This window comes from Beta vulgaris, chromosome 8 (genome assembly GCF_026745355.1).
Source record: "Beta vulgaris subsp. vulgaris cultivar EL10 chromosome 8, EL10.2, whole genome shotgun sequence".
In the NCBI taxonomy this organism is placed as follows: domain Eukaryota; kingdom Viridiplantae; phylum Streptophyta; class Magnoliopsida; order Caryophyllales; family Amaranthaceae; genus Beta; species Beta vulgaris.
In genome coordinates, this window is record NC_079209.1 from 44,498,034 (window position 1) to 44,570,122 (window position 72,089).

General features: G+C 34.7%; 2 protein-coding genes and 1 long non-coding RNA gene across 4 annotated transcripts; 2 read left to right on the forward strand and 1 right to left on the reverse strand.

Moving 5' to 3' along the window:
* Window positions 1-6,976: 6,976 nt before the first annotated feature.
* Window positions 6,977-8,214, reverse strand: LOC130589778 (uncharacterized). The gene is made up of 3 exons (XM_057391339.1): window positions 7,848-8,214; window positions 7,485-7,764; window positions 6,977-7,395 (listed from the first exon to the last, which is right to left on the reverse strand). Exons 1-3 carry the CDS (start codon window positions 8,070-8,072, stop codon window positions 7,364-7,366), a joined length of 537 nt encoding a protein of 178 aa, XP_057247322.1. The 5' UTR covers window positions 8,073-8,214; the 3' UTR covers window positions 6,977-7,363.
* Window positions 8,215-11,054: 2,840 nt separating this feature from the next.
* Window positions 11,055-13,316, forward strand: LOC125492417 (uncharacterized). The gene is made up of 3 exons (XR_007269023.2): window positions 11,055-11,267; window positions 12,307-12,373; window positions 13,061-13,316. It is a non-coding gene; the product is annotated as an uncharacterized LOC125492417 (long non-coding RNA).
* A 3,912-nt stretch (window positions 13,317-17,228) lies between these two features.
* On the forward strand, window positions 17,229-21,444 carry LOC104884714 (probable LRR receptor-like serine/threonine-protein kinase At3g47570). Of its 2 annotated transcripts, none has more exons than XM_010669400.4 (3): window positions 17,229-20,129; window positions 20,559-20,944; window positions 21,045-21,444. In XM_010669400.4, the coding sequence occupies exons 1-2, from the start codon at window positions 17,434-17,436 to the stop codon at window positions 20,575-20,577; spliced, it is 2,715 nt and encodes a 904-aa protein (XP_010667702.2). In that variant the 5' UTR covers window positions 17,229-17,433; the 3' UTR covers window positions 20,578-20,944; window positions 21,045-21,444. The 2 variants fall into 2 exon arrangements, with proteins under 2 accessions (XP_010667702.2, XP_019103202.2); XM_019247657.3 differs by having other exon boundaries at window positions 21,066-21,444.
* Window positions 21,445-72,089: the final 50,645 nt, after the last annotated feature.

Genomic DNA, 72,089 nt, shown 5'->3' on the forward strand with positions numbered 1-72,089 from the left:
TCTCCTAAACAATTGCAACATGTAGCATCATTCATCCATATGCTAACAGGCACCCCTCAACAAAACACTCCTCCCCAACAGTCTGGCGGAACCCGTAAACGACAACTGGCTACGGCCGGTAGGAACGTGGACGGTACCCCGCTTCGAAAGATGCAGTCCTTGGGTAAAGAGGGGCGTGAGATGGAGAAAAAGATAGATCGATCTAACTATGAGGAAGAGATTCTGGAGACAGAGGAACTATACAACTCTGAAGAGGAGACGCAGGGTTACTCCCGCCGTGAGTACAGCACCGCCGGTGCTAGTAACTATTCGGCCGGGGGTGACCTCCTTATTAAGCCAAAACTCTCCCCCTTCACCTCAGAGATACTAAATCACCCAATGATGAGAATCAAGATGCCGTCCTCCAAGTATGATGGCACTTTTGATCCTGATGACCATGTCGCGGCCTATGAGGGGCACATGTTCCTTTACACTCAGGTGGACGCCATCAGGTGCAAAGTCTTCCCATCAACTCTAACCAGGATAGCTCAGACGTGGTTTAATAGTCTCAAACCAGGTAGCATCTCTAGCTTCTCTCAGCTGTCATCTATATTCAGTACGCAATTTGTAAGTAATAGGCGCCGTGCGGGAGCATTGCTTTCGGTTAAACAAGGTGCGAATGAAAGTTTGAGGGACTATATCGGCCGTTTCAATGTTGAGGCGGTATCGATACCTAGACTGCAGCAGGATGTGGCCGTTTTGGCTTTAATGATAGGGCTTAAGGAGGGATCACCGTTTCGAAACTATTTGGGCCGGAAATCCTATACATCTCTGGGTCCCGTCCTTGGCAACGCCAATGATTATATCAGAAGAGAAGAGTTTGACAAGGCAGTAAGCAGCCGTGAGTCAAAGAAGGAGGATAAGCATAAAAAAGAGAAGGGTCATGAAGTCGACCGTGGCCGAGACGAAAGAAAACAGGAATCAAACATGGTCAAGAGAGGAAATGACCGAGAAAGAGAAAATGAGAGGTATGACCGCGATCATAGAGACCGTGAAAAAAGCAGTCGAGAGGGAGGTGAACGAAAGGAGAGGTTTGATGCGTACACCCAGCTCACAATCTCAAGAAGCCAGATTTTTCTGATGAACAAAGACAGTGACAAATAACAACGTCCAAGGCAGATGTTCCATAAGAACCGTGACAAGAGTAAGTGGTGTGATTTCCACGGAGATCACGGCCATCTGACTGAAGACTGCCGACATCTAAAGGATAACCTGGAGGACTTTATAAGAAGAGGATACTTCAGTCAGTACAAAGCTCAAACCAAAGAGGGAGATTTGGTAAAGCTAGCAAACCGCAATGTCCAGTCTCGGATAAGTGAGATTCATGTTATTAGCGGAGGTCCCATCCATGGAGGAAGTATTAATAGTGCGAAGGCAAGCTTGAAAGAATTCAGGCATCATGTCAACTTCAATGAAAGTCTTCCATGGAAAAAGCCGCCAGCAATGCCAGCGATGTCATTCACGCTAGAGGACGCCAAACATGTCGTTTATCCTCATGACGACCCTTTGGTAGTAACTCTGAAAATCTCAAATTGCCTGGTCCACAGAATCTTAGTGGACGGAGGCAGCTCTGCAAACATTCTGTACTTATAAACATTCGAAAAACTCATGATTGGCCGAGAGTATTTGAAGCCGTTCAGGTATCCGGTCATCGGGTTCACATGAGCGTCAGTAGTACCAGAAGGATTGATCTCGCTACCGGTGCGCATTGGAGAAAATGACACAGCCAGAGACGTCATGGCTGAATTTCTTATGGTGGATGTCCCGGGAACGTACAACGCTATCATAGGGCGTCCCTTCATTCATGACGTCCAAGCTGTCGTCTCAACTTATCATCTGACAATGCTGTATGTGTCCAATGGCGGAGCAACATCAAGGTTGAAGGGTAACCAGGAGATGGCAAGGTCATGCTATTTGACAACACTAAAGCAGCCTGCCAGGAGATTCCCAATAGAGAATCTCGACCCGCCATCAAGGAAGCAGAGAAGGGCCCAGAGAAAAGCCCAAGCTGAAGTGAAGGAAGACAATGAAGCAGATGAAGTAGATACAGTCTGGAAGGGTAAAGCAGTTGCGCTAGAAGATTTAGAGTCCCGGCCAGAGGATGAGCCGAGACCAAAACCAGATGGTGAAACCAGGCAAAAAACGCTGGAGGATGATCCTGCTAGAGCGGTCGCTGTCGCGATGGACATGGACCCAGAGGTCAGGATCAACCTGGTGACTCTCCTACGAGAAAATGCTGACGTATTCGCATTCTCGGCGGATGAGATGCCGGGAAGAGACCCGGCCGTGATGGTTCATCGTCTAAACGTCGACAGCGCAGTCCGCCCAGTAAAGCAGAACAAAAGGGCTTTTTCAACCGAGAAGAACAAAGCTATCAAAGAGGAAGTAGAAAAATTGATAACAGCCGATTTCATTGAACCATGCGATTATCCAGAGTGGCTGGCAAACGTAGTGATGGTGAAAAAGGCCAACGACCAATGGCGCATGTGTGTGGACTTAACAAATCTAAATAGGGCATGCCCAAAGGACTGTTACCCTTTACCAAGGATAGACCAGCTAGTAGACTCTACTAGCGGGCATGCTTTGCTGAGCTTCATGGACGCATTCTCGGGGTATCATCCTTTACCAAGGATAGACCAGCTAGTAGACTCTACTAGCGGGCATGCTTTGCTGAGCTTCACGGACGCATTCTCGGGGTATCATCAGATCAGTCTACTGAAAGAGGACCGGAAGAAAACAACATTATTACAGATGGAGGTGTATACAATTACAAGGCAAGGGTGTTTGGTTTGAGAAACGCTGGCGCGACCTATCAGAAGTTGGTCGACAAGGTCTTTGCGGACCAGAAAGGGCGCAACATAGAAGTATACGTGGATGATTCTATTGTGAAAAGTAAAACTGACCGCGAGCACCTGGCGGACCTCGAAAAAGCATTCACCACCTTGAGAAAATATAACATGAAGTTAAACCCAAAGAAGTGTGTCTTTGGCGTGAGAGCAGGAAAGTTCTTAGGGTTTATGGTCAGTAAAAGAGGTATTGATGCAAACCCAGACAAGGTTCAGGCAATTATGAACCTCTCGGAGCCAAAAGGTGTCAAGGACATCCAGAGATTGACGGGAAGGATGGCTGCCTTGACAAGGTTCATCTCAAAATCAGCCAATCAGGCTCTCCCATTTTTCGCGTTACTAAGAGGGAACAAGAAGTTTGAATGGGGAGAAGAGCAGCGTAAAGCTTTCTCAGCCGTCAAAGAGCACCTAGTAAAACTGCCAACGATAGCAAGGCCCGAGGCTGGGGATACATTGCAGTTATATATCTCAGCCTCTCCTAAAACTGTAGCGGCGGTATTGCTAGTGGAAAAAGAGAAGCAGCAACATCTGATATACTTTGTTAGTCACATCCTTAACAACCCTGAGAGCCGCTACCAGCTGATTGAAAAGATGGCGCTGGCATTCGTCATAGCAGCCAGAAAGTTGAGGCCCTACTTTGACTGTCATCCAATACAAGTGTTAACGAATCAACCGCTGCAAAAGACGTTGCAAAGGATGGATAATTCCGGGCGTTTGTTGAAATGGAGCGTTGAGTTGTCGGAGTATGATATCCAATACAAGCCGCGAACAGCCATAAAACCTCAGGCCTTGGCAGATTTCATAACAGAAGCATATGAAGAGGATGAGATAAAAGAAAAAGACTCATGGCTGTTAGAGGTTGATGGGTCTTCGGCCGCGAGTGGAGCAGGGGCCGGAATTGTGATAACCAGTCCAGAAGGAAATGTCTGTGAATACGCGATTAAGTTTACGTTCCCAGCCTCAAACAATGAGTCAGAATACGAGGCAGCTATTGCGAACTAAGAATGTGCATCGCAGCAGGAGCTAAGAGCATCCTCTTAAAAACAGATTCACAGGTTGTTAGCGGCCAAGTTAGAGGGGAATATGAGGCCCGAGAGGCCAATATGACACTCGTAGAAAAAAGGCTACTTACTGCGGTTAAAAAGTGCCCTATTGCTGCGGAATAGGGCGCGTAGCAATTGAGGGCGCAGCAATAGGTATTAATAATATTGCTGCGGTTTTAATTACCAAACCGCATCAATATAAGGAATTGTGGTGACATAATAAGGTGGCCCAAAAAGGTTATATTGCTGCGGTTCTGGGCCAGAAACAGCAGCAATATTACTTTTTTTTATTATAAAAAAGTAATATTGTTGCGGTTTCTGGCCCAGAACCGCAGCAATATTACTTTTTTATAATAAAAAAAAGTAATATTGTTGCGGTTCTGGGCCAGAAACCGCAGCAATATTACCTTTTTTTTTAAAATTTTTTTTTTTATTGTTTTATATTAGTGAAGAGGAAGCTATATATGCAACCTTGATGAAGCTATGCAGCAATATGCTAATAAATTTTCTGCATAAATTTCGGCAGAGCTCCGTTTGTAAATTGGATAAACCCATAATAGGGACTTAATTAACCTGTACAACAACCAATAACATCTCCGAATCCACCATCCAAGCAAATCAAAAATCCATCAAACAACCACCATGATCTCCAACATACATCATCCAATATTCAAGCCAACAAACCAACATCATATTCAACCCAACCAACATAAATACAATTCCATAATAATCCAACAAAAATATTTATATATCATGATAATCCATCACTACAAAGTTGGTTGTACAAGTTGCAATAATGTATATGTTCGTCTAAAGTTATCTAGAACAAAAAAAGAATATTAACATAAACTAACTAACCTATGCAATGCACTCATCAACAAAGTATCTTGCCCACTTATTCTTCACCTCATTGATTTGATCCTTCGTATAAGGATCTTTGGTAAAGGTTTGAGCAACCTGAAAATAATTTACCAAAGTTAGCATCAAATAGTTAAAATATATTAAATATGAAATGAATAATTATATAAACTTACTTTGTCCATATCGAACAAACCAAAATATGAAGCGAGTACGTCAAAAATGTACCGCATCACAAAATAACCGCACTCCGTGCCTCCTTGTTGTTGCGGGCACTTTATCAAAAGTTATAAGAAAATGAGAAAAATTACTGCATAATGAGAATAAAGTAAGCTTTAAATTGAATCAAGAAATTCGATCAATACATACCTCAACATATTTCCACAAAAGCTTCTCTCGACGAACTTGTGGCCGCTCATCCGAAACCTCCTAAAAGCACTAGATAACACAACATTGTTTGATTTAGTCCTTAATTGTGGAATGTTACCATCTCAATTCATATAAAGTATATCAAACATATATCAACTTACGCTATCATAGGCAATTTAAGCTTTAACTTCCAATGTTTGTGATAGCTGGCAGAATCGAAGATATAAACTATCCCAGGCAAGGGACATATGACAAGTAGCATCCAATGTTGGCTATTGAAAGATTAAACAACAATAATTACTTGAAAAATCACATATCATGCAACAATAAATATTTGTAGATATTAAGAAAGAATATTACTTTGAAAGATTGGCGCGAACATGATACTAGCATTTACATCGACGCATCCAACCATAGCATGCAGAATGTACTTTGTTACCTCCTCCGATGATGAATGCGACTCCATAACGGTGCTTTGTGGACACATCCAACAAACACGTCCAATAGAATCCCCAAATCCAGCCAAGTCCGACTGCGTAGCCCTAAAAATTGGCAAAAGTAAACTATATGTGAAAAATACAACTACCATATAATTAAATGTTAAAAAAAACATAACTTTGATTATTGTTACCTCATGTAGACTTGGATAATAGAAATATTAATCATTTCTCCTCTCAAAAACTGACCATATCCTCCTTGGTCAGAAAAGCGGTGCCATCATCTCAAATAATGGAACAAGGATCTCGGCAAGGTAACACCAACAGCATCATCGTCTGCGACGGCAAGGGAAGCGTATCTGCTAACTCCCTGCAGTCCTCAGTAAGGGAGTCCAAGAACGATCGATCGTCGATAACTGGACTAAACTGAGAAGCCGAACCGGCTGATGAATGCAACTGGCTAGAAGATCTAACAGCCTCCCCCGAAATCCCTTTTTGTTTTTTAGGTGTCGGTGTAACCTAATAATTATTTTTCAAAACGGGCATAAGATTATGAAATTTTTAAATGAAAGCTATTATATTTACAAAAATAGAGGCCTATATGAACAATTACCTCATCACTTAACATTTGTGCTAAATGTTTTGGCCATTGCACCCAAGTAACCAAAGCAGTAGTTGTAGTGTCGATCTCATATGCAGGGACGGGAACAGGTAGTGGCAAATGACCATATTTCTCTATAATTCGATGAATTTTCACTTTTAGGTGATCATTCATCATTTTAGACCCATGAACTATAGTGGTCTCATCAAAAGCATAAGAATATGCATCTGCCACTAGACAAGTCTCTCCACTAGTTGGATCTACCAAATACAATCGACATGGAACCTCGTCCTAACAGCAACACGTAATATTGATATTATTTGAATAAAACACACATGTAAATATGATAATTATTTGTATAGGGCGCCATGTATATAAGATAATATTTTGTATAAAGCACATGTATATATAATAATTATATGTACCTTCAGCTGAGGAGAATGAGTGTCTGATCCAGATAATGCAGTACGTAGATGAGTGGGCTGTGAAGCAGCTACCTCAGGAGATGGCCCAAGAGATGGCCCAGGAGATGGCCGAGGAGGTGGCCCAGGAGGTGGCCCAGGAGATGGCCCAGGAGATGGCCCAGGAGGAGGCCCAAGAGGTGGCCCAGGAGATGGCCCAGGAGATGGCCCAGGATATGGCCCAAGATATGGCCCAGGAAATGGCCCAAGAGGTGGCCCAGGAGATGGCCCAAGAGGTGGCCCAGGGTATGGCCCAGGGTATGGCCCAGGAGATGGCCCAGAATATGGCCCAGGAAATGGTGAAGCAGATATCGGAATAGGAGGCTGAGTCGGCTGTGTAGGAGGAGATGGCATAGCAAATGGTGAAGGGAAAAAATGATACAGCCCAGGTGACTGAGTAGGTGGATGTACATGAGAAGGAGATGGCCCACTAGATGGTGAAGAATATGGCCCGGTAGATGGATGTGAAGGTGAAATCATCACATTCTGGATATATGTGGCAATGTCCTCCCTCCACCTTTCACTCATTTTCTGTATGAGTGCCTCCTCTTGTTCCTTCATCGATCTCCTATAGTGCGTACGAGGTACGTGTCCAAAAGCCTTGGTATAGCCAACATTAACACCCCCAAAACCGTAACAGCGACCCGGATGATCTGGCTTCTCTCCAAGAGCCATAAAAAGGGCGTCTCTGTTACGAACCGGAATGAACTCACCCTTGGCTTGCTTCTCCTTGTACTCCAACTGCCAAAAAGCAAGTTAACAGTAATAATGTAGTTAATAAATGAAAAAATATTCATGTCAAACTAAAAGTTAATTATAATGATATATACATACGTATTTGTCAGCTGCTTTCTTTGTTTCCTCATCTGGAATGAATCTCTGTTTAGTAACAGGATCTTTCTTATGCATCGCGCACCACCAATCATCACCCCGGTTAAAACTAGAGGACACCGAGGAGGATGGTGTACTAGAAGACGATCCAGAATCAAAACTAGGTGGACCGAATTTCTCCTGCCTCCACAACTCTCTAGCATCTCCATAACTCCTCTGACCTAAGTGGTGATGATGTGTGTTCTTCTTTGCGCTCTCAAGCGCCTTTTCTCGCTTTTTCTGCAAAATAAAAAAACACATTAAGTTAGTATAATATTATTTAAATCAATAAAACCAAGTTAATAATAAGAATACAAACTTACTATAGCATGATCTGACATCATCTTTTCTTTGAAAGTGGCCCAATCCTCCTTCTTGATGTGCTTGTATACGTCAGGCGGACTATCACCTAACTTCTCTTTCTTTGATCTAACTCTCGTCATTGTTATCCAGCCAGATACCAATTTGCTCTTAAAATCCCTCCATCTAACGTTCAGAGCAGACAAGTAGAGCTTCTTGTATCGAACCTCGTCGGGAAGGTGAAACATGTTCTGTTTTTCAAAATAGGCTAAAATGACTAATTTTGGTTCCAACTAGTCTATATGTTGTATTTTCAATCAAATCTACCTATAAATACATCAAACTAAGTATATATGATATGTTAGAGTTGTTTATGACTTAAACCAGCATGAAACAAGTCATTTTCATTCATTTGGGAAGAAAAAGGCCCGAAATGGCCTAAAATGGCTAATTTTGGTTCCAACTAGTCTATATGTTGTATTTGCAATCAAATCTACCTACAAATACATCAAACTAAGTATATATGATATGTTAGAGTTGTTTATGACTTAAACTAGCATGAAACAAGTCATTTTCATTCATTTGGGAAGAAAAAGGCCCGAAATGGCCTAAAATGGCTAATTTTGGTTCCAACTAGTCTATATGATTTATTTGCAATCAAATCGACCTATAAATACATCAAACTAAGTATATATGATATGTTAGAGTTGTTTATAATTTAAACTAGCATGAAACAAGTCATTTACATTCATTGGGGAAGAAAAAGGCCCGAAATGGCCTAAAATGGCTAATTTTGGTTCCAACTAGTCTATATATTGTATTTGCAATCAAATCTACCTATAAATACATCAAACTAAGTATATATGATATGTTAGAGTTGTTTATAACTTAAACTAGCATGAAACAAGTCATTTTCATTCATTTGGGAAGAAAAAAGGCCCGAAATGGGCTAAAATGGCTAATTTTGGTTCCAACTAGTCTATATGTTGTATTTGCAATCAAATCTACCTATAAATACATCAAACTAAGTATATATGATATGTTAGAGTTGTTTATGACTTAAACTAGCATGAAACAAGTCATTTTCATTCATTTGGGAAGAACTAAAAGGTATAACAAACTATTGGACGCTATGGAAGATGTTGAAGATGACCGCCAAAGTCTTCAGGAGGGAGGCGCTCCATCTTCAGCAATAGGCAGGACATTGGCAATGAGGTCCTCGGGGCAGATATAGGGCTCATCCACTAAGGGTTGCAGATGAACACCCTCGCCAAAAGCGGTCTCCATCCGCTCCCAATCAAAGTAAGGATGGGAATGGTAGACATATCTTTTGGCGGCCACCCACCCGCCGTCATACCGTTCACCTAGAAGCCCGATAAATTCTTCAGACTTCTTGAAACCGGCCACAGTAGTTTGACCGGCCTCAGCCTTGGCACCTTCCACAGCGACAACCTTTTCATCCTTAACAGCCTGAAGGGCAAGCTCTAAGCCCTGGTTCTTGGTCTTGACATCCTCAAGCTCCTTAACCTTTGGACGCAGCTCCGCCACTTCTTTATCAACTTCTGCCTTGGCTGTCTTCTCGGCCTGCAGGTCAGCCTTCAGTTGAGTGACCTGGGATAGAGCACCGTCCCGGGCAGCCTCCAAGCCCTTAATGGCCTCCATGGCGCCCTCCGCTGCACGCTGATACTCAAGATATTGAGCTATCAGTTCCATAGCGGAGTTCCCAACCTACAAAATATGGCAAAAGAGCGAGTTAAAAAAAACACGCAAACGCAAAGCAGACTGCTTACCACAATAAGGTCGTGAGCCAATTGAGCAGCAAGCGCCACCAACTTGTCCGCAGGGCGATCAAATGGCAGTTGGAGTCCTTTCAGAAGACGGTATCCTAGAGTGCCGCCGTTCACAGGAATGTCTGCGAAGATAGACTCGTCCTCCCTCACATCCAAAGCTGGCCTAAAGGGCTGGCCGGCAGTAGAAGGAGGATGAGAAAGGGCAGCCTTAACGGAGGCACAGAGGGGGACGATTTTCGTCTCTATCCATTCCTAGGCCCGGCAGTAGATTCCCGGACACAGGTCCGAGAGAAAACTCGGCACGCTGAGCATCTCATAGACCCTCTGGCGTGTGGAAGAGCTAGACCCCAAAGCTGCTCCCATGCTGCGAGCATAGGATGGTGGCGACCGGGGAACCTCCAGCGCTGGGTCTCGGACTGGAGAGGCAGAGAGCCCCTAAGCCTCATTGACAACCACATCCATGGAGTCAACATCCACAGACTTACGTTTTTGAGGAACCACAACTTCAGGTTCCCTTGGATGCCTGCAGTTGGTGCTGCCACCACCCCTGTTAATAGGGACTTGGATAGCAGAGCGAGAGGGAGTCTGCTCCCCCCGACCGGGAGCACGCCCTTGAGTTCGCCCGGCACGGCGAACAGTTCTCCCAGCCGTGCGACCACCGCGACCGACATTCTGGTCAGCACCTCGCGGACCCCCAGTAAGTCCGTGGACGGTGTCATAGTAAAAAACAGGTTCTTCAGGAGCTTTAGACATTGGGCGTAATTGATCGTCTAGTCCCAGCTCCTCTAAATCCAAGCTAACATCACCTGAAAAACAAGTCACACGAAATAAACATTACGTCAGTAGATAACAAGAGAACGAAGAAAAACGCACAATTCCAAAGGACCTTGTCGGACCAAAAATCATATTACACACCTTTTGGGTGAGTCCGGCATAGGAAAACAACAGACAGAGGCTCGTTGCCAAGAATATACTTGGTATGAGGAAGCCAAGTGTAGGGAATTCTCATCTCGGCCTCATCACCCTCAGCGGCCACGTCCTCCGACTCAAAGTAGTCAAAGGCTCTTTCCTCGGCCTCAGACAGGTCATACGGAGGCATGTCCTCCATCCTGGGATAAGGCTTGATAAAGTGCCGGTGTAACACCCCGTATTTTATACCCGTTTAGTAATTATCTGTATTAATTTATTTGCTGAAAATAATTTCAGATTTCTGTTATTAAAATATTTTTTTTTACTAACTTTGACTTTACCTTTGAAGTGGTTAAAAAAAAAACTGATTCCTAAATTTCCTAGGTTAATCAAGTCAAAAAGAAAAAGAAGAGAGAAAGTAAAACTTATAAGTTAGAAAGCCACGGTTCTTTTGTTTTCCTTCTGTACTACTTTCCTCTTCTTTCTCCTTCAACCTCTTGTTACCCCCAAAAAAAAAAAAAAGAACAAACTCAATACTTCATCAAAGCTACTACTTTCACTATCAATCATTATCACACTTCAATTCTTGTTCGTCCCTTTAATAGTTCTCGATTCTTTTGTGGGTTTTTCGAAGAGGTTAATATTGTGCTTCAGCTTGCGATTTTCGGGTCAAGATTGGATCAAAAGAATAGTTTTTCGGATCTTTTCTGGGTAATATTACTCTCATTATTTCCCTTTAATCAAGTAAGTTATAATTTTCAAGTTATAATTTCGTATTTGATTGATTTTATGAATTTGGAGTTTTTGTAAATTAGGGCTCCTGAATAAATTAAATTGGGGGAAAATTCTGCTGTATGAAATTTGTATAATTGGTTTATGTTTAATGTTTAATTCGAGTAATGAACATGTTTTCGGGTTGAGATTTCAAAGTTTATTATTTTCAAAACTTAATCTGAAGATTTAGTCATATGTTATGGTTGTTTGATAAATAAAAGATTTTGTTTATTTGGCTTAGAATTTTGGTTGTAATGGATAGTTACGTTCTTAGTTGATTAGGCAAGTTAACTAATGCATATTATTCTTCTAAACATGAGTTGACAAGTTGGGACCTTGGCCTGTAGAAATCAGGATTTATATTGCTTTATTAACCCTTTAGCAACCATGTGTTACTCCTGAAGGTGGGCTAGGAATAGTTAGTTGTGTATTTTTTCTTCTGAAAAAAAAACATTGCAGAAGGTTTCTAAATACTTAAAGATGCATCACGTAACTACACAATCCATGGTAATCTACTGACTTGATATAGGCCTTTGGACTTTTAGGTTCATCATGTAGAGAAGAATTCATCAATTGGGACTTCACAATGTTAAGCTTTGTTTTTGTGAAACTGAATTCTAACGCATGATCATGAAGGTTCTCTTTGGCTCACAATGTACAATGACTGTTGGTAGAAGTTTCACTAACATGACTACAATTACTACATTGATAATATTTTAGGCAAAATGGCTACACTAGTACTCCATGGATAAGTGTTGTTATGTGGTAGTAATAATGGTGTTGTATTTGTATATGTGTTGTGGTGGTTAGTGGTTGTCAGGTTATCTTCCTAGTATTCTAATTTTATTGAGGTCAGAGTTTCTAGTTAGTTGTTGTTGTAGCCATTAATAATAACGACGTCAAGGTATCGGTACATTTTAACTAAGCTATGCCATTAATAATTGAATCATGTGAAATATAGTCAAGTAAAGTATAGTCAAGTGACTTATACTATGTTATTATATTTTAGATTGCGGGTTCGTAGAGGAACCTTTTTGACTTGAGATTGAGGTACATTGACTGTGTTTGCTACTAAGGTAAGATTTCTTACTGCACTTGTACAGATGAGTTGAGGAACTGTTTTATAATGTTTGGAAATTTATTTTTACAATGAGATTGTTTTATGAAGTTTATACGTTGAGATTTAAATGATTCTTATATTTATATTGAAAGAGTTTATGAGATTAATCATAAGATTTATATTAAAGGAGGAATTCCTCAATGTTACCGTTGAGATTTTGAAAAGAAGTCCTACCTTACGAGGGTTTATAGAGTTTTATTGTGGGGTTGCCGGTAAGCGGTATTCTCCCGAGTTTGGAAGTATGTTGAGTTAACAGTGTCTCAACAATATTTTAGTAGTTGGGTGTATGTTGATGAATACACTTGCCATTAGTCTTCCTTCTTGGTTCGTTATCAAGTTAGGGGTATGCATACTAGGGACTTTGCTGTTTACCTTGTCTAGTGAGCCTAGCTAGCTCATTGGCTTTTTCTATACTTCCTACTCACAAATTATGAAAGATTATATTTGAAAGTTTTACAGAATAGTTCAAAAAGAAAGAAAGATGGTTATTAGAAAGTTAATTTTATATATATAATTTGTACACCTTTTAAATGAATTTGTAAGATATTCCTAAATATCTTACCTGCACATTGAATAGCTTTGTTTTATTACAGTATTAAATCTTGCTCAGCCTTTGGCTGATATTACAGTGTTTAATGTGCAGGGACTTGAAGATAGTTAGCTCCAGTTGGGTTAAAGAGTGCGTTGGATCCCTTTTGATTTAGTAGGACTTTAAAAGACTTCCGCTGTTTTTTATTTATTTGACTATAAGATTTATGTTCTGGTTTGTAATAATTATTTTACATTCTATTTAGTTGGTCTTTAATAATTAGTTAAAACTTTTGGTTATTGTTTTAGTTAGAACCATTAGCCTTGCGGTTATTATTAATAATTATCGCGGCGTAGCACCTTTGGATTTCCGAGTTTATTTTTATTAAGTTGATTTTAGAAGTATTAGAAATTCAGGGTTGTTACAGCCGGTGAAGGGGAAAGTCGTCTGGGACCTTGAGCCAGTAGAAAGCTCCCTGCCAACCCTTTAAACCACTCATCTTCGGGTGGACGGTCATCTTATCCTTGAGCGTCATCAGGGACCACAAACCCTTCTCAGCAGAACCATTCCATCTTAGCCAGTGCAAGCGCCGAAAAAGGTTCAGAGTCTCGGGAAAGCCTAGATAGCGGCAAACCCAAACGTAAGCAACAATGTTCCTCACGGCCAAGGGCGTAAGCTGAGCAAGGCAGACGTTGAAGGCTTGAAAAATCTTCGCCCCCTCGATCGGCCGGGATTACCAGACTATACTCGGGTGGAAATCCGTATAAATTCTTCGCCACCTCACAATAATTCAATTCCAAAGCTGCGGCCCGCCAGACTTTGCAGATGACAGTTTTCTTGGGGTCGTCACTACAATCTAGAGGCAGCCATCTCCCAGAATGAAGAACGTCATTCTGGGCCAGAATGAGCTCGGGACGAGAGGAAGAAGGCATGCTGGAGCTCTCGCCTATGTCAATTTGCCGGGAACGGGAAGCATGATCCCGATCAGAAGAAGAGGGAGGGACATCAGTCTCCATGCTAGTGATAGAGTCACTTTATAAGAACCTAAATTGACAATAAGAGGATGGTGAGAAGGACGAAAAGGAGCTGACTCATGGGCAAGACGATCAAAAACACTGGTATCGGTCACGACCCCAGCATCAGCCAAGCTTTCTATCCAAGCCTGCTCCCGTATAGGCTGGACATCCAGGTCGGGAATAGCATCGGAAGGAGGGTGTCTGAGGATCCTACGGGCAATAATTTGATGCCTTAGTTCCTTAAGTGTTTGATTATCCCCACTCATCCTCGCGGTCAAGAATTGGGAAGTTAAGCTCGCCCATTTAGGAGAAGAACGGTCATTCAAGAACTTTGATCTAAGTTCCTTATCCCTGTCGGTCGTAAGAGGAAGGTCAGCTAAAAGACGAGTCCTCCCATCTCGAGGGCTTGAATCCGACGAACTAGGTCCACCATTAAAGGAAGGGGAAGAGGGTTCACTCTCAGTCATAAAGTTATTACCTAGAGAATTTTGACTATCTGACTGATCCGACATGATCCCAAGGAAGAAAAAAAGCAACAGAGAAAACTAAAAAGTTGTCAGAAAGGGTACCTCAGTAAAAAGTTTGCGCGAAGGATAGAGTCCCAAAAAGTACCCAAAAAGCGCCCTCCAAGTAGGGGTGAAAGTTATTCGGATAAAATCCAAAATCCAATCCAATCCAATCCAAATTAGTAATTCGGATCGGATTCGAACTGTGTTCAGATTGGATTCGGATTGAGAATTTTTGAAAAATTGGATTTTTGGATCGGATTGGATTGAGGGTAATTGGATCCAAAAATCCAATATAACCGAATAGTAATATGTCTTGTATTATGTATCTGGATTGGGCTTAAGTGCTTAACTGATTTTTTATTATAAAAAGACCTACTCCATAGTCCAATACACATAGAACTTCAATCCTTCCCCTAAAGCACTAACTGCACTTAATTCCTCATTTCCTAAATCTACTAGGCTGCTGATGTACTTAATTTATTTCATCGAAAAATTAAAGTTTTAAAAAAATCGGATTTTCGGATCGGATCCAATCTAGAGTATGAAATTTCCGATTGGATTGGATCGGATTCAAACACTAATTGGTTTGGATTCGGATTGAAAAATTGAAATCCAAATTTTATTCGGATCGGATTGGATTAGGCCTTAATCCAAACCGCACACCGAACTTTCACCCCTACCTCCAAGCAAGGATTCACCGAAATAAATGTCACAACAGCGCAGAAGAAACTCCCAAAAGCAAACCCAGGAGAAGTTCTGGAAGATGCAAGAATTTCCTCGGTAAAAAGGAAGGAAAAGTGAAAAAGTCACAATCTTTAGTGGTTTTAGGGTAATATAAGCGTTCTTTGCCCACTGAACAGTAAGTCCGAAGTTCGTAAAGCAAGGAAAACCAGAGAAAATGTCTGAAGGAAGAAGAGGAAGTTGAGTAAAAGTGAAAAGAAAAAAGGGATTTCGCTTTTAAATTAAATACTAGAATAAAGGGTTGAGATTGAAAACGTATCAACTGCTCTCTCAGATTAGTGACAAGTGTCACCTACACAGCACACCCTAATAAAAACAAAGGAAAAAACGAGCAGGATTCCAGAAAAAACAATGATTACGCTTTTTGAAATCAACAATTCACCCTAGGGCAACACGTGGCAACATCTAAAGCCTGATCAAAGGAAGATGCCAAATTCTCCCACGTCATCACAACATCCATGACGGTCACAACCGCCAAGGATGCTGGGGGGGCTAGTTGTATGGGTACTACCCAAGTTTGCTAACGAACACATGTGGGGGCCGACAGCAAACTATGAAGACGTGAATTCACAAGAAACAAAGCGCATACCCTCTACCCATAGGCCGGGAATGCCGTCACGGCCATAGAAGAAGACAAAACAAAGGAAATCTTCCCTCTGACAGATCCATTACAGCAGTACATGTGTCAAAGGATTACGCACCATGTCTGGTGAATAGTACGTCTATAAATAGCCAAACAATACTATTCTTGCAGGTACATTCTCTCATACTAACAATAGCCTATCTCTCTCTCTAAGCTTTCTCTCTCTAAATTCCACTCGGGCATTACCTGACTTGAGTGTCGGAGGGGGTTTCCTCGAAACACCCCCGAGGGTAGCTCACGTTTGTTATCCTTGCAGATCATCCCTCACGGACAACCTCATCATTGTTGGACGATCTTAAAGTCCGACCCCGTTTTCGATACTGAAACAGTAGAATAATTTGTTATTTGTTCAATTCAAGCATCAAACTTTGAAGGCAAATTATGTACGGCCCGTTTGGTAGTTGGTCATAAATGATGGTAATGGGAATGAATTTATGTGTAAATTTGTGAAAAATATCATTGTTCATTCTCATGGTAATGCTAATTTATCCTAAAGTGTCAAATTTCCTTCTTGAATTTTCATTCCCATCCAACACCACCTTGTAGGTGGTAATGAGTGGTAATGAAAATTGCTTCCACTTGGAGACAAAAACACAAGTTTAGGGGTGAGATTGCTTGCCCATGGAGAAAAAATGTCTCCCCATGGAGATTTTAAGGGTGCTTCCTTAATTAAATTACACTTAAAATTCATTCTCATTACCGCAATATATTAACAACTACCAAACGGGCCGGTAGTGTATACGAAGATAATAGGAATCAAAAGCAGATAATAATTAAATATCATCATTTTTTATTATTGAAGCGAGTTATATTTCATCTTAGACTCCGTTTGGTAGCGCGTCCTCTATTTTCAGTTTTACAACCATTTTCCTTTAAAATAAAATTTCTCTCATAATGATGAAAAACTATTTTCCCTTTATTTTCCTTCTTTTTTCTTGTATCTTTTTTAATCTCCTCTCACAACCTCCTTACTTTTCCTTTTAATTTTCCTTTCATTTCATCATTTTCCTTACATTGAACCAAACAACGGAAAACTAATTTTGGAAATGTGTTTTTCATTGTAAATTGTTTTCCATGAAAATCATTTTGCACTGAAAATGTTTTACGTCCAATCAAATGGAGCCTTAATGAAGATTACTGTACTTTTCTTGTGAAACTACGTAGAAACTTCCGAGAAACTACTTTGCTTGACCAGTGAGCACAGTGCACTGTGAATGCCAAGACGGAAAAAAAAGCGAAAGAAGCAAATATGACCATACAAGTCAAGTTTCCTGATCTAACTATCCCCGGTTCAAACCCAAGAATATAAAAAATTTAAGGTCCATGGACCGCTTTCTAGTCAGGCAAACAGTTACGTGTAAATTGTAATTTCAACATTGATTGGTACGCGTATTTTTTAAATTAATATGGGCCACGCCTAAGGAAAAGTATGTGTGTCGAGAAGTCCAAAGTTACCATCCTTCGCAATTTGCATCTCCCTACTCTTTGAGTCCTTGACATAAACGTAAACATAAACTCGCCTTTATTCAAAAGATTTGGCCTTCAAAATTCTGTGTTCCCTGAGAATTAAATAAAACTATGTCCATCTTAATATTTTTACTTTACTGCATCATCTTTGCTACGTCTAGTTTCTATTGTTTTCAGCTCTCGACAGCTCAAAACAATGAAACAGAGAGATTAGCATTGCTCGAAATCAAGGCCACAATCATTGATGATCCATTCGGTGTCATGAGCTCATGGAATGACACACACCACTTTTGTACGTGGTACGGTGTTGCTTGTGATCGTACCTACGAAGGGGTGACGAAACTTGACCTACACTCCTCTCAACTCACAGGTACACTCTCTTCTCATATTGGCAATTTAACCTTTCTCAAGGAACTACGTTTAGAGAACAACAGTTTTGGTGGCATAATCCCGGAGGAAATTGGTCGTTTGCAAAGCTTGACAAATTTTTCGCTATTCTACAATTCTCTTACGGGCGAAATTCCATCTAATATATCAAGTTGTTATAGGCTTGAATATATAAACCTTTCTGAAAACAAATTGGTGGGTGAAATCCCATCAATATTTGGTTCCTTGTCACATTTGCAATATTTTTCTGTACGACAAAACAATTTGACCGGCGAGCTTCCTGCATCATTTGGGAATTTATCATCACTCTATTATCTATCTGTAGCTCAAAATAACTTCATGGGAATGATCCCAGATAGACTAGGCAAACTAAATAATCTCTCTTATTTGTCTATAGAAGATAATAAGTTTTATGGACTAGTCCCATCTTCAATATTTAACCTCTCATTATTGACTATATTGTCTTTGAATCAAAATGACTTTGAAGGAAATCTTCCATCAAATTTAGGCAATACTCTCCCACATCTTCAATGGTTCTCTGCAAGCAGAAATAGATTTAGTGGACATCTTCCAGTTTCAATATCGAATGCCTCGAATCTAATAAGCCTACAATTGAATCATAATCATTTTCAAGGACAAGTTCCTTCCTTGCGAAAGTTAGTAAATCTTTCTATCTTCGTCCTTTCTGATAACTCTCTTGGACATGGCCAACTTGGAGATTTGAATTTTGTTTCTTCCTTGGTGAACTCGTCCACCAATTTGAGAATGTTTCAAATAGATCAAAATAATTTCAAAGGAGATTTTCCTCTAATCCTCTGCAATTTCACAATGCTTACCCACTTGCTTTTACACCATAATCACATAAGTGGGGAAATTCCGAAGTGTATTGAAAACTTAGCCAAATTGCAAATGCTCATGGCAAATCATAACGAACTTTCTGGGGTTCTTCCCGATAGCATAGGGAAGCTGCCAGACCTCCGGATACTATTTTTGCGCGAGAACCAATTATCCGGGATCATTCCACCTTCTCTTGGAAACCTTACAAAGTTATCTATTCTTTCCTTATTTGAAAATAATTTCGAAGGCGAAATACCTTCAAGTCTTGGGAATTGTTCATCACTAACATCATTATACCTGGCTAGTAACAATCTTAGTGGTAGTATACCCTTGCAACTATTTAGTCTCCCTGGCTTATCTATGGCAATCAATTTATCTGGAAACCACTTAAGTGGCTTCCTCCCACAAGAAGTTGGGCAACTAAATAATCTTAATGGCCTTGAACTTTCGCGTAATCTGTTATCCGGTCTGATACCAAGCTCTCTCGGTAGTTGCATAGCGCTAGAGTATCTATACTTGGGGGAAAACAATTTTCATGGCAATATTCCTGATGCATTTAGGTCATTGCACGGTCTCCTTGAGTTAGATTTGTCATACAACAATTTATCTGGTACAATCCCACAATTTCTAGCTGACATACAGTTCCGATGGTTAAATCTCTCACACAATAACCTTGAAGGCGAAGTACCCATGGGTGGAATCTTCAGCAATGCAACTGGATTTTTTGTGAGTGGAAATAGTAGGCTATGCGGGGGCATACCCGAGTTAATGTTGCCTCCATGCAACGTTAGCCGCGAACAAGTGCGTAAGAAGAAATTGATAATCACAATTGTTTCTGCCGTTGCTGGAGTTGGTTTGGTACTAGGTATACTTGTGTCATTATACATTTTGTGGCATAGGAAGAAGACCAAGGAATTCAAATCTTCTGCGTATATGGAAAATTTTCCAAATTTGTCTTATCAAGCACTTGTTAAAGCTACAAACGGGTTCTCCTCGGAATATTTGATTGGTAGTGGTTCATCTGGGGTTGTGTACAGAGGAATTCTTGAGGATGGATCAATTGTTGCCGTCAAGGTATTTAATCTAGAGCATCATGGTGCTCTAAAGAGTTTCATGGCTGAATGTCAGGTCCTTCAAAACACCAGACACCGAAATCTTGTCAAAGTGATTACAGCATGCTCAAGTGTAGATTATCAAGGAAGGGAATTCAAGGCATTGGTTTATGAGTACATGGTAAATGGGAGTTTGGATTATTGGTTGCATCCAGATAATGCAATAAGTAAAGTTGAAAACACATATAAAACCTCAAAGAAGTTGAATCTTCACCAAAGGCTTGATATTGCAGTTGATATTGCATTTTCTTTAGATTATCTTCACCATCAAGGTGATACATGCATAGTTCACTGTGACCTAAAACCGAGCAATGTTCTCCTTGATGATGAAATGGTTGTTCATGTTGCTGACTATGGACTAGCCAAGATGCTTCTAAAAGGAAGAAATAACTTTCATGCAAATCAATCCAGCTCTATAGGAGTCAGAGAGCTCTATAGGAGTCAGAGGAACTATTGGTTACACTCCTCCAGGTAATAACTAATCATTAACCGAGTGTGCTCTTACACCTATACCCGGAATTGTACTCTCTTCGTTTTTTTATTCACTTTGTGTAAGCATATATATAGTAGAAGTAGGAATTGGGATTGGCTCAAGTGGTGAGCTTTCCCATCTTCCCTATCAAGGTCTAGGGTTCAATTCCTACTCCAAGCATTTGCTCGGGGTTTAAGGGGGGAGGGGGGTTGGGGGTGTCTGGCTTGTAATAGGCTTTTTGGTGGGGGTCCTGTACGAGGGAATCCCAGAGGAATTCTTCTTACCAATTTTTAAAAAAAATATATATATAGTAGAAGTGAAAAGAACAGAAGTTTAATCATGTACTAATGATATGTACCAACATCTCTAAGCATATTTATTTCATGTTTTTACATCATAATGTATATTGTTTGCTGGATAAAATGCAGAATATGGCGAAGGAAATGAGGTGTCTACCGCAGGCGATGTTTATAGTTATGGGATCCTTTTACTCGAAATGTTGACAGGAAAGAGGCCTACAAATGACATGTTCAAAGGGGGGTTCACCCTACATTGCTATGTCAAAGAAGCTCTCCCCGACCAAATGACGGCAGTTCTTGATCATGCTCTTCTCCAAGACATAGAATTTGAGACAGATAGGAGTGCAATGTTGGAGGCTTTGGAATCTACGCTTAGGATAGCACTTTCCTGCTCTACTGAGGTGCCACGAGAAAGGTTGGATATGGCTTACGTTGTTGAATCACTATCATCAATTAGATACAAATTCAATACAAACTCACTTTTGTGTTCCGATAAAGCTGGAGAATTCAAGCAGGTTGTAATTATTGTTTAACCCTCAACTTTAATGGTTAAGAAAATTTACTTGATTATTATTTGAGACTATCTTTTTCTTACGAGTATATGACTTTTGTTAGGTGTGATTTGATTTCGTTCAGGGTGCAATCACACAAGTTTGATTAAGATCGAAGCACGGTTGGGATTGAGATGTGGCATACAAGCTAAGAAGATTAAGTTCAGATGACAGTTGAGACTAGCTAGCGGCACTAGACCTGTACAACATGATCGATCACACATAATTTTCCATCAGTTGAAGGTTGTTTTGTTGACAGGAATTTGTGCATGGTTGCAACAAATGTCAGTTCTGCAACTACTATTAGTTGAATTAAATCCAACTCTACCTCTAAACTATATTAGGTCAGTAGACCCTCTCGTAGAAAGATGAATTAGACAACAATGTGAAAGAGGGTATTTTTGCTAGATTAGAATTATATTTCTTTAAATAGGATACGTATTTGTGAGTTTATAACTTCTATTTATAAATGTCGTAGGCTTCATAACAATTAATGACTTTTCATTTCAAATAAAATACAAATTCTTCATTATTATTAGTATTGGACTCATTTTGTTAAATAGGTAGTTTTTCTATGAAGAGGTCTTCTATGAGATCATCTTAGCCCTTTGACAATGATTAAGGCTCTGTTCTTTTGGACTGAATAAGTCTAAACTGAAATAAAAACTTAAATGAATGAGTTTGAACTGAACTTGATCTTAACTGAACTGAATTGAGTATTATTAATAATTACAAATAGAGTAATATTTTTATCACCATTGATAATGATAATAATTAATAATATTAATGATAATGATAATGATAATAATAATAATAATAATACTAATAATAATAATAATAATAATAATAATAATAATAATAATAATAATAATAATAATACTAACAATAATAATATGCATAACAATAATAATATTCTTATGAATTGCGTAAGATATGAAGTAATAATGTTATTAATATAATGTATTCCTCTAATATTGCTATTCGTAGTTAATATATATAAAATAAATAACCTGTTTCACGCCTAATACTGTAGAATAGTAATAGTAGCATGCATGGCTCCTAATTCTAAGCAACAAAATATTGACTTGCCTAATTTACAAAATACAAAACTATATTTAGATATACTTGACTACTCCTATATTTACAAAGCTAATCAAAACAGAAACAACAAATGAATCGGAGGGATTCTCTATCTTTCGCTTCTTTAACTAAAGATTACTATTTTTATCACTTGTCCCCCTTATTATAGTTCAATGGGTCAAAAATTATCCACTAAAAAGGTTAAAAGTGACATTAATAATAATAATAATAATAATAATAATAATAATAATAATAATAATAATAATAATAATAATAATAATAATAATAATAATAATAATAATAATAATATAATAATAATAATAATAATAATAATATAATAATAATAATAGAAGAAGAGAAGAAGAAGAAGAAGAAGAAGAAGAAGAGGAAGAATAAGAAGAAGAAGAAGAAGAAGAAGAAGAAGAGAAGAAGAAGAGAAGAAGAAGAAGAAGAAGAAGAAGAAGAAGAAGAAGAAGAAGAAGAAGAATATAATAATAATAATAATAATAATAATAATAATAATAATAATAATAATAAGCAGAATACTACCCCAGAATATAATAATAATAAGAAGAAGAAGAATACTACCCCTGTTTCCTAAAGATCTTCCATATTTCCGTTTAAATGCGTTTCCAAAAGATCTTCTCTCTTTTACTTCATTTTTTATTTGGAATTTTTTCCCCTTTTTACCCTCTCATGTCCGTATCATATGGTCCATCATTACATTATTAATTCAATTTTATTCTTTTTCTCTCTCCTACTTTAACCTCTTTATATTTGTTTATTTATTTTAACCCCTTTTCTCTCTACTAATTTACCCACCCCACACCCCACACAAATTAATTCTCATTGGTATTTGTAGTAACAGTAACAAGGAAGATCTTTAATAAACGGAGGTAGTATTATAATAATAATAATAATAATAATAATAATAATAATAATAATAATAATAATAATAATATTAATAATATTATAATAATAATAATAATAGTAATAATAATAACAATAATAATAATTATTATAATAATAAAAAAAATATAAATAATAATAATCAATAAGTTGTAGTGTGAATTGACCTGAACTGAACTAAATAAGTTTGAACTGAACTAAAATGGTTCGAACTGAACTACACTGAAATGAATTTCCATTTATTCAGTCCAAAAGAAAAGAGCCTAAGATGGAATTTCGCACTTCCTATTTAATGCAAATTTCTATTAGTTTTTGTCTATTTTCCTTCTGTATGAATATTATTTATCATTTTATGAACATCTTTTTCTGTAAAAATGAGCATCATTTAATCTTATCAAATATATAACCCGGGACATCGGCTATAGGGGTGTAAGTTATTTGGTTAAATATCGAAATCCAAACCAAACTAAACCGAATTGATAATTTGGTTTCGTTTTTTTTCTAAAATCGGTTTGGTTTGGAATGAAAAATTCATTGTTTTCGGTTTCAATTTGGTTCGATTTTTGTTTTAAAAACCATACCGAAGATTTATATCTAAATATGAGATATGGGCCTGATGCTTTAAAATGATATTCAATAGTTCGGCCCACATTTTCTGCTCTCCTCAAAAGGTTCTAGCCGTTTTATTCTCCTTACACTTTGTTTGGTATTTTTTTCGTAAAGGAAGAGAAAAGAAAATTAAAGAAAGGAAAAGAAGAGAAAAGAAGATACATGTAGTTTCCAATGTTTGGTATAATAGGTGGATTTGAAAGGAATCACATGTTTGGTTGCCATTAGTAAATGAAAGGAAAGGAAAGGAAGGAAATAAAAAAAAACATGGGTAAAAGCTTGTTAGTTTTCTTTCCTGTCAAATTACTCCGATTCTGGGAGGAAAGGAAATCAAGGATTTAGGAATATTCTTTATTTCCTTCCACTTCCTCTCCTTTCCAATCAAACTCCTCTTATTTTCTTTTACCAAACATGAAAAAAATTAGGGAAATTCTACATGGTGGCCTCCTAGTTTGAATTTTTCTATTTGGTGGCAAGCCAAAAAAAGATTTATATCAAATGACCTCCAACTTAATGTCAATACACATAATGACCTTATTAAGCTTATATTAAGATAAACTATCACACCACAACCACAACACAACCCTACTACCACCACGAACATGCAGATCACACCATCCCAACCACCCAAATAAAGGCCCACTTGCAGAAATTGAAGGTCAGAGCAAAGGAGAAAGTACAATCATTTGTTCCAGATTAAGGACTCAAGAAAGAAGGATAGTATTCTAAGAAATGAGGTAAAAAAAACGAAAGATTGAACCTAGTAATTCAGATGTCAACCTATTGCAATATGAGCTTGTTTTATTTACGAGATGGATTATAAAATTCATAAAACCTAAAGGATGAAGAAGAAATCAGGCTTGCAGTCAATCACAGAAGATATGGAGGCAGAAAAAAATGAGTTGGAGGTTATATAAAAAGGAGCTACTCGACTTATGATTAATATGGATGTAATTAGAAATGATCGAGCTGGAAAAAATCAGGATTGAATAGCTGGGTAGTATTGATCTAATTTGATTGTTTTTAATTATGTTACTAGTCTTAGTCTCTTATAAGTGAGCCGGAAAAAATCAGCAAGAAAACGTTGGTTGTATTTCGCGTGACATGAATATTTTGGTTATGGATTTGCAGCATAGCAGCAGGTTCGGTGATGGTATGATTGATTAGCTTATTAAGTGAGATCTAAGCTGTAGTTGATAGTATACTCAGTGATAGTAGTGTTATGTACCAATGCTATATGATGTCAAATTCAGATAATGAAAGCTTTCTAATATAACAATATATTTTATTCATCCTATTTTGATTATGTTTTTTTCAATTATTGGGTAATGATGAATGCACGTAGGAGAAAGAAATAGTTAGGTTTAATTGGTTAACCACTAATTTCTTAAATAAGGTCACTAGATAGAATTTGTTAAAGTTGAGAGTCATTTTGTATAATATTTTTTTTGCCCTACCACCATAGAGAAAAACTGAAAGTTGGAGGCTACCATGTAGAATTTCCCAAAAAATTATTTTTACCTTTCCTTTCCTTTCCTTTCTTTTCCATCCAAATCCTTTCTACCAAATAAAGCCTTAGTTTCTTCCTCTTCTCTCATGCTCTTACCTTAGAAAGCCATTTCTCTCACTGAAAGTCGAAGATCTCCTCACTCATTTATTCTCTCGCTGATCTCCTACATTTCTCAATAAAAATCAAAGAATATCTTCTCCATTTTTCAGTGAAAATCAAAGAATATCTTCTCCATTTCTCAGTGAAGATCGAAGACTATCAGATAATTAATTTATTAAATATGTTTATCTTGTTGCCTTTGCATTTTTTATTAAGGGCATGTTCTCTTCGGCATAAAACAGCTGAACTGAACTTATTAGAGCTGAACTGAACTGAACTGAACTGAACTGAACTGAACTGAACTTATTGGAGTTGAACTGAACTGAACTGAATTGAATTGAATGAAATTAAATTGAATTAAACCGAATGTAATAAATATATAAATAATATTTTAAACAATAATAATATGAATATTAAATAATAGTTATAATGATAAGTAATAATAATGAATAATAATAATAGTATTTTGGATATTTTTAAATTATAGTTATAAATAAATAATATTAATAATCACAAATTAATAATAATAATAATAATTAATGATAATAATGATAATTAATAATAATTATTTTATATTATTTGTATTAATATATTAATACTTGATGATGATATATAATAACAATAATTTTAAGAAGTAAAGTAATATTACTATTTTAATAATTAGATTTAATAATATAAAAATATAATGATTGGGTTGGACCGCGAAAATTACATCATAAACGTCTTGACGCGATTTAATTGGTTTATGGGCTAAAAAAGTGGGTTTATTTGTGCTTTGACCTAAACCATGTTCTTCCTAATAATAATAGTAATAAACAAAATAAATTATAATAAATTAAACAAAAAGTGACTAAAGCTATAATAAACAAAATAATATATAGAAACAACAACAACAACAACAACAATAATAATAATAATAATAATAATAATAATAATAATAATAATAATAATAATAATAATAATAATAATAATAATAATAATAATAATAATACTGAATAGTAATGATATATATTTAAATAATAATAATAATCATAATAATCATAATAATGAGGATGATGATGATGATAATAATAATAATAATAATAATAATAATAATAATAATAATAATAATAATAATAATAATAATAATAATAAGAGTAATTAGTAAAATAAATTATACCAACATAATAATAGTATTTAACAAAATGGTTATAAAAGAATTGAGTTGAACTGAACTGAACTGAACTGAACTGATCTGAACTGAACTGAACTGATTGGAGCTGAACTGAACTGAACTGAACTAAACTGAACTGAACTTATTGGAGCTGAACTGAACTGAACTGAAAATAAGCTGGGGAGAACAGGCCTTAAGTGTTGTATTAGAAAAAAAAGATTCGGCTTGCTAGTATTAGATTAATTACAACTGTTGCATTTTTATCTTATTTATTTTAGTTTTTTACGCTCACCTTTACAGTTGATGCTGATGTCTAGCCTGTTTTGTTGTATTTGAGGGGTGTAAATTATATTGTGCTCATAAAAAACTGAAATCGAAAAATCGTATCGAAATACCGAAAAATCGGTCTACATGGGTGGTTACCGTCACGATAAAAAAAAAGTTTCTACGGTACGGTTACCGAACCGATAAAATTAACGGTAAAACGTTACGGTTACGGTTACGATTTTTGAGTAAACAGTTAACCGAAATACTGAAATATTTTTTTCTCTATTTGATTGTTGCGAAACGTTTTCAAACATTTACATCAATTCTAATATTTGTTTCTATCTCTATTATATAAGCCAAGGGGGGAGCAATGGTGTCCCCCTTTGAATTTACATATTCACCCCTCCTCAATATAAACCATTACACACATAAACTTACCCCAAAAAAAAAAATTCAATCAAATCTCTATTAAACTCAATCAACTCATATGTAGTGCTTGTCAATTACATAAACTTGCCAATAAAAAAGATTCAATCAAATTAAATTTAGATCCAATCAACTAAAAAAACGTAATCAAGAACTTACTAAAAATTAATATCACACAAAATAAAAAACTGGCATTCTCATTACAAAGATAACTCATATACAAAATTAATCACAGATACAAACTCCAAAAAAGACAATTTTTTTATTACAGGGATATGCAATTTTATCACTTATAGTTACATTAAAAATGTTTTTAGATACTATTTGCAAGAATTTAAATACTTCTTACTCATCAAATGAAGGTGAACGTAAATACGTACTTTCATAATTTTATTTTTCATTTCTTTTAATATCGAGTAATAGTTATGCCTAAAATATCACCGCACGCATAGCGTGCAGGAGAACTATGGTATCCCCCAATAAATTTACTTAATTACCCCTTAGTATATCAACTACTTTACCAAAAAAAGATAAAAGAAAATCAAACTCAAATATAGCATAAAAAACTTAACAAAGAAGATTATATCAATCAAATATTTGATCGATCAATACACAATCAAGTAGTAAATCAAAAAGTAAAATACAATCAATTAACAAAGTGAAGTAATTTAATTAAAACAAAATACTTTGTTAATAAAAAAATAAGAAATCCTCAATTAATTTGCATAACTTTCCTTTATCGCTCATCAGTTATAATTTTAAAAATCTTAAAGAAAGTATAAATAAAATAAATAATAAAAGATATGTTTGATTAAGAGATATAGGCTTAATAACAAGCTAGCCCAAAAAAAATCTAGTGTTCAAATTTTACCTTTGTTTATGTCCAAAAAAGAAATAAATTATGTTCTAAATAAGTAAGGCACGCATCACGTGCATAAATTGCTAGTAAAATAAATAATAAAAAAGACTGGTTTGGTTAAGCGATATAGGCTTAATCAACAAAATTAGCTAGCCCAAAAAATATGTATAATGTTCAAATTTTACCTTTGTTTATGCCCAAAAAAATTATAAATTATGTTTTAAAAAAAGTGAGGCACGCATCGCGTGCATAAATTGCTAGTAACTATATAAGCCTAGTACAATTCTAATGAAACACTGGTCTACAAAATAACATAATTTATTTAATGGAACTTTTCACAAAATTATTACAAGTTCTCACAAAAACCAATGCAATATTAAAGTAGTACATAATATTTGTATTTCATAACCATATCTAGTTACAATGTGACGCCTTTGTTCTTTTGATTTCGAAGAGTATATAGTTGAAGGGTCTTATTCATGGTCCGGACTCTGGAGTACCAATTAGAGCTGTCAGTTTGGTTAATAAACTGCTGGTTGAACTGAACAAACTGAAATTTAAACTGAATTAAACTAAACTGGGAATAACTGTAACTGAAATCAACTGAAAAATGCTAAACTGAAACTGAAATAAACTGTAAATGAAAAACCAAAACTGAACTGCAACTGAACTGAAACAAACTGTAACTGAAAATAACTGTGAAAAACTGAAAAGTTGATTGATCAACTGAACTGAACTGAACTGAATATGTAACTGAATTAACTGAACTGATTCAAACTGAAACTGAAACTGAACTGAAACCGAAACTGAACTGAAACCCATTTAAATTGAAATTGTTAGAAACGAATTTCTAACTCTAACAAACTGAATTTACATATTACCTAAATTTATTATAGTATTCGAATTCACGAAATTTATGAAATTAGCACTCACATAAATTTATGATAATATTATATTATTAATATAAAGTTATGACATTATCACTTTATTTCATTATAAAATGATATATTCAAATCTATTAAACCTTTTATTTTATTTCATTGAAAATTTGAACCACAAGTCCACAACACATTTGACACAAATCGTATAATAATTTCTCAATTCTCATTACATGATCTTTTCAGACCAAAGATATTACACATTTACCATTCTCATTAAGATGATTTCACAACATATCCATCATAAATTGCATATCAAAAACCTTAAATTAATATTTCAATAATATTTATAAATAAACTTTCAGTTGAAAATGTTATCTCAAACCTTTACATAGTTTAAATGCTATGGGCTTTAAAGGACATTCACACGAAACTTACTATAAATAAAAAAATTCAATGAAGAGAGAAAATTAGGACAAAATTACCAATGTATTTAACCTCTAATATTCATATTTTACAATCGAAACTAACTATACAAAAATCATAAATTAAATACATTACAAGAAAGATTAAACTACACTACATCTTCTGCTCCATTAGAGGAGCTGCCTTGTGCTGTCCTTCTTACTATTTCTTGCAATAACAGAAAAAAACACAATTAGAACACAAATTTTTAAACAACTTGATATAGAAAAACAACTTAATATAAAAAAATAATGCAAACTAATTACCTTAACTTACCATTTCCACTGTCCAAAAAAAAAACTTACCATTGCCTGTGAAAATATTAATATCTCTAATGTATTGGGCTCTCAGATCAGATAACAAAGATTCACAAAGCTCGAAAGCCCAACTTTGTTACATGAAAAATATCATCATCGAGCACTGTCCCGAATTATTCCCACAACAAATCAATTTTAGTGCATCCAGCAAGGAGACCTATGGGCATCTCTTTTATTTAAACCCAAAAATACCCCAAAAAGAAGAGTTCCCAAGCATAGGAATCCAAGGTCACAACCAAAACAGATAGGTTAGGAAATCATTCGGGACTTTATTCATCAAGCTCAACAGATTATAGGGACAACATATCTTTATCAAAAACCAGCTCAAGGGACAGCATATACCATTACCAATAACCAGCCCAACTGAACAAAAGGGGCATATTAATCAAGCTCAACAGAATACCTCAAAAGGGAGAGTTCCAAAGCATAAGAATCCAAGAATCACAACCAAAACTAATGGTTAAATAAACCATTCAAGAAATTCTTCTTGAAACTCATTACAGGGCTTACACCTCAAGGCAAACAACCAAACCAACAATTACAAAATCCAGTACCATAGAACTGAACCAGCCAAACAATGTAGTAAAAAACAGGCCCAACACAACAAAAGGGGCTCATCAAAGTCAAACGCATTGTTAGCTACCATCACCAAAAAAGACCATCAAACGATTATAATTATCACCAATTAGTATCCACGAAAAAAATGAGCAACCAAAAGTTGCGAATTTCAAGTGTTAGCAACTAACACTTGAGCACTGATAAGAAACAAAAACCCACTAATCAGTACAGTGGGGACACCAATCAACAATCTGGTGATAAGTCTAATTCCTCACAAAGAGCATCTTTCACAACCTCATAACACTCATCAACCTCCTCCTCTTTTAAGTATCCAAACAACCAATTTTGAGTTGTCACAAAAGTCTCAACATTTTTGGGAAGGAGAGATGACCTATATTTAGTCAAAACTCTCCCACCCATGCTGAATGAGGATTCCGAAGCAACCGATGTAATAGGGATTGCCAAAATATCCTTGGCTATCCTAGACAAAACAGGATATATAGAGGCAGAAGACTGCCAAAATTTTAGAACATCAAAATCAACGTCACTGCGTGGAATCAATGGTGCATTTAGGTATGCATCTACCACTTTCAGCATCGGAGCCACTATAATTATTGGCCTCGAATTGCTAAAAAAAAAGAATGGATATAATAAGACAGCTTATTTACAACATTTACAAAATAAAAAAAAATAAATTTGGCCAAAATAAACACCTGAATCATACTAGCCATTGTTTGAGTAGATGTAGAACTGGGGTAAGAAGTAGAAGAAGAAGCCGTAGAAACGTTGTCATAGAATTTGTAAAGCTCCACAAATGCATTATAAACAACTTTCACTTTTCTCTCCATTTCAACTCCCACAACCAAACATACTTTGAACAAACTTCATCTTGTAGCGAGGATCAAGCAAAACAGCAATAGAAAGCACAAGAGAATAATCAGCCCAATACTTCTCAAATTTTTTCAACATTTCCTTTGCCATTTCCCTAATACTATCAACTTCATGAACGTGACCTACTTCTAATAATCTCTCAATTGCAATGATATTCTTGAAATATAAATTAGCAGTAGGATATTCAGATCCAAAAAACATAACGGTAATATGGTAAAAAGGCTCAAGAAAGTCACAAACATACTTTACAATCTCCCATTCCCCTAAATTTAGTCCATAATCAAAAGAGGACTCTCTAATAGCAAATAAATCAATAGCATCTCTAGCTTGGAGAGCCCTCATCATCAACAAATAAGTGGAGTTCCATCTTGTGGGAACATCCAACCTCAACTTCCCCGAAAATGAAATATGAGAATCAACAACACATTGTTCAAATTTTGTCAACTTAGTATCCGATCCATCAATATAATTCACAGTACAACGTAACTTTCTCATACAATCATCAATAACATTCATGCCAGCTTGCACAATCAGATTTAGAACATGTGCACAACATCTCACATGAAAAAACTTACCATTCAAAGGTAAACCAGAATGAGTATGTAAATCAGATTTCAATCTACTTACCATAACATCCATAGAAGAAGCATTATCACATGTCATTGAAAATGTTTTTCCCTCTAACCTCCATTCTTTAATTAACCCCAAAACAAACATATATATCAATACCTTTATGTGGTGGTGGAAAGTACTTAAAATTCAGAATATGAGATTTTAAATTCCAATTATTATCCACATAATGCACTGTCAAAGTTAGATAACCACGAGAAGATACACCAGAAGTCCAACAATCACATGTAAAACATACCCTACTATTAACCAAACTAAGAGATGCTTGCAAAGAAGACTTCATTTCATTATGTTGTACATGACAATATCTTAATATTGTATTCCTAGTAATGTGTTTAACATTCGGATTAAGGTAAGAATGCAGTTCTCTAAGTTTCTCATGCTCAACTATTCTAAGTGAATATGCATGACACTTATAGCTTCAGCAACATTTTGCAATAAGTCTTTTGATCAAACACAGAACACACATCCGGATTTTCAGCTTTGTGTTTTAAATAAGCATGACACTTTTCAATGTGATTAGAAGCATTAGAAGTACCATAAGAAGGGTCAGCACAGTATTTAGCAACATTGCAATACTTACAAGCAGCCCTACGCTTACCTTCCGGTGGAGAAAACCTCTTCCTTTTTTTTTTTGCTTGACACAACAGGAGAAGTCTCAATTAAGGTCCTATTGGACCCAATAGTCTCAATCTCCTCTACAAACAACAATAAAGAAAATCAGAAATGCATAAAATAAATAAAACTGAAAATGAAAATACCCAATGCAAAAATATATACCTAGAGAAAAACCAGGTGGTGGACCAAGTGAATCAGGATCCATAATTATGATTCTGGAAAACATTTAAATTGGTCAAGTAACAAGTTAACAACCATAAACATAATACTAAAAAAACAAATAAATGAAATAAATAAGCCTAGGTGAAGTGAGACTAGGGCAGAATAAACAACAGCAAAGACAAAAGAATCAACAAAAAAACAGAAAAAAGAAATACACAAGCCTATGTCAAATGAGACTAGGGCAGTCTAACAACAGCAAAACCAAAAACTTCAACAAAAAAATCAGATAAAGACATAGGTCAGGGTCAGATGGGTCCGGGTCAGAAATAAATATTAAGTAAACAACCCTAAAATATAAATCAAAAAACCCTAAAGTATGATCTAAAAATTCGAATCAAATTATGTAAAAAAAACAAAACAACAATAACATATGCCATAAAAAATTAAAATTTTAGATCTAAAGCAGAAATAAAATGTTCAGATTCTAAGTCATAGACTATAAAATATCTACTGAATATTCTCTAATATATAAATAAAGCAAAAAAAAACATAAAAGTAAAAAACCTAAAACATTCCAATCTAAGAAATAATCATAAAATATTCGGATCATGTATAAAATATCAACTCAAAATTCAATATATCTTAAAAAAAAATTATAAAATCTTTAGAACTAAGCCATAAAACAAATAAAAAACTCCTAAAACTTTCGGATCTAAGCAACCTAGATAAATAATCGACAGGAAATTCTATAAAAACAAAAAAATAATTAAATAGCCATAATAGTGCATGAAACATGATGGAAACTTAAAAAAAAAAACATAAAACTTTATAGATCGAAGACATAAATAAAAATCTTTCAGATCTAAGGCATAAAGAAGCAGATAACGTTCAAATAACATAAAGCATGAAATTTTAACACAAAAAAAGCGAAAACGAAGAATATACATGACCTTCGTTGAAGCCTTCAAAGTTTAAACGCCGTTAAATACGAAATCCGCCGTCGTCGTTAAGCCCACCGTCTTTGTTTCGCCATTAAGCCCACCGTCGTTAAATCCGCCGTCGTCGCTGCGCGCCAGAAAATGTGGAGGAATTTAGTGTATATTTAGAGGTGATAAAATTGAGAGAATTAGGGTATAAATTTCGAAATTGAAAGAGGATCGCATTTTGATGACAAGATTTTGTGAAGAGAAAGAGATGAAAAGATTTTGAGAAGAGAAAGAGATGAAAAGATTTTGAGAAGAGAAAGAGATGAGAAAATTTGTGTGTGAGAGAGAAAAGATTTTGTGTGAGAGGAATTGAGTGTGAGCAGTTCCGCACACCTTCAGCTCTTGATTGTCGCCGTTTTAGTTAGGTCATTAGGGTTCGAATGACTGAATGAGGGGAGGAATGTGAATGTGTTCTATATATAGTGAGTAGAGTCGGTCATTAAGGTTAGGGAAGTTGGGTCTTGGGTTCATTTAAACGGGCCGGCCCATAAACTCGACATTTGTTTTTTTTTTTGACGGGGGCATTTGTTATTTAAACGGTATAATTTGTTATTCAAGTTTTTAAAACATCATTATTTTAAATTGTAATATTATTATTATTATTATTATTATTATTATTATTATTATTATTATTATTATTATTATTATTATTATTATTATTATTTTTATTCAATAACAATTTGTTACTTGTTGCATACTTGCATGAATTAAAATAAATACTTTTGCTACGAAATTAGTGTTACATGGAGACGATTAATTTAAATGGTGTCTTGACTTATTTAATTAAACTTTTTGCTTACATTAATGAATTGATGTTATCTGATAACATATTATTTTATTTCAATTGTTTAATTTTAATGAGTTCATTGACTTAAAACGATCAAATTACATAGACCGTTGTTATGTTCAATAGAGAATACAAAGTATATAAGAGTATAAAGTATCTTTGACATAGGTCAATGTAAACAGAATACAAATTATTTCATAATACAAAGTATCTTTACCCCAAAAAATCCATGTAAATCATATACAATACACCAATTAACTTATCAACTTATATCAATATATAATGCAATAACATTAATTCAGTATACATTAGTCTTATGCAATAACAAGTTATTTCAATTTGTTTAAGTGTTTAGATGTATTCACATATATAACATATAATCGAATAAGGTATAACAACTTCACTTATCAACTTGTTTTGCTTTAGTAATATGTTTTGTATAAGCGACACATAAAGCTCGACCAAGGTTCATTTTGATAGATCAATGCCCTTTTCAGTTACATTGTAAGCTTACATTGATACATTATATAATCGAGTATCAACTTGGTTCACTTAAATTAAATATTTGAAATTTAAAATAATTGAAACTTATAAACGATCAACTACATTGGAGTTTTCTTATTTTCATTTATGTCATCGTTTCAAATTAATACAATATCTAATAAACTTACACTAATTTGTTAAACACTTTTTGTTGTTATATAGTGACCCAATAAGACTAAATAAATCACTAACTAATTAACTTAATAAGTAATCTAAGTACCTACTTAGAATGCTATTATTATCTTGAAATAAACTTAGGGTACTGTTTAAATAGATGTTTTGAGTTTCAATATGAATTTAACGTATATACGATTAACTTAAATGGAGTATTGTTATATTAACCAATCTACTGAGTTACATCATTATACATTTGTTGCAACTGAATTAGATGCTTTCGGTTCCTAAATGAACTCAACGTAAAGATGATTAACTTAAGTAGAGTACTGTTATTATCTTGAATTAGCTTATTGACTTACATTGATACACTCATTCCAATAACAACATGTTTCAATTTAAGTAAACATTTTGAGTTTCAATTACTCTATCGACTTACGTTGATACATCAATCTAATCTAATATCAATTGTAATTTCTTTTAGTTTGGCTAAGATATGTGAGTTTCAAATTGAATATAACTTGTTAACGATTAACTTAAATGGAGTATTGTTATCTTGATTTCACTTGTCGATTCACATAAATACCTTGAGCTAATCCATAATCAACTTATTTTAAGTCGATTATAGATATATTAATCCATTGAACTAATACACTAAGAGTAAGACATTAACATAAATTTGTCTTATTCCGAATCATATATATTAGTAATAAAGTACACTTTAACCGATGTCACACATTTTTCTGAAGTACAACTGTTTTTTTGAGGCAATTGTAAAAGTGTCGACAACACTTATTTGTCGCATTAATTTTTAACCGGACCCGAAAAAATACATGGCCAAAACCGCCATAAAGCTCAATTTTTCCCGAACAAAAATAAGAGTGTGATTAAAATCTACCCGAACCGATGCGATTATCGTCGAAGTTATGTGGTTTTCGTCAATAACTGAAATAAACCGAAACGAAACTGAAAATAACCGCAACAAATTTTAACTGATATGGATTCAACCGTTGGTTGGTTTAACTGTTTGGTTAAAACTGATTTAAACTGCAACTGAACTGAACTGGAAATGGAAAGGGAAAAAACTGAATTAAACTGAACTGAAAAGTTTGTTAACTGAACTGAACTGAACTGTTAATTATTTCAACTGATACAAACTGAACTGATATCAACTGAAATGTTTGGTTATAACCATAACTGAACTGTTGAACTGAATTGACACCTCTAGTACCAATCACAACAGGAGAAAAATATGGTTCATCTGGTGGAAATCGTCGTTCTAAACGAGCAGACGTGGATACGGGTACCTCCAAGGGAGCTGCAAAACAAGATTTTTATGTTTTAAAGCTGACAACGTCAGATTAGGTATAGTATAACGGATTCATTCTTTTCAATAAAAAATAAACAAATACTTTATGTTAGTGTATGAATTAACTAATTGTTTCATTGACCCAAAAAAGTTCCGAATTTCGTCATTTGGTAGTAGTGGTAGTGGTACTATGAAGAAAGCTTGTGTACATAGATTATGAGTATATGAAACATTGAAGGTATATAATGAACTAGTATTTTTTACATGTTATGTGAGTATATCATATTAACATTATTTTTCTTAATTAGTTATTTATCAGCGCTACAAAAAATTTGATTTTCAACAAACATTTATAATGATTTTTAATTTTTTAAATATATATTTTTTAAATCAATGTTTTGTTGGTTTTTTTAGATACTACCTCCGTTTCCTAAAGATCTTCCCTCTTTCCGTTTAAGTGTGTTTCAAAAAGATCTTCCCTCTTTTACTTTATTCCTTATTTGGAAAAAAAAAATTCCCTTTTTACCCTCTCATGTCCCTATCATATGGTCTACAATTACATTATTAATTCAATTTTACTCCCTTTCTCTCTCCTACTTTGATATCTTTTTATTTGTATATCTATCTTAACCACTTTCTCTCTCCAACTTTACACACCCCATACCCCAAACAAATGGATCCTCCTTGGTATTTGTAGGAACAGTAACAAGGAAAATCTTTAGGAAACAAAGGTAGTATTTGTTAATCACTATTCAAATCTCTATTATATAAGTGAAAGAAAAACAAAGCACATGAAATCCCGTGCTCAAATAAAGTGGAAGAATTTATGTATTAGATTCAATCGTTGAATATTTATAGAGTGGAAGAGTTTAATTTGTATAATAGAGATTATCGAATAATAATCAAAATTTATATTCTAAAATATTATCATTATAATTGTTAATCTGAAATAAATTCAAGTCTTTATTTTTTGTACATATTGTTTCAATCAAGTTAATATTGTCAATTTAATTTTTTATCAGAGTTTCTCTTACATAGTAGGAGGAAATCAATCCTTAATTTAATATTTTGGTTCGGTCTAGACAAGAATTTAGTCGGTCCGGTGTTGGACCGAAAACCTATATTTTTGTTAAAAAAAACTTTTTTGTTTGATTCAAATATATGTATAAATTAGATATAATTTAGATTTAATAATGTTAATAACAATATTCCAGAAGGAAATAAATAGTAGCTTTTTAAGTTTGTAACTTTTTATCTTTTAAACTTTTTTATTATCTCAACTTTTTGTTTACTGAAAAATCAGAAATTCTAGTCCACCGGTCCACGCTAAAAACCTGGAATCGTGATTTTCTCTATACTGAGGACCGGACGGAAATTTTCGGTCTGCTCCGGTCCGATCCAAGAGCCTGCATAGTCCCATTATTATGTTATTTCTCTCTTTTGTTTTTCAGTAAAATATACCCCCAAATCCTATTTCATTTGATTTTTAATAAAAAAATAATTGATAACCACACTACAACTTATCACCTTAAATTACGTGATCCGACAAGTGTTCAAATCTTGCTAGCGCGGAGGGAGTATTAGATATATAAATCAAAAAAAATGAAAAAGTTCTCTTTTCTTGAAGAAAAAGTTGCTGGTAAATAATTTATCGAATGACGTGCATATTTTATCAAATCTCTTATGCCTTAGGGACTCCTTTTTTTATATATATTGTCTCTGGGAGCCTCAACGACTTATTAAAAGAGTATTGATATTGTCGTTTGAGATTTAATCATATCTCTATTATATGAACCAAGGGGGGAGCTATGGTGCCCCCCTATGAAAAAACTTTTTAACCCTTCATTCAATAAACTTTCATAAAAATATGTGTAGTTAATGAAAAAGTTTATGATTGAAGAACAAATTAACATAACTAAAGCAGTTTTCAAATCAATTATAAAATCAAAGACATAAAATTTCAATTTTACATAAACTTAAAAATGCAATAACAATACCAACATCCATTAACAAGTACTAAAAACACCCAAAAAATAACTCTGTCATCATGTAATTTTTATATTTTGTATTTACACCATATGATATTTAGTTAGAACTAACGATGATTGTAAATTGCATTCTTCAAAATTACATTTAGATGAAATTAATAATAATTGCCAAAATACATGCATCATGTACAAAGAAGACTAGTATTTTGATAAGGGAAGACAAGCTGTAATCTATACTAATATATTAAAAGGCGTGCGTAAATCAGAAACGGTACCACATGGCGCTCTCCCTAAGGGAGTTTTACTCCATGTAATCCACAACAATAAAAAGATTAAAAATTGCATAGTATAAGGTTAGATCCCGAGACCTCAATAACATATACTAAAGTCTTAACCACTAGACCAAATAACATTTAGTGTTATCATCTTAAATTATAATATTAATAAATGAAAAATACCCGAGGCGTAGCCCGGGCATAATAACTAGTTAGAAACACAAAAAACGTAATTACTGCATTAGTGGTGAAATACGGTTTTTATATATAAAGCTGAGTACATTTATCCTACATGTCAAGCTATTGTTCAATTTGCCAAATGTCATCACTACACTTATCCTCATTTTTTCAGTGCCACGTGTAGTATGCATATGAACATTTGCTGAGATTTCGCTTCCACAATCAAACTGTGCGTGGGCTAATTGCCTCATTTATGGAAAGCCATAACTATTGCTTTAAATTGGATGATTTGCAACATATATAGTCTATAGATATAAAATGAATCAATTACAATCATATAAATTTGGTAAGTTTTACCTCATTGCTTTAATTACGTCACCCGGTTAAATTAAATTAATTATTTAGATTCAAAATTTGAAATTCGTGGGTAATTTTCAGACCATAATTAGCCATGACTTTTGCTGTCAAAAGATAGTAAAGAATATTCATTAGATATAGTGAGATTTGATTTGTCTATATAACATTTATACTAAGAATATTTAAACCATAACTAAATTTTCAAACTAAATCCAAAAGATCAATACAAATTAGCATGCCAATATTAAATCATTTGCTCCTAGATCGAAACAAAATCACCATTATGAAACCAAACTCAAAGGGTAAAAAAAGGAACTTACAAGATTGAGAGAACTGTAGGGAGAAGAGGAAAAAAAAATATTACGGTTCATCAAATAAGTCAAAACAAAATAAAGGAGAGAGAGTGGATACTTTGAAGTGAGAGGGTGATGGGTGTTGCGTTAGTGACAGTGCTTATAATCAAGAAATGGGGATAATTGAGACCATACAAGAAGATGAGGAAATAGATAGGTTTGGTTTGGTAACTTTGGTTTACCATAATTTTGTATACTTTAATCAAGAAATTAAGCTATATTATCCTCCGTCCCAAAATATAGATCACATTTTCATTTTAGTTGTCCTAAAATAGAGTTTCCATTTTCATACTCCCTCCGTTTCCTAAAGATCTTCCCTCTTTCCGTTTAAGGGTGTTTCCAAAAGATCTTCCCTCTTTTGCTTTATTCCTTATTTGGCAAAACAAATTTCCCTATTTACCCTCTCATGTCACTATCATATGGTCCATCATTACATTATTAATTCAATTTTACTCCCTTTCTCTCTCCTACTTTAACCCCTTTTTATTTGTTTATTTATCTTAACCCCTTTATCTCTCCTACTTTACTCACACCATGCCCCACACAACTTGATTTTCCTTGGTATCTGTAGGAACAGTAAGTGGGAAGATCTTTAGGAAACGAAGGGAGTATTTAGTTCCACATTTTTCCGTAATTTGTCTAGAAAAATCGTGTCCCGTCACTTATTTGCTTCTTGAATTTTGTTTTTTCCTTTGTTTATTCGACCAAGATGTTACAATTAATGCTCTTTCACCAATTATTTTTCATTCTCTCTCCTAATTAAAATCATTTTTTCTCAGACAACACTTATTTAAATAAATAAAAAATCTTTATTATCACTCTGAGATTATACTTGCATAAATAACTATGAAAAAAGGGAAATGAGAACTATATTTTGGAATGGAGGGAGTATTACCTTATGGTAACAGTGTATGAGCTACCAAATGAAAATGTACAAAGTTTCTTCTAAAACGCTAACAAAAAGAAAAGGAAGTCATTGTCAGGCATGTCAACAATACTTTCTAAATAAAATTCAAGGGTTTCCTCCAAGCTAAGATAGATATTAGGAAAAGAGTAATAAACTTTGTTTGTTGGATTAGACAACCATTATTGCTAATCAGTGTCCAAAGCCTCCAAGATGAAATTAGGATTCTTATTGTATATGATAAACTTTGTCATGTTATATAATTTCTGATTTAATTATTAGCTCTGTATGTTACATATATTGTTATGTTTGCTTTATTTTATTTTTTAATAATATAGATTGATCAGTCGTGCATTAAATCATATCATACAAAAAATAAAAATATGTAACAAGATAGTTTAATAAGAGAGAGGGGTTGAGCGAGACTGCCACAAGCAAGGAGTGAAAGTTGTTGCGTGATTGAGTGCCAGTAGTGGCGCATCGTGTTTTTATATGAGCCTCTGAATGAAACAATGGGCAGAACACAAGCTTCTTAGCTTCATTCAACTTTTTTTGTTTAAAAAAAGTTTTTTTTTTGCTAAGCAAATAATTATATTAATTAGAGTAAACAGTTACAACCTAAAATCAACTAAGAGGAAGCGAAACCAAATTATATTAATTAGAGCAAACAGTTACAACCTAAAACCAACTAAGAGGAAGCAACCTTGGTTTGCTTCCTCTTAGTTGGTTTTAGGTTGTATTGTTTGCTCTAATTAATATAATTACTTGCTTAGCAAAAAAAAAAAAAGTCGGTTGGTCACATGTTTTTATCATGACATTAGCTACATCAATCACTGGACATACGGATAAGTCGGTTTTTTAAAATTTATTTTTAATACAGATATGATTATAAAAATTGAAAAATCAATACTATTCAGATCATGATTTTAGGAGAAACATTCTAAAATCTTAAATTTATAAACAAAGTACTCCCCGCATTTTAATGTGTTTTTTGTTTCATTTACGTATTTATAAATGTATATATCACGATTATAAGATTTTTAAAGTTTAAAATGTTGTAACAAAGAATTTTTATATATATTAAATAGTATAATTTTATATTTTATATTCTTTTAATCTTAAATAGATGGTATCTAACAATTACGGATTTAATATATTTCGAATAAAAACAACTACTTAATATACAAAATAATTATCGTACATTATACACGGCTCCACGCTAAATCATTTCTACATAATTAACTTTGTCATGTTATATAATTTCTGATTTAATTATTAGCCTGTTACATGTATTGTTATGTTTGCTTTATTTTATTTTTTAATAATATAGATTGATCAGTCGTCATTATAGATAATCATATCATACAAAAAATAAAAATATGTAATAAGATAGTTTAATAAGAGAGAGGGTTGAGCGAGACTGCCACAAGCAAGGAGTGAAAGTTGTTGCGTGATTGAGTGCCAGTAGTGGCGCATTGTGTTTTTATATGAGCCTCTGAATGAAACAATGGGCAGAACACAAGCTTCTTCATTCAACTTTTTTTGTTTAAAAAAAGTTTTTTTTTGCTAAGCAAATAATTATATTAATTAGAGTAAACAGTTACAACCTAAAATCAACTAAGAGGAAGCGAAACCAAATTATATTAATTAGAGCAAACAGTTACAACCTAAAACCAACTAAGAGGAAGTGAACCTTGGTTTGCTTCCTCTTAGTTGGTTTTAGGTTGTATTGTTTGCTCTAATTAATATAATTACTTGCTTAGCAAAAAAAAAAAGTCGGTTGGTCACATGTTTTTATCATGACATTAGCTACATCAACACTGGACATACGTCATAAGTCGGTTTTTTAAAATTTATTTTTAATACACGATATGATTATAAAAACTTGAAATCAATAACTACTATTCAGATCATGATTTTAGGAGAAACATTCTAAAATCTTAAATTTATAAACAAAGTACTCACCCGCATTTTAATGTGTTTTTTGTTTCATTTACGTATTTATAAATGTATATATCACGATTATAAGATTTTTAAAGTTTAAAATGTTGTAACAAAGAATTTATATATATATTAAATAGTATAATTTTATATTTTATATTCTTTTAATCTTAAATAGATGATATCTAACAATTACGGATTTAATATATTTCGAATAAAAACAACTACTTAATATACAAAATAATTATCGTACATTATACACGCTAAATCATTTCTACATAAAACTTCCCGTGCATTTTTGCACGGGTGGAAAGCTAGTATTAGTATAGAGTATAGCACGGTGTTAATTAGAGACGTTGTTATGGAAATTGTTGTCCATAGTAGTTAAAAAAAACAAATCTTGCGTTTATGGAAATTGTTGTACATAGTAGTTACTTTTTGTTAATTAGAGACGTTGTTATGGAAATTGTTGTCCATAGTAGTATAGACTAGTATTTTGAATTTTTATGTTTCATGAGTACTTAACTTTGACTTATCTTTTAGTTATTTTACCTTATATAATTATGTATTATGGGATAATTTATATCTTTTCCTAATCTTAATTGGATGATCGTAAATATTAGTTATATCTTAGCTAGATTAGTTTATCCTTTTCCCTATATTTATCTTTTAGTTTCCTAGTCCTATTCTTATTCTACTTATCCAACTAGCATAAATAGGGGTTTCCACCCATCATATTTTTCACCCCAAATTTGAGAAATAAATCTTTTTTCGCAAGTTTAAACTCTCTCTCTTCTGGCCTACCTTTCTCTTTCTCCATAGTAGTTATTAATTTTCAAGGTGCGTGTATTTGTAGATCTTTAATAATTGTTTTGCAAGTGTAGTATAATGTTTTTAGAAAAATATTTTGGATTAAAATACATGTTTTTATGAGTTTTATTATGAACTGCATCTGTTTTATATGAACATGTTTGAATGTTTACAAATTTTATTTATGAACTTTGAATTATGTCTTTCGTTTAATATATTTAAAGTTGGATCTTTGAATTATTTATATTCAAATATTTTAGAAGGAGTTTGATCTTTTGATTCATGTTTAAATATTTAAAAAAGAGTGTTTTTGAACTATTATTGTTTTTCAAAGGTTAACCCTTGAGCAAGTTATTTTATTTATGCCTTTATATGGCTAAGTTTTAAGAATTATCATTTTTTTTAAAGGAGGATTATTTCAAAAGGATTTTTATTAGTTATATGATCTTTTATGATCACAATTATAAAGAGGCAATAGGTTGTTATTTATTAGCAAGACCCGTAGCCATTATATTATTTACCCATGTACTTTTTGTATAAGTCATGTGGACAAGGTAGTAACCCCTCGTAATAGACTCAGTAAGGAATACTAAACTTGGGGGATGTACACTTTAGGCAAGGTACCTAGGCAAGGAAAATGAGTTTTTATTACATTTATATACTTTATATTACACAAGTATTATCAAGTATCCAGAATGGTTTTTCGAAATTAAATATTTCCAAATATTAAAGTAAATAAAGTGTTTAATATTCCGCAAATACATATACTCAGTATTTTTACTGACAACGCTTTTGTTTTGTTTTGTTTTATGGCTTAGTCCTGAGATGATCCTATTTTGGCGAGTAAATTTTACAGGTTGTTATGATGCATACTTCATGTGGGGGAGCTAGTGAGGAATCATAATTAGTCAAGGAGTTGTTATTTTACTTTATTTATTTACATTGTTATATAGTTGTACAATAAAGTTTATATTAATAAAGAGAAGTTAGTTCAGTTATTCCGCTGCATTAGTTAAAGTTCAGTTAGTAGTTAGTATTAAAGCCTTTAACGTTATCACGTGACGTAATACTCTCAAATTTCTCAAGGAGTTTTATATTAAAATAAGTTTTTCAAAAAAGGGAAATTTGGCGGTGTTACACTATTAGTGAATTTGGTGAAAGTAAATCTAGGAGTAAAGATTGAACGACGTTGAAACTATTTTGTATCTACATTGCTATTTGTCATTCATTTATGTAGCGTGTCTTTCAACTCTCGTAATCTCTTTTTCAATTGAAACATGGTGCATTTACATTGTCATAGCTTTAGAAATTTGATTTTTACAAGTTATTTTAAATCAATTGATTCAATCTCTTTTTTGTTGATACCGAAAATATCCTACAACAATATAACAAAGACATATAATTTAACGAGTTGGGTCATGGTTGATGTGGTTCAACCCATTTATAGGTCGTTTGGTTCACTATTTTTGGGTTTCAAGAAACGGAATCAATTACTGATTCCCTTTTTTCTTGTTTGGTTCAACCTCTCATCAATCCCTTACCATTACTTGATGGTAATGGATTCTCCCAATTTATTACCTTCCCTCCACCTCAAGTAACAAAATCCATTATTTGAAGTTAATGGTTACCCTTCATTTTCATTCTTTGGCTTGAACCAAACACTCAATAATGGTAATTATTTTTGTTACCATTCCCCTCTTCTATTTATATCAATTCCCTTTTCATTCCATATCTTGAACCAAACGACCCCTTACTGATTAACCTAACACTAACTTGACATGACCCAGTTCATTTACCAACTATAGCCACAAGAGATTATGCAGAATGAAGAGGCAACAATTAAGTAAATTAAATTCCAACTAATAAAATTTAACTTAAATAAAGCGCAATGCAGAATGAAATATGTATATGTCGAAACCATGCATAATTTTGGACAATGTAAAAGATTACCCATACCGTTAGTTGACGTAGATTCAAGCTCAACTAGATGTCGAGCAGAGACCTCAATGGAAATGAGAAGAGTCAATATTGCGATAACGATGCCAAGAAGAAAAACATCCTTTGATGATGCCATCTTAAGTCAGGAGTCGTGTTTTTGATTTGGACGAGTATGAGAATAGTATGACACATGTATTTATGGGTAGTTGAGAGAGGAGTAGTTGAGACTTGAGGGCCAAGTCGCCAAGACCGCTGAATGGCGCAGTAGCGATATTTTTTTCTCGGATGTTTCTTTGTAGTTGTGAGTTTGCGACTTTTGTGAGGGATATGTCATGTGTATATGTAATAGAAAACGAAAGTACAACAACCAAGAAACGATGGGGAAAAGTCAGGTTGTTTAATATCTTGTCGAAAGTAACTTATAAATATTTTGGCTTTTACACTATTCATACATTATACTAGTTTACCCATGTAAAAATGCACGGGAAGTTTATTTTTTTGATTTAATTTTGTATATCAAATATGATATGTTATATATGGTAAAACACTACAAGTCTGCATGTAGCATTTGTTAAAGAGGAAACACGAAAAAACCCTGTAACTCAACGAAGTGGATGAACGACACAAATGAATTATTAAATAAGAGTATTGTAAAAAAATTTTGAACCACGTCTTTTTACTATACATTTGTGGTAACATTTGAGTTTTCACGTTCTTTATCAGCTATGAATGTTTTTCAAACCCTTTTTGCTATTAACTCTTGATACGACAATATATATTTATTTAAAATTATATAATACTTCCCTTTAAATCATGGTGTATATATTTGTATATATGTAATGAAATAGTATAAACATATAAGTAGAGCAGGCAACCAAGTTGGGCTAGCAATCAGTTCAGGTTGGGTTGGATTCGCGTTCGAGTTTATTAAACATTTAATAAATAGGTTGAAATACTCAACCCTGACCCGACCTATTTAATAAACGAATTACCCGTTTAACCCATTTAATCATAATTTTATTATACAAAAAATTAATTATTTCATTAAAAGTATATATGAGAGAGTTCACTGTTAAAAGTATGCATGTTTAATATTTCTTATAATAATTATGACCTATTTTAGCAATATTTACTTTTTTAACCAAATTTTAGATTTACCAATATATTTTTCGAGAATTTTCTACATATTCGTAAGTTAATAAAGTCAAAGCATGTCAATTTCGAGTCGAAAATGTCAATCTCAATCTAACATGTTTAATCAATGGGTTAGAAAATCGGTCAAATTCCAACCCTGACCAGCTTATTTTAATTGGGTTAGGTTCGGGTCGTATTTCGTATTGAGTTAGCTTTTGCAAAGCCTACATAATATAGTGACATTATAATTTACCTTGTATAGTAAATGTAAATTAACAGTACAACAAAAATTAAAGAGAAAAATATATTTATCAATTTAGTTTATTAGAAAAATAACCTGTAACTCATCTTATCAAATAGACAATAAATTTCATTTATATTGTAATTTATAAATGAAATATATATTGTAACGTATAAATTTTTCTTCTATATATATATATATATATATATATATATATTATATATATATAATATATATATATATATATATATATATATATCTAAGAACTGAATATAGAAATATCTTACACGATATTATGATCTTGTAATGTCAATAGTCTAAAATGGGTTTAACCTTAAACAAAAGAACTAAATGGGCTTGTTATCTAAAATAATATGATATTGTATTGAGAATAGTCTAAAATTGGCTTACAACCCATGCGATGCACTATAATGAAATAAAATTATCTATAATAATCAATATTATTGTTATTATTATCCATATAAATGATCAAATGGTACTAAGTTAAAAGCACATACATTGCTTAGTTTAATTTAATCAACTTTAAGTAACATCTAGTGGTCAAACTTGTCTCAAACTCGTTTTAAGCTCACGTAATTAAAATGAATCTAATTGTTCATATATATCAATATCGTTACATATGAAAAAAAATGTCTATCCCCCCTAGATAGCATGGTTTTCATTTGCGGGTCAGCAAAATATATGATGATAATTAATATTAATAACATATATCTAAGAAGAAAAAAAATGAAAACCCAAAATATTTCAATTTAGAAATTTAATAATTTGTGATATTTACATTAGAATCATGAAGTGATCATACACAACTAACTATATATTGAAATAATTTAAGAAAAATATAAATGAGAAATAAAAGATTATTGACTTGCGAAATAATTTATATCTTCAGTATTTGAGAAATAGTTTACATTAAGATTTCTGGACCCGTGCATAATGCACATGAATATTTTTTAGTTCTTAAATAGTTTTTTTTTATTCCAAAATTATTGGAATGACTACATTTAAAATTGAAAGATTATAAATTGTAAATTTTATATTTCATGATATAATCTTTTCATTAGGGCTGTCAAAATTAAAGTTGACCCAATATGATAACCCGACTTTAATCTAACCTGAAAATTTCGGGTTTGGGTTAAAATTTTCGACGTGAAATAAAAAATGGGTCGGCCCAATTCGACCAGAAAAAATAATGAGTTAGGTTCAGCTTGAAATTTTGAACCTCAAAACAACCCGAATAATCTGATTTAAAAGTGGTGTCAAATTCAAGTCAGGTCAACTTGAAATAAACCTTATTTTTGTAATTTTGATAAGCCTATTGTATGTTTATCTAACCTGTATTAGACCAAACCTTTTCTTGAATCTTCTAAATTTGATTAAGTTGACATTTGAATTCAAGATTCACTCAATGTGTTGAATTATTGCAATGATTAAATTTAAAGTCAGGTAATTTATTTTGGGTTGGTTTCAGGTCAACCTGAAACCGAAAAGGTCGGGTTCAAATTCTGATTTTTGACCTGAAATCATAATCAAGTCAGATTTGGGTTAGGGGTAAGTGACCCGAAATAGAAATCAGGTGAACTTGAAATTAACCCAACACGAACTGCTTGCTACCCCTACATTATTAATGTAGACAAATAACACGTAAAGATAATTATTGTATATTACTATAATATCTAACAATAATATACTTTACTGGAGTAATAAATAAGCAATATAAAAAGTTGTGAAAATTATCTATCCTACAACTCCAAAATAAATTGTCTACATTATAAATCAAAACCTACGATTAAGGGTGTGTTCTCTTACGTATAAAATAACTAAATTGAACTAAAATGAATTGAACTGAATTGATTGCAATTAAACAGAACTGAATTGAATTGAATTGACTGCAACTAAATTGAACTGAACTGAATTAAATTAACTCGACTAATAGTAATGATAATAAATAAATTAGGAACTAAACTGAACTAAATTGAATTGATTATAACTGAGCTGAACTGATTGAAATTGAACTGGCCTGAACGAAACTGAAAATAAGTTGGGAAGAACAGGTCTAAGTTTCAATTATTATCGATGTTAAAAGCCTTCAATTTTAATATTGATGCAATTGTTTTTTTTTTCTGAGGAATAATATTTGATGCAATTAAAAGTACTCTAAAAGTTGAAAATAAATACAATGAAGAGCTGCTAAAAGAAAATGGGGAAATTAAAATATAGTATGAAGATTGAAGACCATATGTCAAGAGCTATCAATTTTCTATCCCCTAGTCGCCCTCTGTCTTCTGCCTTCTTACTCCTTTCCTCTGCCTCCATGCCTCATGGGTATGATTATTGTTGCAAAATTCCAGATCGTCAATCTCTCGCTTTAAACTTATTCTTCCCTCTCGGTTCAAAATCGCCAGTTTAATCTAATGGTTATGATCAGTTTTAGAGGAGGTGGGTGAAATCTTTATAAATGTAAATCATGCATCGATTGATCCTATAAAATAATTATAAAATAATGTTTGACACTCTCCTTAAAAATAATTAGGATTTTATGTTTGACACTCTCCCTAAAAAATTAGGATTTTATTATAGACTATGTAGCGGTGATTATATTTGCATACAAGTAATTTTAATGGGTAGATTAAATTATAAATTTACCGAATTTAGAGGATTTTAATTGATGCATTAAAAAAATAGCATTTAAAAAATTAATTTGCATTAAGAGGCCTATAAGGGAGGCGGATTTTGGAAAGCCAGTCGAATTGAGTATGCTTAAAATTAATTTGTTCCATTGTGAAAATTACTGTAATTTGCTAAATCTGTATTTTTCAAATCTTAATTATCATTGTATGTGCCTTTTAGCTTATTATTAAGGATATATATTTTCTTCCCGTAAAAAAAAAAAATTGATTGGCCGAAAAACAACAAAATAGATGATATCTTTTTCACTTTATGTAATTTTTTTGAAGGGTCACTTTATATATTTAACTATTGGTTGTAGAAGGCTCTCAGGCGAGATGCCATTACTGTTCCTATTCAATGGTTGCTCCTCATTCGGTCAATTTATACAATTTAATGCATTTTAAATATTCTGATTTTAAAAATGTTAGGAAGGAGTAGATTTCATTCTAATTATATCAAATATATAATATATGTGTACTGATTGGGGATTTGAGGCCTGTTAATTGTGAAGTTGATTAAGGCATCATATAATCTGATTATTTTATGTGAGTTGTTTTTGGAATTGATTTATGAGTTTTATAGCAAGTTATCTTTTTTTTTTTTTTGAGGGGATTATAGCAAGTTACCTTGTGAGGATTCATTGGAGAATGATTTCCGAAAATTCAGCTTGTGTGGCACACGCATACGTTATTTCTGGAACCGACATATCAGCAAATGTGGACATCAATATTACACGTGGCTGTTAACATGCAACGTTCGATTTGGGGACGACATGTGGCCTAGTGTTTATAAGCTTGACACGTAGGCTTATTTTTCTAGGTTTATATATATTATATAATATATATATATAATATAATATATATATATATATATATATATATATATATATTGGTTATATTTTGTAATTTTAACTTAAGGAAAATTATAATATTTGATATCTTGTTAGATTGCTTGACATATAGTTTCAAAATATCATGTTTTTGCTAGTTCTTATAGAAAAAGAAAGTATAACATAGGACCTCATATTTCACATATCCTAATTTTTTAATTACATAGTCTATTTTAGTCAGACTATTATGGATACTTCATTTCATAAAAAATAAACTTCTAGTCTTCTATCTACAGTATTAGAAAACTACATATAATACTTGCTTTTGCTTGTGGGGAATATATAATTAATACAAAACCCTCAATAATATATTTCAAATGTTACTAAAAAGCATCATTTTTCTCGAAAATTAGGTTTCACACTATCGTATGCTTTTTCTTTGATCGATGGTGTTTAAATATCGCTTTTTGTTCGATATTTTTCTATTTTGTTAACTAGGCATGAACAATATATTGCATTAACACTGAAGCAATTTAATTTACAACCTAATAAAATCAATCCTAGAACAAACCTTCTAAAACGAACCACACTGAAGTGATTTTAACGAGAGAAGACTTAGAGCCTTCACATAACCAAGCATTACAAAAGATGAAACAAACATATTATAAATGTACAAACCAATGTCTATCTTCTGTAGATGTTGTTTGTGCACTTTCTGATTCTTTTGATTTGAATAGGTATGCGGTATACCGCCTTATTCAAAACCTAACTCAGTCAAGTCTTCTATTTTATGATAAATATTTTCTTACTATTTTCATATAATTAGGATTGTTTTTTAATTACAACACTTGGATTTTACTGTAAGCCGTAAGGGTTAAAAAGTCGAATGCCTTTCCATATTTATTTGTAGCGATATTATTAGCTTTTTAAGGATATTCTGGTAATGTGTAAAACAACAATTAAAGTAAAAACCTTGACTTCTCATTATGCCATCACAAGTATAGATGGTACGATAGTTTAGAAATCCAACAAGGAAAGAAATCCTAACTCAATAACAATTCCTAATTGAAAAATATATCCCGAACACCGTCTTTCATGTTGGAGCATGGGAAGATTCCATAATGTCCAATTTGGACAAAAGACGCTCCAAAAGACGCTCATATGTGCTTAGTATACACATAAGATAGAGATATAAGACTTTCAGTGATGGCATCTTGCACAAAATGACAATCAACCTCAATATGTTTAGTGTGTTCATCAAATACATGATTTTGAGCTATGTGAAGAGCATACTAGCTGTCACGTAATAAGGCAATATACTTGGGATGATTGATACCTGATAAGTGACATTTATATTACTTCTAGGCATAGTTTTTAGATTATTTTCGTAGTTTATTTTCATCAATTTTATTAATTTTAACCTTTATTTCTTCCTTTTATATTTTATAGCTTAATTAAATTATTTAGTTATTTTTAATAGTTTTTAGCTCTTAATTTCGTAGTTTATTTATTTCCTTTGTTTTATTAATTTTATAGATGGATTAGTTTTAGGATTCGTGATTAGTTTTCTATTATTTATTTCATTTTGGCTATTTGATTTTCATTTTCTTTATCTTGTTTCTCCCCTCATGTTTTATTTTATGTTGCTTGTAAGTGAACGTTTTGGAATTGCGAGCTTCAAAGTTATAATGCAAAATTTAACCTTCACCACACATTACTTTTAACCTCCACTACACCACCACACCACCACACCACCACACCACCACACCATACCACTTCTACTTACCCATTCATCATTCTTCACCCATATACAACACAAGATACCAATTCCACGTCGCTAAAACCAATCGCGGGCCCGAAACAAGGTGAATCCCACACGACCCCCCACTCAGCCCGCCTGAGCAACATCCTTGCTCGCTGGGCTCACGACGAGCTCACTTCCTGCTAGTTTGTGTGCACGATGCTCCGGTCCAGTGCAACAACATGGGCTCGTCCAGCCTCCCCCGCCTAGGCCATGACCCAGCTCGCTCGAGCCCACTTGGTCGGCCCGCTCGGGCCCTGTGCCAGTCCGCCCAGGCTGCTACTATCTACGTGAGTTCTTCGAGCCGTTTGGTTTTGTGACTTTGTAATTGGGAGTATAAATACCCCCCTTAGCTCATTTTAATGGGGCCAAGTTTTATTTTATCAACCACTCTTAGGTTTAGAATATTTTAGGATTTTATGGTGGATTAGCCTCCATAGCTTAGTTTAGGGGGAAAGTGAGAAAACTCAAAGAGAGACTCAAAATATGGAGATTCACGGAAGACAACTTGTACTTAAAGATTCATCAATTAATCGATGAGCATTTCTTACCCTCTCTCTCTTCTTTTAGTGATTTATATTAATTGTTTTTCTTAGATCAATGAGTCATGCTTAGTTTAATTATTTGTGATTTATTATTTTGTTTGGTTTAATGTTAGATTAAGGTTTAGCATCATGATATTAGTTGTTAATTTCTCTAAAATTTTCATTTTTGTGTTTATGGAGTAGTTTGTTGGTTGGGGTTTGGGTGAAAAACCAACTATGGTTGATTTTGGGTGTTTGAATATCAAATTAGGGGTTTGATTAGGCTTCTTAATTGATTAATGGTATGATTATTATTTGCTTGCATTCTAGTTGGCGACTTGGATGTTTGTTTTGTTGATGCCTTAATCAAATCGAGAGAGGAGATTAAGGTTGGCATTTATGCTACTATCTTGTTTAATTACTCATGAGAGTGAGACTTGGGTGAGAGTTTTATGGATTGACATTGTGATTATCTTGGTTGCATGTTGGAGACCATGAGAGTGGCTTAATAATACAATCTAGTTAGTTTTGTGCACCCTTGAGAGAGGGCTTAGAGCTAGTTAAGAGTCAATTACCTCAATTAGTTGATTGGTTTTCTTTCCTCCATGTTTCACCCTTCTAATTCCCTAAATCATGATTGGTTAGTGTTGGATCCCTTTTTCTAATCCTATTTGATCTTTGGTGCTTATTTAGTTCAATAGACTTTAATTAGTTGGTAGTTGACACCTTCCGACTCTTTTTTGGCCTAGCTTATTGATTTATTGACACATTTCGATGTTCCTTAGTCCTTGTAAAAGAATGACCCTTGCTTGCCACTTTACTTAAGTCAAATTCTTTAGTTAGGTTTTGTTTGACTTTAGGATATTAGTAACGATCGAGTTTTACATATTGACAGGCATTTATCACACTTCTTCACATAGCTTTGAGCATCCGTAAGCATGCTTGGCCAATAAAATCCTTCTCTCAGAAATTTGGCGCTACAACTTTTCTACCAATGTGGTTTCAACAAATACCATCATGGATCTCTTCTAGTATATTAGCGGACTCCCATGCACATTTTAGCAATGGTAGGCTGAGAGATTTCTTGTACAACTCATTCTAATAGACAAGGTACCATTTTTCTTGTCGTTTCATTTTCTTAGTGGACATGGGATTTTCAGGAAGTTCCCCTGTCAGCTTGTATGCCATAAGCTCACTGAACCATTCTCCTTGTTAGTTTATACCAGCTAATGGTCACATCTGTTCTGTGATGCTCTTCTCTTTCTGAATATCCACTATGATGGACCTCTCAATGCTGAATGAATCAATGCTAACTATCTTAGATAATGCCTCTGCTTTCGCGTTCTCGGCCTTGGGAATTGCTTTAATTTCAAAATGATTCAACTGATAATAGTTTCCTTGGCTTTCTAAACATATTTTTGCATGTTACCTTCTCTAACTTCAAATTCCCCTTTTAGTTATCCGTTAACCAATTACGAATCCGTCTTTAGCGACACACTCTTAGCTCCTGCTACTATACACATTCTTAGACCGACAATAACTGCTTCATACTCAACCTCATTATTTGATGCTAGGAAAACAAATTTGATGGCATACTTATAGATGTTTCCCTTTGGGCTAGTCATTATGATTTCAGCTCCAGATTACCCATTAACTTCCAGCAACCAAGTTTCTTTTTCTTTTACCTCTTCTTCTTCATATGAAATTTCCAAAATGAAATCTACCAGGACTTGTGCCTTGATGGTGGTCCTGGGCTTGTATTGTATATCATATTCTGAAAATTCAAAGGTGCACTTTAGGAAACGACCTGAGCTATCCATTTTCTGTCAGGCTTTCTCTAGCGGCTGATTCGTCAGAACCTAAACCAGATGACAATCAAAATAAAGCATGACCTTTATCGCGGCAATTATAACAGCTAATGCCATTTTCTTGACTGATTGATAACGAATTTTAGGACCGTTATGGATGTGACTGACGAAGTATATTGGTGGATGCCTCTTCTCCTTTTCCATCAACAAAACGGTCGCGTCAGTTTGAGGCGAAGCCGAGATATACAATTACACCGTGTTTGCTGTTTCCGGTCTTGTTATGGTGGGTAAGCTTTTCATGTGCTCTTTAACTGCCAGGAAGGCTTTAATTTGCTCCTCCGCCCTATTCAAACTCTTTTTTACTCTTAGTAGCGCAAAGAAATGTAAGGCCTTGTCAGCTGACTTGGAGATGAATCGAGTAAGGGCCACCATTCATCATGTCAGCCTTTGAATTTCCTTAACACTCTTCAGTTCAGGCAAATCCATGATGGCACGAACCTTATAAGTATTTGCGTCAATTCCTCTCTTGGTTAAGTCACCGAGGCCCGCTAAAAGTTAAGACCCCCTAAAGTTGGGACCTACACAGGTTAATTAATAGTTCAAACCTTTTAAAATTATCGCCCAAAGTTCATACCTCTATTGTCAATTTTTCCTTTAGTATATTAGTAAAGATAGTCATTTCTTAACTGATATAATACAAGTTAAAAGAGATCTCCGTTACAAAACTTTTAAATTTTCATTTGGGACTACAAACACTAGTAGAATAAAAATATTTAGTTGTGGTTTTTAAGGGGCTTCGAAATCATAATAATAAGTTGTTGTCTTTTTTTTTAATTTCAGGCCCAAAATCATAATCTGAACCCAACCTTGCCAGTTTCAGGTTGACCCAAAATACCATTCATTAACGACTACCAATCGGGTCGTAAAGAAAACTACTCCTTAACTCATATTAATCCATGAGATACAACACCAACGACCCAACCCTAAAACTGCCAACTAAACCATCACATAAAAACGAAATCAACCCACGAATCCACCATCCACCAACAAAACCACCAACCATTGACAGAACCACCCAACCACAAACCATATAAATTCATGTAAGAAAATGTGTAAGAATGGGAAAATGCATCTCTTATCAATAAACATCGCTTTAAATGGTCCAATTCGACCATGTTAACTCAATATATGAAGTTTTGATGGTCGAATTTGACCCTCAACACCTCAAATTTGACCTTTGTTACATAAGAAAAGAATGGAAAGAAGGCGATCGTGCGGTGATTTCATGGGGATACTAACCATTGTTGAGTATTGAAGAGGTCAAATCTAGAATTACCAAAGGAGGATAGAGGGATGAGAGAGAGAAAGATCCAGGGAAATGGAGGATTAAGGAGAAGGAAATAGGAAGTTGGATAATGGGTTTCCTCGGGCAAAGACAACCCGCTCGCTTTATCTTATTCTATTGGAATTGCTGCTTGAAAGTTTTCTTTGTGTGCTCAAATTGAGGCATATAAATAACAAAAAAGTCAAATGGTTGCATCTATTTTTACGATGATAGATCCATATCTAAAATATTTTAATAAGAAAAAAAAAATTCAACCAACGCAAAGTATTAGGTGTATTTGTCACACAATAATTATTGTGTAACAAATACTCACACGTGTGAGGGATTGGTGGTAGCTCAGTGAAGTACCACTCCGAATTCTAAGGCATTCTCCGGGGTTCGAATCCTCATCCCAACCATATGTTGGGGATTTATTTCTTGGCTATTTAGCCTTGTACCCAGCCTTTGAACTGATGTTCCCTGCAGGCTAGTAGTTTAACAGGAGTTGGTCTTTAGACCAATTTTCTTTCCTAATAAAAAAAATACTCACACGCGTTAAATAATTCACAATAAACAACAGTACAAGTTCATCTTCGTCATTTTCATTTCTCAAACACCATTTTCTCTCTCCTTTTCCACCCAAATTCTCTTTCTAGCCTCAAATCCTTAATATCCTCCATTGCAACACAACATTAATACGATCGCCATTTTCTAAACTTCAGACCTCACCTTCCAAATTCTGCCATTCTCCGACGACACCACACCGCCTTTCAGATGTCGGATTGTGCTTCTTCATATGTTCTTAGCAGTAGTGACGCCACTCCCGGTGTTCCAAGATGAAGGAACTGATATCCTCCTTGTTTTTAAAATTGATTTCAAAATTAATTTTCAAAAATTGATTTCAACATTAATTTCTAAAATTGATTTTGACATTATTTTTTTTGGAAGCCATTGCTAGAGTTCTCTCAATTTCATTCTCCTCCTCCGCCATTGATATTCTCCTTGTTTTCGAAATTGATTTCTAAAGAAATTTTGAAAATTTCGAATACCTGATGAAATACCGAATAACGAAAGATTGGGACATATGAGCCTATAAGATGAAAGATGCTATGGAGTGTAGGATTATGCAGGGAGATACAAGGCTAAGGACTGAATTGGAGAAAATATATTTCATGCTTCGATATGTCCCTAACATAGAACCCTAAGCTACCTTTTCGTACATCATAGATATGGGGATTTGTGTTCAGAAGATGGAAATTTTAACAGGGATAAACATACATACTTGAACTAACACCTTCCTACTATAGGGCACTTCATTACCGACCTCAAATACTGTGAAAATGAGTGGAGAATCCAAGAGAAAAAAGGTTGTGCACCCTCTACCTCATGACCTTCACTTCAAGGAACCTATCATGTGGGGGAAAGCTCGTGAACTAAGGCTTTAGATGGGAATTCTGAGAACCCATAAGTTAAGCCCGAGCCACAATCGCCACCTAGAGCTGTGAAAAGAGCAAGGTACCAAGCGTTTGAGGATGAGTTCATACCCGAGGACTACCACGTGGCATCAAACCTTAGGACTGCTACCTACATTTTCGATGATGAAGGGAACAATAGGACATTTATTGCATCAATTGAGGAAGATCATGTTGCACATATACTGGACGTAGAAAATGAGGAAGAGAGAGATCCTAATAAAGATGAGCCTGCTGAAAGGGATCCGATTGAGGAAGAGTTTGTAGAAGAGCAAAAGCCTATGGAATAAGAGGAAGAGCCCATAGAAGAGAAAGAACCCCTGGAGGAAGATGAACCTATAGAGCATAACGAGCCTATTAAGGACGAAGCTGACAGGGAAGAAGGAATAGAAGATCCTAAGTCAGATGATGAAGCTCATCATTATAGTCCCTAGGTTCCTCTGAAAATATGATTAGGATTAGAGTATTATTTTTATTTATTTCAGTTTTATAAGGCTTGCATGCCAAGTAGTAAGTTAGCATTATTTATTCTTTTATTCATTTATATTATCTCTTTTTTGAAACAATGAATTTTCCCATTTTCAATAATAATACAATATTTTCATTCTTTAATTACCGGATGCAACGTCTTATTTGAGATATTTATATTGCAAGTCCATAGAGACTTAATGTTAGTTCGCAAAAAAAAAGAACATTTTGTATGAACGAGCAAATGTGTAATGGTTAAGTGAATAAACAATTATGTGTATGTCACTAAGATAACCGTTGTGTTATTTTCAGTGCAAAATGGTTCGTTCGAGAGGCGCCTGAGACCCCTCTGAATGTCGAGCAATCGATATGTGACCTAGTGTAAATTACAGGTAACCTAGCCCAAGGTCATAACCGGGATGGGAATTTGTCTGAAAAGGTTGTCCGTAGGAACCCGCCAGTACTGAATAGGAAAGGGGGCCCAAAGAATTGAAAATTTGGGTTGGGAGTTTGATAAGATTTTCTTTACCCTCACTTGTCCAGATGACAAAACTATGTCCTTAGCAAGCTATTACCTATATGGAGATGCCTACTTTTGGTGGACTCAAACTACTGACAACCTCTTAAAACAACCTAACTTTGGGTGGGAAACATTCAAGAAGCCTTAAGGAATAAGTCTTACCCACCATACCTCAAAAAGCAAATAACTCAAGAGTTTATGATGCTAGAACAAGGGAGCATGTCTGTTGAGGAATATTACCCCAAATTTATCGAGCTAATGATATTTGCTTCGTAAATTACCCCTGCTAAGGAAGTTAAGGCCTCACGCTTTGAATTAAGGCTCACCCTTGACCTGCAAGGGAGACTAGGGGGAGATACATTCACCTCGTTGGACCATGTCTTTGGCAAAGCTTCCCATTTATATGTCATAAGGAAATGAGAGGAAGGAGGTAAACAAGGTGAGAAACGAAAGGAGAATCCAAACCCCGAGGTTTAAAGATTTGAAAAGAAACACCATGGAACCAGAATAACCAAACTTCCTAAAGAAACTTCGACACAGGACCCAACAACAACACTCACCACAATAACAATAACCGCAACAATAACACCAACAACCGCAGGCCTGAGCGTGTGTACAGGTGTCAGAAGTGCCCAGACAACCATCCTAGGAGAGATTTGGAGGGTAATAAGGTGGAGTATCGTGAATGTAGGAAATTGGGGAATAGAGAGTATGAGTGCTAGTCAAAGAATGAAGTTAACCCCAATGGTCAAAAGAAAAGGAACTATGGAGACAAGCCTAGGAATGGGAATGGGAATGGTGAAAATCCAATTACTCAAAACCAAAAACCACTACAAATAATCAGGCAACAAATGGGAACCATGTGACCAACAACAATAATAATAAGGGCAAAGAGAAGTTGTATATGATGGCAGCTAGCGAGGAGGAAGCTCGTAGGGATGTTGTCGTGTGTACTTTTCCTATCACCTCAATTCATGTTAAAGTATTGTTCGATTATGGAGTATCTTTTTCTTTTATTTCCCATACAACTGTTAAAACTCTAGCACTGGTTGAGTCTGAGTCAATTTCTATGGCTATAGTTACTCCATCTGGGGACACTGTTAATTGGTCTACGAAATTCCTTAATATCTCACCGAAAATAGGGAGCGCATCTTTCCTTCCGATCTAATAGAGTTTAATTTATTGAATCTAGACGTCATTTTGGGAATGGATTGGCTTGGGAAGTACAAGGATAAGATAGATTGTGATGCACAGAAGGTAGAACTGAGAGATCCTTCGGGAAAAAGGGTGTCATATAGGAGAATACCTCGAGAACCTAGGATTAACGTAATCAATGCTTGTACTTAGGAGCTATATAGACAAAGGATGACCTCTATTTATGTGTTCTATGAGAAGGGTTGAGGATGATCCATTGAGACCTAAGGATGTGGCTATAGTTAGAGAGTTACAAGATGTTTTTCCTGAAGAAATACCTGGTATGCCTCCAAGAAGAGATGTAGAGTTAACTGTTGACCTGATACCTGGAGGTGGACCTATCTCCAAAGCCCCATACCGAATGGCTCCAGCAGAAATGAACTAGTTGAAAAACCAGTTGGGAGAACTACTAGAGAAGGGGTACATTAAACCTAGTATGTCACCATGGGAATCCCCTGTCTTATTTGTGAAGAAGGATGGTAGTTTGAGGTTGTGTATAGACTATCGTGAGTTGAATAGTGTCATTCACTAGGGGAAAAAAAAGGAAGGGTTGCGCTTTCTTCATTACGCAGCCCTTCTATACAGTAGGGCTGCGCTTTTAAATAAAACGCAGTCCTTCGTTAAAGTAAGGTTGCGTTTTAATAGAAAAGCGCAGCCCTTCACATAGAAGGGCTGCGCTTGTTTAAAAAGCGCAGCCCTACTATTAGGGATGGCAAATGGGCGGGGCGGATGCGGATACCCCTAAATCCACACCCACCTCCACCTAAATTTTCCATACCCACCACCTACCCGCCAACCATGGCGGGTACAAGTTTCCATATCCACCTCCGCCCACGTGGGTATAAGGTTATACCCACACCCGCTCCACCACCCAAGTGGATATCCATTACTCCCTTATACCCGCCCATCACCTAGGTGGATTTTCCACCCGCCCACCTGATTTATTTTCTATATATAATCTATTTATAAATTAGTTATTACAAACATCCATTTCAAAGAAAACAAAATACACATTCTTAGTATTCATATTTCTTAATTATTTTTTACAATTTTTTAGATTTATGAACATAATTCTTTATTTTATAAAGGGTAAATTAGTAAATATTATACAGGGCTGATGGATATGGGGCGGGGCGGGCGGATATTGGGCGGGCCGGGTGGATTTGGGGCGGATGTGACCTCATATCCACCACCTACCCACCACCCATGGCGGATTTGACTTTTCGTATCCATACCCACCCACTACCCACCAAAGTCATATCCATACCCGCCCCAACTGGGGCGGATGCGGTGCGAAACCCGCCAAATTATACCCACCTGCCATCCCTACCTACTATTACAGAAGGGCTGCGCTTTTTAAAAAAAGCGCAACCCTTCTATGGGCTTTTTTTTAAAAAAAAGAATTAAGCGCAACCCCCCTCTCTCTCACACGCTTCTCTGTCACCCTCTCTCTTCTCTCTCACCCTCCCTCTCGTATTAGTAAAAATATCATTTCCTTCTTCAATAATTTTCGGAGTGCCGCAAAGATGCCAACTGCAATTGCAAAATGTGCTTGGATAGTATCTCGGCCACCTTGGATCTCATGTCTATGAGCGTTCAAAGGAGCTCTTTAACGAAGATTTCGTCTTCGAAACCATTAGCCAATAAAACCCCGGTGTTGATTAACCCGACACTTCTGTCTACTCCTATATCAAGAACTCCTCCGGTTGTTAAGTTTCCATCCACATCCCTGAAAACTGCTCTTCAATCCACAACAAAAATCGGTTTCTCAAAAAAGGTCGAGGTAAAGAAGAGGAAATTTGGGACATGGTTGATGTTCTGCAAGTGGGTTTTGTTCTTGGGGTTGATTTTTGGATTGGAATTTGGGGTTTCTTGGGAAATTCTCGGGGTTTTACGGCCAAATTTATCAGATCTATACTTTCGTTCTTTTGAATAATAATGTTGTTTTACGGCCAAATTTATCAGATCTATGTTGTTTTGAATAATGTTCTTGTATTTTCAGATCTATACTTTCTTCTCTTCTGTATTTTAGTTTTTGTTCTTTTTTTTTCATTTTTGTTCTTTTTTTTTTATATATTCGTTTCGTTCTTCTTGTTTTTGTTTTGGGTTTAGTTGCATTGTAGAATTCTTTTTTTTGATTTCCTGTTTTAATTTTAGTTTTCCTGACCATATTTCCTATTCCCCTTTTGGATTTGGATGGTTTACTGTAAGGTTTAATGTAAATGTTAAAATTCAGAAAATGTGAGATTAATATATGAGTAATAAAATGTCAAAAAAAAATTTATTTTTTATATTATTTTTGGTAGGAAGGGCTGCGCTTTTACCTAAAAAGTGCAACCCTACTTAAAAAGTGAAGGGTTGCTATTGAAAGGGCTGCTGTCAAAAAGCGCAGCCCTAAGGGCCTTTTTTAGCGCAACCCTTCCTTATTTTTCCACTAGTGATTGTGAAAAACAAATATCCATTACCAAGGATAGATGACTTGTTTGACCAACTTCAGGGTGCAGAGATGCTCTCCAAAATAGACTTAAGGTCAGGTTACCATCAATTGAGGATTGCTGATCAATATATACCTAAGAATGCCTTGAGGACTAGGTATGGACATTATAAGGTATCGTTATGCCTTTTGGGTTAACTAATGCACCTGCTGTTTTCATGGACCTCATGAATAGGTTTTTTTGACCCTACCTTGATAAATTTGTAACCTTGTCCATAGACGATATATATTAATCTATTCAAGGAGTAAGGAGGAACATGAGGGTCATTTGTAGCTTATTTTTGAGACACTTAGGGAGAGCCAAATGTATGCAAAGTTTTCAAAGTGTGAATTTTGGTTAGAAAGAGTGTCATTTTAGGTCATTTCGTCTCTAAGGAGAGTGTGTCAGTATATCATGTAAAGATACAAGTTATGAGTGAATGGCTTACACCAAAGAATGTCACAAATACAAGAAGTTTCTTGTATTTAGCCGGTTATTATAAGAGGTTTGTGAAATACTTTTCAATAATAGCAAAGCCCATGACTAACTTAATGAAGAAAGATTCTAAGTTTAACTAGAATTAGGACAGTAAGAAAGCCTTTCAAATGCTAAAAGAGAGGTTAACTTCAGCACATGTCCTAACAGTTCCTAACGAGAATGAGGGATATGATGTCTATAGTGATTCGTCAAAGAATGGGTTGGATTGTGTTTTTATGCAAAATGGGAAAGTCATCTTTTGTATCCCATCGACTGAAACCATATGAAGTTAACTACCCAACACATGACTTAGATTTGGCCGCAATTGTATTTGCCTTCACAATCTGGAGATATTACGTTTACAGGGTGACATGTCCAATTTTCACCGATCACAAAAGCCTCAAATATATCTTCACCTAGAAAGACCTTAATATGAGACATCACAGGTGGTTAGAGCTCATTAAGGACTATGACTTAGACATATAATACCATGAGGGTAAAGCAAACATTGTTGTTGATGCATTGAGTCCCAAATCTAGTCATAGCCTGAAAACCTTGGTAGTGGCCGACAAACTTTGTGAGGAATTTTATAAACTCCAAATAGAAGTGGTTCATGAAGGGGAATTAGAAAAGCTATTGAGTGCCCGAACCATCTAGCCAAACTTCCGAGATGAAATAAGAGAAGGTCAGCATGGGGTTGAGGGAGTCAAAGCGAAACTTAAGGAGGGCAAAGCGGAAGGGTTTGAAATCCATGAAGATGAGAGTACACGCTACAAGGTTACGTGGTGTGTACCGCAAAAATGTGAGGAGTTGAAACAAAAGATAATGAGTGAAGGTCGTAACACGAACTATTTCGTCCACCCGCGGGGGGGGGGGGATAAGTTATATAAGGACCTCAAAACGATGTTTTGGTGGCCTAGGATGAAGAGGGAAGTATTCGAGTTTGTCTCCAAACACCTGACATGTCAAAAGGTTAAAAGTGAACACAAGATACCTCAAGGAAAAATCTAACCTCTAGACATTCCAACATTGATGTGGCATTCGATATCCATGGACTTCGTCGTAGCCTTGCTTAGGAGTCGGGGAGGCAATAACACGATATGGGTAATAGTGGATAGATTAACCAACACCGCGGGGTTCATACCCCATGAAAGACACGTGGAGTATGGAAGCACAAGCCAAAGCATACATTAAAGATGTCATTTTATTGCATGGAGTACCCACGATTATAGTGTCGCATAGGGATTCACGATTCCTTTTGAATTTCTGGAAAAAGGTCCAGGAAGCATTTGGTAGTGAGCTATTGATGAGTACAATCTTTCACCCAGCTACAGAAGGTCAAACAGAAAGAACCATTCAGACCTTAGAAGACATGTTAAGAGCTTGTGCCTTAGAATACCAGGGAGCATGGGAAGACCATTTAGACGTCATAGAGTTCTCATACAACAAGAATTATCATGCTCGTATTAAAATGGCTCAATTCAAAGCATTGTAAGGGAAAAAGTGTCGTGGTTCATTGTGCTGGAACGACATTAGTGAGATTGTGGTGTTAGGTCCTGACATGATTCAAGAGACCGTGGATCAGGTGCGAGTCATTCAGGAGAAGGTTAGGACTGCACATGATAGGAAAAAAATCCTATGCAGATCAGAAGCAAAGGGAAGAGAATTATGAAGTTGGTGAAAAAGTGTTGCTTATGGTGTCCCCAATGAAAGAAGTGATGCGATTTGGGAAGAAAGGGAAATTAAGCCCTAAATTCATAGGACCATATGAGATTTTGGCAAGAGTAGGCAAAGTGGCTTATCGCCTGGAATTGCCCAACGAGTTAGAGAGGGTCCATAACGTGTTTCACGTATCCCAACTCTGAAAATACGTACATGACGAATCACATGTCCTAGAACTTGAAAACGTTAATTTAAACGAAACCTTGTCCTATGAAGAGAAACCCATCAAGATCCTAGACCACAAGGTGCGTAGTACGAGAAATAAGGACGTTAAAATTGTGAAAGTGTTGTGGAGAAATTTGAAGATTGACGAAGCCACATGGGAAGTAGAAGATATGATGCGTCTGAAGTACTGTGAGCTTTTTCAAGAGGTAAGTGAGTTACGGGGACGTAACTTTTCTTTTAGGGGGAAAGAATGTGATAGAATTTCGCGCTTCCAACCTAAAGATTGCCAAAGTCTGTTAAGTCTGTTAATTAGGTGTTTTATCACTCATGTGACGTGCGATAGTTAGAGAACGTTTGTTAAACATTAGGACTTATAAGTGCAAAAGATTGTCGTTACAACAGGCTGCCTCAAAGTTTTGGGACGAAACTTCCTTTAAGGGGGGGGGGGGGAAGCCTGTAATACTCCGTATTTTTGGGAGTTAGTTTTTATAAATAAGAAAATATAAAGAGTATAATTGAATGTATTTTTAATATTATTCACAAAAAATATAGTTTGGGTAAGGTTACAATTATAATTTAAATATACAACCTACTTTTTATACCTAATTATATTATAGTTTGGTTTCATTTTATTTTTGAAATAAATAAAATAATAAATCGCAATTTGATTTGGAAATAAATCCTATTACACCTAGGTAATCATGCTATAAATACGAAAGAAGAAAGAAAAAAAAACCCTAACTTCATCAGGCAAAACTTTTCTTTTTACCCCAAGGATTTTTCTCTCTCCTCTCTTATTCTCCCTCCCGCATCATTTTCCTTCCTTCCTTCTCCTCGTACATTTCTTCTCAGTCCTTCCCTGTTGCTTCCGTCGACCAAACTGCTATGTCAATCACCGTAGCTCATTGGTAGAGACTCGAGGCGTCTGGAGGACGGTGGTCGAGGTTAGCGTTGCTCGCTGGACGACGGTTCGTGGGTTGAATCAAGGGGTGCTCGAATCACGGTTCGCGCATTGCATAGTGGCCGTTCGGAGTTCGAGTTGACTAGTTCGTGTGGTCGCGCGAGGCTAGGCGTCGTGAGTTGTGTCACGCGAGTTTATCGCAGTGCTGCTGGAAGTATTGCGTGTAAGACTCGAGTTGTTCGAGATTTGGGTTGTGTTGTGTAGTTACAGGTTCTTGGCTCGTCGGTGGTCCGGTACAGGTGTGGGGTGGTTGCCGATGTTTTTTCGATTGTCACTGTCTCACTCTTTTATTCTTTAACTTAATTTATATAATCTGATTTTGTTATTATTATGTATTTTGATTAAGTTTTGTAATCATAAGTAAAGTATAGAATTAGTAAAAGAAATTAGATTTATATTTATGTTTCGGTTCTTATGATGATTCTATCTCTCAAAATCGATTTTGTAATACTTGTGTATATAATGGTTTAGTTGGGTTGTAACTAAAGTATAGTAAAAGTTAAAGGAAATCAGATTATTGATTATACTTTTAGTTCTTAGGATGATTTTAATTCTCAATTCTGATTTAATTATACCTATGTATATTGGTTTAAGTTTTGTTATTAAGAATAAGTATAGAATAAGCTAACTAAAATCAGATTTGCATATTATTATTAGTTCCTAAAGATGTTAGTTTCAATAAAGTTTTTGATAAGGAAGTTTAAACAACAAGATTAGTTATTTTTATATTTCGAAACACTAAGTTTTACATAGTTCGTTAAGTTGGTTTTTATTTAAATAATATCAAGGACTTAACAATGCAATACTTTAAATTTTATTATTTCGATTAGGTACCAATTTCATAAGCAGAACGTTTAAGTAGTCAACAAAGATTCTTAGTAACAAGGTACGTACGCGTAGTAGTTCAGTTAGATATGTTAGTATCATGTTAGGTTATGGATTCTTTCATTGGAGACTAGAATCATGATAGAGAACAATTGTACGATTATGATTGATGAGATTATTTCGTAACATGAAATCAATTATCTGTATGTATAAGCCTGGTTATATGACTTGTGAATCAAATTGCATTATTATGGGAATGCGTAATTCTATCGTATCACAAGCATGAAATGAATTGCACTGAAATCCTATGATTTATTGTTGTAACAAGGATGTTACAAGAACTAAAGAATTGAGCAATGTACCTCAGAAGGAAAATTTAATGATTATATGTAATGTTGTATGAATGAATATCATTAAGAATGATCTTTGGCGATAAACTTGTAGTTGAAGTCCCTACAAATAGTGAACAATGGAGGGAGTGTGGGACTTGTTCTACACTCCTACGCACGCCTACTGTCACGACAATATTGTCCTTATAAATTTTGATAACTCAAGTAGACGAAAGGTTTCGTACGATCTTGGAGGTATGCATACTAAGGTGATGGATATGAGACGGAACGAATATGTAATTACATTCCACCTAATAGACCAAGTTGTCTTTTAAGGATTAAGTAGTCCGTAGGATTTTAGAAAGATGATGGTGCTCATTCGTTGCCAACTAAATTATAAAAGTAATAAAATGTAATACTCTCGTAGTATCATGTCTAGGAATGTTTCTTATTGTTTTGATTATGCTTAGTATATTATCTCACTATTTAAGTACGTACTCAGTATAGATGATTGTTTGTTATTTGTGTTTGTTTGTTGACCTGTGATGAACTATTGAAACTTCAATGGGGATCAGATTAGGTATGCCGGTGTTGCTGCATGAGGTCAGGCATACGAGAGATATTCTTTAGTTTATAAACTTTTAAATGTTTTGGTTAAACTTAGGAAAACTTGACAAGAATAATCCAAACTATCACCGTTTCGCTCAAAATAATCCCAACTATGGGGTTATTCTAGAATAATCCAAACTATGGGGAGTACATTATCAAAATAATCCAAACTTTTAATTATCCTATATATAGTAGACCCAAAAGGGATCGGATCATTGAAGGCAAGAAAAATAAAAGTTTGGATTATTTTGGGAAGGTACCCTAAATAGTTTGGATTATTCCAGAATAATCCAAAGTTCGGAATATTTTGAGCGGACCGGTCATAGTGGGGATTAACTCTGTCAATTTTTTCTTAAACTTATAGATTTATTATAACCTATTGAATTAATGGTTTGAATAAAAAGCGATCAATGATGATTTTTGAGTTGTAAGTAACATGTTATTTCTGTTGCAATTTAGTTTCATAATAAGGAGTAAGTTAATGTTTTCAGTTAATGTCTTCATTTCAATAAGCCTTGCGTTTCACCACTGCGGTAAAACTCTCAAATTCGATGCGGCATAGTTTAGACGTGGATAGATTTTGGGGGTGTTACATATGGTGCATAAGGAGTTGATAATTAATATTGAACACAAGTTTAAATGATACATGTTTGCTCAATAATGACACATAAATGAGTAATAATGATATGATACATAAGTAGTTGACAAAAAAATATTAAAATGGGTTTAAATGATGCAAGTTTGTTCAATAATAACATAAAAATGAATAATAATGACACAAAAATGAGTAATAATGACAAGTTGACAAATAATAATAAAATAGGTTTTTAATGATACTTCCTTCGTTTTTAATAAGTGCGACATAAAGAGAGTGTGGAATACCAAGGAATGTAGAGAGAGAAAGTTGGGACCACAATAAAGTAGAGTAATTCAAGTGGCTAAGCAAAAAAGTTGTGGTTCCCTCTTGCTTTTTGGTGGCATATTTGTAAATAATAATAGGGGGTGTTTGGTTTATGAAGAGGAAAGGGTAAGGGTTTAAGAAAGAGAAATAAGGAGAAAGGAAAAGAAAACCCTTTGATTCAGAAAGTTGTTTGAATGAGAACAATGAGAACTCATCTTCCTCATCTCACTATTTCCCCCCACTCTCTCTCCTGAGTACCACCGCTCCCACCGCCCTCTCACTGCCGCCCATCAACTCAGCCTCTCAATGCCGCCCCTCACTACTGCCCCTCATCGTTGCCACCCACCGTCGCCACCTCATTGACTACACCTCAGTAGTCCCCCTTCCTTCTTAACCTTCTTTACCACCATTAAAGGCCACATTTGAGGTTCTAAAGGTCAAATTCGACCATAAAACTTCATATCTTAAATTTTTATTGCTGAATTTGACCATTTAAAGCCATAATCAAGGATTATTTTTGGGTTTTTTAGTTTGGATGGGATTTTTTTTCGTGTGGGTGGAGTTGGCTTGAGTGGTGGTTTCGGCCATGTGTATATGGTTTTCGGTGAGTGGGTTGGTGCTTTCGGCCATGGGTTGGTGGTTTCGCCTTGTGTTGGTAATTTTTGGTGCATGGGGTGGTGGTTTTGGTGGCATATGGTAATTTTAGGGGTTAACGTGGTGGTTTCATTGGTAGTAATGGTGGTTTAGGTGGCGGTAATGGTGGTTTCAGTGGCGGTCAAGGTGGTTAGGGGGCTTGAAGTGGTGGTTCAGTTGTTGGGGTGGTGTGGTCGGTGGTTGATGTAGTGGTTGTGTGCTTGGGTTGTGGTTGGGGGTAGTGGTCAATGATTGGTCAAGGCCACCATGGGTAGAAAAAAGAAAGGGTACGTAAGTGAAACCTTTGGGGGAGGGTGGGGAATGAAAGTAGAGGAGTTTGGGGGAAAGGAGAGGGTAAAGGAAATGATTGATATGTCTTAACAAACAACAAGTAAGGGAATTGAGCTAGTTGATTCTCTTACCCTTTCCTAAAAACCCCAAACCAAATGCCCCCTTAGTCTTTTATACCATTTTGATCTTGGTTGTATTTATTGTGACTATTTCAAATAAGAAAAGTGTTGCACTTATTAAGAAAAGGAGTTAGTATAAGTTTGTTCAATAATGACATAAAAATGAGTAATAATGATATGCTACGTAAGGAGTTGACAAATAATATTAAAATAGGATTAAATGATGCAAGTTTGCTCAATAGTGGCATAAAAATGAGTAATAATGACACATAAATGAGTAATAATAATATGGTACATAAGAAGTTGACAAATAAATATTAAAATAGGTTTAAATGGTACAAGGTTGTTCAATAATGACATAAATTTGAATAATAATGACACGATAATGAGTAATAATAATATCGTACATAGAGAGTTCACAAATAATAATGAAATACGGAAAAATGACATAAATTCCATCTCCAAAATGATATAAGTTTGCTTAAAAATGTCACAAAAATCAGCAATAATGACATGAAAGAGTTCTATAGATGACATGAAACATATTTATACAAAATGACATGAGACAACTCCAAAACGATATGAAGTACGTTAATAATGACATGAATCAGTTCACACGTGTGAGATGTTGTTACACACAACACAATAAGTTATGGTGTAACATGTTACATAATATGCTACTCCGACACCTTCATTTACCTCAAAATTGAGGTGTCGTGTCGAGTCGTGTCCAACACGACACTTTACTTGGATACTTCATTTGAAACTTAAAAACTTAACTTTTCACTACAAAATAACTAAGTCGGACACTTAGACACCCATATCCAAGTAGACACTCAATCAGTTTTACACACATGACACAAGACGCTTTCTTCTTCAACAAAATGTGTGTATTTACTTTGAGCATTCGCATCAGTCCGCGGTCTTCGCCAAGTCTCAACTACTCCAATCGCCTATAAATACATGCACTATTCTACCTTTTCTACTATTGCTATTTCCTATAGTCGCCGAACCCATAAACACGCTTCCAGACTTAAGATGGCATTTTCAAAGCCTCTTTTTATTCTTGGCATACTTTTTGCAATGGCTCTCCTCATTTCCTTTGATGTCTCAGCTCGACATCTTGTTGAACTTGAAGCTACCTCAACTAACAACACAGGTAAGTTGTTTAAACTTTCCAAAAATAAGTTTGCATGGTCTCAACATCCACTACAAAAAAGAAAAAAAAAAAGGAAGGTTTCAACAAATATATTTCATCTTGCATTGCTTTTGCTTTTGCTTTAATTTTCTTACGAATCGATTTTGTATTGTCTTTTACTGCAACGATAAAATTCATTGGAACTATTCTAAATAGGCATGATCTCTTGAAGCATGATAAAGTTTATGTTTAGTAGTAGTTTACATTAGCATCAAAGAAAAGAAAAATTCGTGGAGAACACCCTATTATAGAATTTTACTCCCTCCGTTTCATAATCTAGTGCTTATTTCTTTTTTACACGGTCTTAACTTTAATCTTTAATATCTTCAATTTTATATTAATAAAAAATATAAAAAGTTAATACTATGAATATATACATTGAGGCGAAACAAGATCCACACGATTAGTTATATTAATGAGAATATTTGGTCAAAGATTTTAAAATTTGACTCACCAAAAATGAAGTATGCACTATATTATGGGACGGAGAGAGTAGCATTTATTCTATTATCATTATTTTTTCCGGTGGTATATTGTTTTTACAAGAATCAGACAGTTGATTATTCTTTGGCTCTTCTATATATATCATATTTAGAAACAAAAGAGACAAATTCTGATATACTTCTAATTGTTTTGCTTTGACTTTTTTTTTTCAAATGATTTCTCTAAAGAATCTATAGTCGTTATGGTACTATCTATCTATAGAAATATATTAAATGGCGTGCGAAAGAAAGCTTATGTGTCACGTGGCACTCTCCTCACGTTTTTAATGCAAATGTTTTATGTTTATGTGTACATCTCACTTTTAAAAAAATGTCTAAGTGCAAGGTATCGTACACGTGACCTTTGAAATGAAAAGTAAGAGCTTAACCATCAATACACTATGACTTTGTTGTCTAATATGTCAAATAAAATATGATTAAGTCTTTTAATAATTATAATTTATGAAAAAGACTTAAACAGGTATATACATCTCTAACACTCTTATTACGTAACTTACAGGAGAATATTAATATCATATTACGTGAAATTTTGAATTTCTTAATGGATAAAAAATACGAAAAGTAGCAAAATAAATTATGAAACTTAAAAATACTAACATATTTGTTTATTGTAACTGACCTGATGCATCATCCGGGAAAAAAAACTAGTTATACTTTAATAGTTGCCAGTAATATACAAAATAATTTTTTTTTGGAGGATTTGTAGGTGACTATTTATAATATATGCAACTTTTTTTCATAAAAAACCACCTAAATTAATTTTCTTTATAATTAATAGGATTTTTAATGTGGAAGAACCAATTAAAATAGAGTTTTTGCGAGGAAACATCACTTAAAATTTTTTTTTGGAGGGAAGGACCAATGAAAATAATTCCGTTGGCAACTTAACACCATGATTTCCGCCCAAATTGTCAAAATTCTGACGTTAACAATTTCTTTCCCTCCAAAACCTCGTTATTTTTTGTTTCTCCTCCTCCCCCACCCTTACGCCCTACCGCCGCATCAACTAGTCCCCTACCTCGAAATCCTATCACTCTCCTTTTCCTAGCTTCATCCTTCTTCTTCATCTCCCAATCCCAAATCCTCCAACCCTTTTTGCGCTGGTTGCCCCTTTCTCTCTTTCCTCATGGGTCCCTGCTCTCGTGGTTTACCTATCCTAGGGCACAGGGGAGGAGGATTCCGGTGGGTAGGGCGCAAGGCATAGGGTGGACGGGGAAAATTCCAGTGGGTAGGGCGCAGGGCGTAGGGGTGAGGGAAGAGGATTTCGGTGGGGTTTCCGGTGGATAGGTTGTGGAGGTGGAGGAGGAGAAACAAAAAAAAAAAACCGATCTTTTGGACGAAAAAATAAGTCAACACCGGAAAGTTGACAATTTGGCCGAAAAATCATAATGTGGTCTTAAGCTACCAACGGAACTATTTGTTGTCAACTTTTTTCGGTTAGTGAGCCACTTTTCCAATTTTTTCTCCCATTTATCCCTAAATTTAAAACCCTAGTACCAAACCCAAAATCGAAAGCTAGTGAAATAAACCAAGATTAAGAAAAAACTAAGTAATCTTAAATTTAGTGATTTAATGTCAACTTCAAACCCAAATAACATATTCAATGGTTGTAATCCACTAACTTTAGAAGGAAATACACCAATAATGCAAACCTTAATATAAATTAGAAATTTTTTTATTCCGCTCAAAAAAAAATTTGTTATTCATCCCACAATTTAAAACTACTCTAATAACCAAATTGTTGAAGCCAATATTTAAACATAGTTGATGTAGATGGAAGGTTTGCGAGAGGGATTTTTTTACAAAACTACTGACTTGTAGACCCGAGTATGGGCTGGATCGAGCCTGTTCACGGGCTCGGCCCGCGGGCTTGGGCAAATGGCGGGCTGGGCTTAAAATTTTCAGATTTTGTCCACGACCCGGCTTAGGCCCACGGATACCAAGAGAGCTCTAATTAAACTCAAAAGAGTCTTGGAAGCTAGT

Bases quoted from the DNA above. Each gene is read 5' to 3' on its own strand.
- LOC130589778 (XM_057391339.1), bottom strand. From the start codon at position 8,072: ATGTTTCACCTTCCCGACGAGGTTCGATACAAGAAGCTCTACTTGTCT. The intron at 7,765-7,847 runs GTAAGTTTGTAT...TTTATTTTGCAG, and splicing joins TGATGTCAGATCATGCTATA to AAAAAGCGAGAAAAGGCGCT. The intron at 7,396-7,484 runs GTATATATCATT...GCTTTTTGGCAG, and splicing joins AGCAGCTGACAAATACGTAT to TTGGAGTACAAGGAGAAGCA.
- LOC104884714 (XM_010669400.4), top strand. From the start codon at position 17,434: ATGTCCATCTTAATATTTTTACTTTACTGCATCATCTTTGCTACGTCT.